At 35.1% G+C, this 72,089-nt stretch overlaps 1 protein-coding gene and 2 long non-coding RNA genes across 3 annotated transcripts; all 3 read right to left on the bottom strand.

Moving 5' to 3' along the window:
- Positions 1-16,725: 16,725 nt before the first annotated feature.
- Positions 16,726-19,970, bottom strand: LOC138340842 (uncharacterized). The gene is made up of 2 exons (XR_011213687.1): positions 19,793-19,970; positions 16,726-16,951 (listed from the first exon to the last, which is right to left on the bottom strand). It is a non-coding gene; the product is annotated as an uncharacterized lncRNA (long non-coding RNA).
- A 2,830-nt stretch (positions 19,971-22,800) lies between these two features.
- LOC138342306 (uncharacterized) lies at positions 22,801-25,107 on the bottom strand. The gene is made up of 4 exons (XM_069294642.1): positions 24,868-25,107; positions 24,397-24,689; positions 23,834-24,337; positions 22,801-23,017 (listed from the first exon to the last, which is right to left on the bottom strand). The coding sequence occupies exons 1-4, from the start codon at positions 25,105-25,107 to the stop codon at positions 22,801-22,803; spliced, it is 1,254 nt and encodes a 417-aa protein (XP_069150743.1).
- A 20,890-nt stretch (positions 25,108-45,997) lies between these two features.
- Positions 45,998-47,773, bottom strand: LOC112940729 (uncharacterized). The gene is made up of 2 exons (XR_003245009.2): positions 47,695-47,773; positions 45,998-46,272 (listed from the first exon to the last, which is right to left on the bottom strand). It is a non-coding gene; the product is annotated as an uncharacterized lncRNA (long non-coding RNA).
- Between the last annotated feature and the right edge of the window lie 24,316 nt (positions 47,774-72,089).

Below are 72,089 nucleotides of genomic sequence, written 5' to 3'. Positions count from 1 at the left end.
AAGGTTCTAAATTAAGTAAGTTACCAGAATGGGGTGTTAAAGGAAGTGTGACAAGTGTCACTTACACCTAAACTACTATGTCAAAAAAATACCCACGTGCGAAGATGTTAGAATGTGTGAGACCAGTCAGATTAACACCTACGGATGATGTGTAAGGACAATTCAGATTCATCAATGTAAAGTAAGGATGACATGTAAGGATAATTCACATTTCATGAATGTATAGTAAGGATGACAAGTCATCAAAAGAGTAAATAAATCTCAATCACATTCTATATGTAAGTATAAGGACAATTCACACTTAATACGTAAAGAAGAGATGAGAAATCATCTAATGATCTATGACTACCTCATGCTAGAAGCAAGCTTCAATGATGTATGAGTTAAATGTGAATAGGAACTTTAAACTGAGCACCGACAGGCTAGTTATGAGTGGTGATGCCTTCTTTTGGGAAGGGCTGTGGTTCACGTAATTCCCATGAGATGAAACTGTACACCGAGGTGGGTACGGGCCTCCGTAAATCTCCTAGTCATTGAACTATGCTATCAACATAGGGAACTAGACAGTGGTTTTCCACCTAAGCGAGCTAGGGATGTTTTGGTTTCACCTTGGCCAGTGGCTCCACATCTTTTCGGGGTGTGGAAGACACCATATTTCATGATATTCACATGATCTATGTCGGTTAAGGTTGGAGTTCCTCAAAGTATGAAAGATAATGATCGAACGATACCGAAGGTGTTTGTGCAAAAGACAATCACTAGGTGAAATCATATTCAAGTAATGACATTAGGACATTCTTGGTCATTGGACTTCAAGATACAGATGAGAGTCTTAAACTTTATCCTAGGTATAGTTGGTGTTTACATCAGCCTACGAATGAATGAAATGAATAATTTGAAGTATGAATGAACGAAAGAAGCAGAATGTCACGTACTTAAAGTATTTTCTAAGACTCCGTGCGTCACTTGACAACTTACTCTCGAATCTTTCACGATCTTGTAAGCTCAAGTAAGCCTTTAAGACATAGATCGCTAAGTCAATGTAAAGAATGACTTAGAAAGAACTTTGGAACAAGGCTTGTATTATATTTGGAAGACTTGCTTACAACTTTGCTTGGTTGGATGATTTACAAATGAGAGCCCCCTATTTATACTACAACCTAGTGGCTAAAGTGTAGATAAAATTTACTTACGAGTCCTTCTAATAATTACACTTTGATCCCTATTCTAGAAAAGTCTACACTTCCTAGAATATACCAAATCATTAAAGAAAATATCTAAATTATTCTAGAGAATTCTAAGCAATTCTCTACTCTTCTTGATTAATCTAGAAGGTTCTAGAGTTCTCCGCAAACCTCTCCACAACTATAGCCCCTTCCGCCTCTTATGGATGCAAAATTTACCTAGGATGTGGCTGGACGTGACACTTTCCCCCCACCTATTGATGCGACGATCGCGTCTCATCGTCATTTCATCCATGATGGAATCTTGTCTTCTCGTATGCGCGACCAATAGTCCATTGACTCGATGAATGCCCTTACACAACTCTCTCAATTGCTTTGTCATCTCTTCTAACTCGGCCTCACGATCTACCTCCTTCCTAGGATGCAAGCGCCTCGGCGGCCTCTTTGGCCTCACAATATTATTACCTCTTGGAACCTTCTTCGGGCACTGTGGCAAGGACTTCTTAGCACCATTCTTTTCTTTCGAACATGTAATGGTGGCTACAAATGTTGACTTCCCCTTCTTGGGATTTTTCTAGAGTTGCATGGTCATTAGTTGTACTTGTACTTCCGTATTTTGTGCCTTACCTAGGGGAACCATGCATGTTCCTCCTTTCTCCAAGACTAGAAGTCATTGGAGGTAAGGATCAATCACCACGTGACACGCCTGGAAGAACTCATGCCCAAGAATTATATCAAAGAGATCTAAATGAGTGACAGTTAAATTGGTTTTACCTTGCCACTCGCCTAGCGTGATGCTTATCCCATGCGCGCCACTCACGGGAGTCAGTGGTACATTTACTGTCCTAAGTTGGGCGTTACTTGGATTATAACGCAGCCCCAACCTTTTTGTTTCCATCTTGTTCATGATATTGACCTCTACACCTGTGTCGACCATAGCATGAGCAGGTAGTCCATTGATCGTTATGTCAACATACTACACGCTGCATAGTCTCGGCTTCTCTAATTACTTGGTGATAGATCCACATAGTCCTATTAATCCTAAGTGCGTCATCTCCACACCTTGTTCTTGCGCCGGTGATTCCTTCTCTTTCCGCTCTCGCAGGATAACACTATGGATCTTCAGTTTGGGGCACCTTGCACACCATGCGGCCCACTGCATATGTAGCAACCACCTAATTTGGCAACCTCTGTCTTTCTCTTCGTGTTTCCATGACATCTAGACTTCTTGGCATCGGACTTATAGGTATCATGCTTCTTAGGATGTGGCTGCTGCTCCTCGCCTTTTACACAATCTCACCCACCATGGTCATGACTACCTCTCATCTCATCTCCTTTGGCTCTGTCAGAATTCTCGTGCCTAAAGTTTGTCAAAATTTTGGCCTGCGTGATGGCTTCATCAATCGTCCTGACCTATCGGCATTCCAACTCCGTCCTGGACCAACTTTGCAGCCCATACATGAAGTGGAACAACATATATTCATCCGTGAGGTTGGAAATCTGAAGCGCAAGGGTGGTGAACTCCTGCATATATGCGCGTATGTTGCGCGTTTGCTTCAGTTCCCTAAACTTGCGATTCGCCTCATAGATGACATTGTTAGGGAAAAAGGCTTTCTTGAATTCTTCGCGGAATTTTTTCCACGTGTTGATGGTGCACGTCCCCTTCCAGATGTCGGCCTCTTTGCGCCTCCACCATAGCATGACCATCTCCGAAAGATACAACGAAGTTGTGTTTATCTTATTTCATCGGTATTTACTTGATTAGACTTGAAATAATTCTCCAAGTGCCACAAGAAATTTTCCACCTCTTGCGCGTCACGGACGCCTTTGAACATAGGTTTCTTGAGAGCCTCGACCTTGGCCTCCCTATCTCGGTCGAACGACAACAGTTTTTCAACTTCCGCACCTTCCTTGAGTTATTTTATCTTACCCTTCATGGTCTCAATCGTGCTCATCACCTCCATGAGCCGACACTCAAAGGAAGTGATGGTCTCCTTTGCGTTAAGCACATCCCAAAGACGACACTCCAAGGAAGTGATGGCCTCCTTCATCTTGAACTCGGCCCGCTGGCGTCCCTCCAACTCCTTCCGGATGTTCTCGTTCTCTTCACGGGTGAAATCCTCCTCAAAAGTCTTGAACTTGCTGTCATTCACGTTCATGCGCCGGCCTAAGATCTCGACGGTTTTTCTTGCCACTTCCACCCTTGCTACCCATTCTTCTCTGGCTGTGACGCCTATGAAACCTTTGCCTATTTCTTGATCACTTGCTGCGGGGCAATCGAGGGTGGGTGAGATGTTAGGGCCTTGCTAGGTGTAATCTAGGGCAGCACTTGATGTTTCTTCCCCTTTTGGTTCTTCTTTCCACGATCCATACGGACGTTGGTGGTGCTAGCGCCGTTTATGTCTCCTTCGGTAGCCCTTCTCTTATAATCAAACCTGCTCTGATACGACTTTTTCACGGACTTAACATACTTTCTAAGACTCTATGCGTCACTTAACAACTTACTCACGAATCTTTCACGATCTTGTAAGTCCAAGTAAGCCTTTAAGACATAGATCGCTATGAGATTGTAAAGAAAGACTTAGAAAGAACATTGGAAGAAGGCTTGTATTATACTTGGAAGACTTGCGTACGACTTTGCTTGGTTGGATGATTTACAAATGAGAGCCCCACAGTTTATACTACTACCTAGGGGCTAAAGTGTAAATATAATTTACTTACAAGTCCTTCTAATAATTACACTTTAGTCCATATTCTAGAAAAGTCTACACTTCCTAGAATATACCAAATCATTAAAGAAAATATCTAAATTATTCTAGAGAATTCTAAGGAATTCTCTAGTCTTCTTGATTAATCTAGAAGGTTCAAGAGTTCTTTGCAAACCTCTCCACAACTCTAGCCCCTTCTGCCTCTTTCGGATGCAAAATTTAAGTAGCCTATGACGTGACGTGGCAAGACTCTGTGTTTGCTAAAGAAGGACCTCGGGTTGAGGTCCTATATGTTGGGCCATCACTTGAGATATCTTAATGCTACATCAAAAATCCCAGGGTCTCATAGATATGAAATGTATAATATATAAAACATGAAAACGTTAAATAAATAACCCATAACTTCCCTAACATGAAAGTAATGAAATCAATGGAATGATCAATATTGAATGTTATGAATATGTAGTGTAATGAATGACTTTCAATAAGAATAATCAAAGCATGTCCAATGAAATTTACAATAAGTAAAGGGTATAGATAATATTGAGTCTTCAAGTCATGAAAATGAACAAAGCCAAATAAAATTGGCTTATAATGGCTTCCTTATTAGAAAAATATCGAAGACATTAATGAATTAAAATATGGTTACCCAAAATGATTAACTAATGTATTTAGCCCATAAAAGTTGGCTTATAAAGAATTCATGCCCAAAGTAGGCAAGATCATAAGCTTTAGTGATATTCCCCAAGAACTATGCACATTATGCAATCAACTAAAGAATGAGTATAGTCTATGAGTATTGACTTATAAATATATTCATGCTGAAATTGTAGTTAAGTCATTTCCTCAATCTCTTGAATTACTTACTTGATTCATTGTGGGTATGGGACTAAAATGTATCATTGAACTTGTAATTAAAACATAGGACCAAAGGAGTTATTGATCTACACAACAAGTAAGAAAAAAAAGACTAAAAAATAATCTAAGTGCACAAAGAGGACCTCTCGATTTAAGAGGATCAAAATCTCAAATCTTCGCCCGAGTTGTTCTAAAATTATGTTGATGATACTAATATATATTAATAATATAGAAAAGGATTTTTGTGCTTTAATGCATTTAAATACATCATATTCATACCACAATTCACAACCAACAAATTAAGAAAGTCTAGTTACTAGACATTCCAGAAATAGCATGTCGTTTAGAAAGAGCATTCCTTGATCATGCATAGCTTTATGTGTATTTCTGCATACAACCATACTTCGTAAAAGTGGTGTACAAACCCCCACTATTTACTATTTATGTAGGTTAAAGGAAAAATTGACGACTCTTGCAATGGTTTGGACATCATCGTTTCTCCAGACCATTTGGTAGGTCCTCTTAATTTCGAGGATGCTACAATTTTAGTCTATCCTTAGTTTTAGACATAGCTAGTGGATGTTGTCCCTAGAATTTCTTTCATACATTTATTTGAAGCTTTGTAATAAGGCCGTTATCACAAAATTCTATGATATGTTATTCTTTGATTTGGATTGATTCCGCAATTGTTAGATGGTTGTTTCTTTATGTTGAGCTAAGTATATGATGATTTCTTGACATAACTATATGAAGTCTCTGTATACTTCACACATTTAAAGAGTTTTATATTTTCCGCTAAAATTAACCTTATGAATGTGATGAATGCAAGAAGAGGATTGTCTGCAACCTCTGAGAGGTCAACGACGCCGCTTGCGATTCGGATTCCAGAATTCGGGTCTTGACAAACTTGGTATCACAACATGAGGTTAAAGTACCTTGGAACTAAAGCTCAATAGAACCACGTTATATAGTTTCTTACTTATGGTTGTGAAGTGCGCCACAATTATGACTTAGAGACTACGCGATGATAGAAAATTCTCCCTTCTTTTAATCTTTATCATGCTATCTATATCTTTGAAACTTTGTGTAATTATGAGTATCTTACTTCCTTCTTGTGAATGCGTAGAAGAATACACATAAGAATTAAGATGAACAAGTGGTATAAGGCGCTAGACTAAAGATCTGGCCTTCCCAGGAAGGGGCCATAATGGAAATGCCCAACGTGGACGAATGATGTCTGGTGAGTGTGTTTGTTGGCATGAATTTGAATGCATGGTAATGTATAAAATCCTTCTATAAGTATTCAGGAGGAGGAGAAGTATAGGTTGGATGCATACCAACTCAAGAATATGGCTTAGACATGGATTAACTTCATAGATGTTATGCTATAATAGAATATAGAAACAGGGTAGTAAGGCTTCAGTTTCCAAATGAGTTGTGTTAAAATGGGAAGGGTGTGGTTTGAATCCAATAGGACAAGGCAGATGGTCAGCCTCAGCCAAATCCTTATGTTGTAGCCAAAACCCCCAAAGAGAATTCGGTTCTTTGCGTTGAAATGAAGAGAGGAACAAGAAAAGTCCGTGGATGTGGATAATGGTAACTTTATTGTCTTCTCCTTCCTATTTATGCATTATTAGATCCAGGATCTACCTTTTCTATGGTTACTCCTTTGGTGGATAATCAATTTGACTTACTTCCTGAGATCTTATATGAACCGTTTCTAGTTAGTACTCTAATACGAGACAGTGTTAAGGCTGAAGGGGTATGTGGAGAAGTAGATGGCATAGTGTCAAGTCCCTTTTAAATTAAGTTGGGTGTCATTGAGTTCAAATCTTAAGTCCAACAAGATGTTATCTAAGAGGTTAGATATACTCTTCTTAAGTCTGGTTTATGTTTAAGAAACTCTAAGTTTAAGTGCTTTAGTCGATTTTGTATGATAGGTCAGTAATCGTATGTCTTATAATAGCACTATGTGAGTTAAAATAAAGTTATGTTTGCATTTCATGTGCTGTTATTGTGTAGCATATACATGTTTCGTGTGTTGCATCATTTGTGATGTGCATTAAGTTATGTGTGATTGAGAAGGAAGTTCCTCAATCTCAAATATAATGTTTAAGATAATCTTGAATAATATGCATCATACATATAAGTGTGAACTGAATATTCACAAAAGAGAAACATTTAAGTATGATAAAGTAACTTTCAAAAGTCACCCAAGGGGGGATACTGAAACATAACGGAAAACTTTATATCTAGTGAAGAGCCCAACAGGTCTTTAAGAATGCATATTGGGGATAAATAGAAATTCCAATGCCCAATATTGGGAAATATTTGGCATAGTATAGAAAATTGGCTAAGGGGTAATACCCAAATTTTATATAATACCTAATAAGCAAAATATTGGGTATATTAGAAAATATTGGCTTAAAGGGTGTTAGCTATATATCTAAGTATTAATGAGCTTGTTTAGAAAATGTACCTGGATTGAACACCCCAAGCTAAAATTCAGAAATTCATCAGTTTCAAACACATTAGGTAATAGACATCCAATTGTCAAGTGTAGTACCCTAAGTGCAAAACCATTTAAAATGATCATGTAGAGTGAGCAGTGCCCAAGGACATAGTGAGGGTCCTTGGTGCAATAAGTAAACATTCCGAAAGGAACCATAAATAATAAATAGTTAGGAAAATGCAACCAACCAATGTGCAAGAACATGTGCAAGGCATATCAAGAAGCTGCCAAAGGAGGTGACTAGCCTAACCGAATTCGGTTAGGGTAGTTAAGGGGAAAAACGTGCACAACGGACCACTCCGTGTGGGGCTAACCTCCATACATATTCTAGACTCTAACCTACTGCCCTAAATAACTAAATAACCTAGGACTAACCGAATTGAACCCAATAGTGCACCCCACAAGCTACGACCAAAACCAGGTTGACACAAAACTAGTACTAGTTAAAGAGACAACCTAGTACCTAACCTAGGATAGTCCATAAGGTTAGTTATGGTCCTAAAAACTTACGGGTACTTTATAATTCCCCTAGGTTACCTAATCAATTAATTTACAAAACTAATTAATTAATTTAAAAGGGCTAAACCGAAAATAAAAAGGAAATTTTCAAATTTCGGTCAAGACAAGAAAGGGACAACGTAGTACCTAACCTAGAATGGTCCAAAGATTTAGTTAAGATCCTATGGGTACTTTATTAATTATCCTAGGCTAATTAATTAACTGATTTAGATTCTTAATTGATTAATTTAAAGGGCAAAACCTATATCACAAAACAATTTCCAGATTTTGGTTAAAACAAGAAAAAGACAACTAGTACCTAACCTAAGATGGTTCAAAGGATTGTATATATTCCTAACGACTTAAGGGTAATTTAGTAAATACCTTAGGTCACATAATTAATGAAATTAAAATTTTAGTCAATTGGTTTAAATCATCAAAATGAAATCCTTATACAAACCTATTATAATTCAAGAACCATCCTAGTATTTAACCTAGGATGGTCCTAGAGGGTTGATTATTGTTACAATGACTTAGGGGTAGTTTAGTACTTACCCTAGTTCCCTAAATTAATTAAATTAAGGATTTAATTAATTAATATAAAGTAAAAGTGTTGACCAAAATCATAGTCAACACCAATTTTCATGTTTGACTAAGTATTATGTTCTCCTATTTTTAGTCAAATTAGGAGGGGCGTTTTGGTAATTGGTTAATTAGTGTATTAAATTAACATATTAAACTTAATTATTATAGTTAAAAATAAGTTCTTAAACGTAAAAATCACGTTCGAACTCAAAGAAAAGGTGACGCAAAAACAGTAAGCAATGAACGCAAGAAAAAGGTAGAAAATTTATCAATTTTTCTAAGGCGATTTCAAGGTTTCATCAAAGTCTCGTTCAAGGTGGTATTCGTATATTATGTTCTACATAATGTATTATTTTTCCCCTATACTTATTTCTCCAAGAGTATTTTCTTTCGAATGATTCAAAGATCTTGAAAACTAGGATTGTTTCTCGTCGTTCTAGTCGAACTCCTTTCCCTAGTTCCCTTGTTACGATTTAAATGTTGAATAGGTTAGAAATAATGTTGTTGGTATGTGGTTCTTGCTGATATTTATTTTAATGGTTTTTGATTAAATAATGATTGAATGAACCTATTAATTGGATCTTTTTGATGCTAAGTGTTATTATGTGAATTAAAAGAATGATACTATGTTAAAGATATGTCCGAAAATGTTATGTATGAAGATGTTATGGTCTGTTGTGCATACATGATGTTAATATGACGTTATGAAGATGATACATTCATCAAATATTAATACTATTCTATTCAAGATGTTAAAAAGCGTTGTGCCTAAAGTTATGTTATAAGGTTGGCTAAACAGATCTACATGAAATCATAAGTTGAATAAATGTTTGGATTGTGCCAATAGAATGGCTAACAATGTCTTGCCCAAAAGTTGAATGGAATTGGCTTACATTATTTCATTTAAATTATGCCGGAAAAATTAGCTAATGAGAATCTCTCGAAACTATATTTCAATGAATGTTTGGCTTGTGCCAATAAATTGGCTATGAAATCATTTACAAATTTTCTAGGCGAATACTAAATTTACACCAATCTTATGTGCTCAATATAATGCAATGTCAAATTAAGCATGACCCAACAGATCAAAAGTAATCCTTACTAAGGGTATGTCTAGAAATGGGACAAGTCCCACCATACCCTATACTATCTTATATGACTAAAATGTAGAAATGCCAAATGAATAAGCAAATCTAAAGTAAGTCAATGAATCGATAACTAAAGGCATGACATTCATTGGGACAAATCCCAACATGCTCTAAATGAATGAGATATGAACTCATTAAACTCATTGAATGAAGTGCTCATCATCCATAAACGATGATGAATCTACTAAACTAAAGTAAGTAAATAACGTGAGTTATAACATAATTAAAGGGTTCTAAATTAAGTAAGTGTCTAGAATTGGGTGTTAGAGGAAGTGAGACAAGTCTCACATACATCAAAGCTACTGTGTAAAGAGAATACTAACGTATGAAGATGTTAGAATGTGTGAGACCTGCCTGATTAACACCTATGGATGATATGTAAGGACAACTCACATTCATCAATGTAAAGTAAGAATGATATGTAACGACGATTCACATTTCATCACTGTAAAGTAAGGATGACAAGTCATCAAATGAGTAAATAAATCTCAATCAGATTATATGGGTAAGTGTAAGGACAATTCATACTTAATATATAAAGAAGAGATAAGAGATAATCTAATGAGGTTTGACTACCTCATGCTAGAAGCAAGCTTGGATGATGTATGACTTGAATGTAAATAGGAATTTTAAACTGACCATCGATAGGCTAGTTATGTGTGGTGATGCCTTCGTTCAGGAAGGGCGGAGATTCATGTAATTATCATGAGACGAGACATTCCACAAAGGTGGGTATGGGTCTCCCTAAATCTCCTAGTTTATGAACTATGCTGCCAACATAATGAACTAGCCAGTGGTTTTCCACCTAAGCGAGCTAGGAATCTTTTAGTTTTACCTTGGCTAGTGGCTCCACCTCTTTTCGGTATGGGAAAGACACTGGATTTCGTAATGCTCACATAATCTATGTCGGCTAAAGTTGGAGTTCCTTAAATTATGTCAGATAATGAAAAAAATGATACCAAAGGTGTTTGTGCAAGACAATCAGGAGGTGAAATTAGATTCAAGTAATGACATTAGGACATTCTTGGTCAATGCACTTCATGATTCCGATGAGAGTCTTTGATTTCATCCTAGGTATAGATGGTGTTTTCATCAGTTTAAGAATGAATGAAATGAACAATTTGAAGTACGAATGAACGAATAAAGCAGACTATATGTTTGCTAAAGAAGGCCCTCGGGTTGAGGTCCCATATGTTGGGCCCTCACTTGAGATTTCTTAATGATACATACAAAATTCAAACATCTCATAGATATGAAATGTATAATATGTAAAATATGAAAATGTTAAATAAATAACCCATAACTTCCCTAACATGAAAGTAATAAAATTAATGGAATGATCAATAGAGAATGACTTAGGAAATGCAATGAATATATAGTGTAATGAATGACTTTCTATAAGAATAATCAAAGCATGTCCAATTAAGTTTACAATAAGTAAAGGGTATAGCTAATAATGAATCTTCTTGTCATGAAAATGACAAAATCCAAATGAAATTGGCTTATAATGGCTACCTTTATTAGGAAAATATCAAAGACAATAATGAATTCAAATATGCTTATAAAAAATGATTAACTAATGTATTTAGTTAATAAATATTGTCTTATAAAGAATTCATTCCCAAAGTAAGCTAGATCATAATATTTAGTGATATGCCCCAAGAACTACGAACATTATGCAATCAACTGAATAATGAGTATAGTAAATAAGTATTGAATCATAAATATATTCATGCCCCAAAATGTAGTTAAGTCATTTCCTTAATCTCTTGAAGTACTTACTTGATTCATTGTGGGTTGGGACTACATTGAATCATTGCACTTGTAAGTAAAACATATTACCAAGGGAGATACAACAACGAGAAGAAAAAGATTAAAAAATAATGTAAGTGTACAAAGAGGAGCTCTCAACCATGAGGATCAAAATCATAAATCTTCTCCCGAGTTGCTCTAAAATTGTGTTGATGTTACTAATATATTGTAATCATATAGGAAATGATTTGTGTGCTTTGAATGCATTAAAATACATCATATTCATACAACAATCACAACCAACAAATTAAGAAAGTCTAGTGACTACACATTCAAGAAATAACATGTCATTTAGGAAGAGCATTCCTTGATCACGCATAGCTTTATGTGTATGTGTGCATACACTCATACTTAGTACAAGTGGTGTACTAATCCATACTATTTACTATTATATAGATGCAGGTTAAAGGATACATTGACGACTCTTGGAGCGGTTTGGACATCAGCGTTTCTCCAGACCATTTGGTAGATCATATTAATTTTGAGGATGCTACAATTTTAATATATACTTAGAGACATAACTAGTAGATGTTGTACTTAGCGTTTCTTTCATACACTAATTTGAAGCTTTTTAATACGGTAGTTTTGGCAAACTATTATGATATGTTATTCTTTGATTTTAATTGATTCCGCAATTGTTAGATGGTTGTTTCTTTATCTTGAGCTTAGTATATGATGAATTCATGAAATAACTGTATGAAGTCTTGTATACTTCATATGTTTAAAAAGTTTTAAATTTTCTGCTAAAATTAACCATATGAATGTGATGAATGCAAGAAGAGGCTTGTCTGTGAGAGGTCAACGACGCTGGTTGCGATTCACATTACAAAATTAGGGTCTTGATACTGTTACATTGGACTTAAAAAATAACTCTCGTGGTTTTATATTGGGTAGTAGTAGCTCCACGGTCAGATTCTAATGCATTGAATCGGTTTTTAGTTATAGTTAACTATTTAGTTTCATCATGTTTGTACTTGGTCGTTGCATTCAACTAGCTCAATATTGAGTATATTTCAGTATTTCCTTCACATTCAAATTATATCATTGTTTTGTTCAAATATATATAACATAGATTAGTTTTATCCAATCGTACATGCTTAATTACTCATGTACGGACACATACTCTGCGCTACAGCTTCTTGTGATGTAGGTTCAGGTTCTCAGCATATAGATTATGCATAGATATTTTTTTGATCTCTAGTTCAGTTATATCAGCGCTGAGTCCTAATTCCTCGAGGACAATTAATATGTTATCATTCTATTTTCAATCTTTAAGTTTTAGTTTTGCTATTGTTAGATGAGGCATGTCCCAGCATCTCTAATAAGTTAGATGCTTATATTCTGACATAGTTTAGATTTAGTTTTTGGTTGAGTTTATTTATTCAATAGTTACTGATTTCTCAATTTTTGTATATCCAGAATCAGAGTGGGTATTCCCCCATCATTTTATTTATGTCATGTTTAAGCTTCCTCATTGTATGATTTAATTTACAGATTATCTTTAAGTATGATTATGATATATTAGTAGGGTTCGATTTCGGTAGCTGGTACTCATACATCCTATATTACATCAACGGGTATATTTGGGGCATCTCACATTTAATGGATTCCTAGTGTGGGTCCCACTTTCTCATTTTCACTCAATTTTTGGGTCTTTCTCTATCTATTTCAACTATTGTGTCTAAATTTCCATATTGTGATTGTAAAAAAAAATGACACTGCTCAGCGGTGATTTGAAAGGATAGCCCGAGTTTAGTAGTTTTTAAGTGTGCGTATTATACTTTAGGGTAGGTTACAATGCACTTGTTCCTACATTAAAATTTCTTAGATAATGTTTTCCATTTATTGAACTTTTTTGGGATATTTTTTACGAGTTGAGATTATATTCCATATTATTATTTTTTATCCTCGTTTGTACCTTATACTAGTTTAGATTTTTGCAAACCTTATTTTAGGTTGGACTTTGCTTTTTAAGGCATTTGTTTTTTGTCTCTTAGGAGTTGTTTCCCCTTACTTGTTGGGTAGTCGGTTCAATTAAATTCTTGGAATGAGTCTAGGGTGACACGTAGCTTTTAGGGGTCGCTTGATGTTGTGAATAAGATAAAATAGTCATGGAATTAATTTTTTAGTGTCTTATTTGGTTACACAAGATGGCGTGACTTATCCCGCTATTAACAAATAGTACTGAAATAAATTATCCATGCCTCTTGGTGGAATCAAAATTTTAAGGTAACTTTTCATGCAGTAATGTAATTCTAATGAAAAAAATACCCATTATATCCTTTTAATTAGTGCAGTTCTTTTTCTATTTTTTTTGTGTTAGTACATTTTTTCCAAATGTTGCTATTTAAATTTATTTTTTACTGTTTCCTTACATAGGCTGTTTTGGTTCATTTTTGTGAGTTCTTTTACTATTGTGTTGACGCAATTTTTTGTAAGTTCTTGTCTAGTTTTGGTCATTTTGATGCAAATTTAATCCTTCTATGCCTGTCTAAATGCAATTTATGATTGTTTGGCAATCAAATCCAATATATCAAAATGAATATACAAAGATTAAAATATTTTAAAAATAGTACATATCCATCAACTGGAAAATATTAAGATTTAATCATATTATATATGCATGCAGCATGTACATTTAAAGTTTTTGCGCATTTTGGCTAAGGGTAAAAATAATTATTTTTTTTTGGAATAAAATATTATTTTACCAATATTTTTTGAGTAAAATATTGCAATGCCTATAGCATGTAACAATAGCTCTATGAAAGAATCGATAGAACTTAAATAAATCGTAGAATGTTTTTCTAAACAAACAACATTTTTTAGAAAGTATGTGATACATATTATATCGAATACAACAAACCAAACAATCAATAAGAAATACTTTTTGGATACCGAATCCCATGAAAAACAGTTTCAATATAATTTATCTCAGAATAACTTATTTTCAAACCAAACAACTCCATATAACTTCTTACTAAGAGTATTTCTTTAGCTAGTTCCCCTTCACTTGTGCGGGAACCGTTTGGAATTTAAATCTTTCAGAGATTTGCTCTTGTTATACTTGTAATTTTAACGAACTCCCTATCCTTTGTCTATACTTTGATCCTTTGATGAATATTATCTCCATAGGATGGTGTAAATCCCCTCAAAATTTTTGAACTTAATAGGAACCATACTTTATTTTGAGTAGGATTGTACCAATGAATTTAAAATTTCATGAGTTTTAAGTTCACTAGAATGAACACCTTGGGATTAAAAAAGAACAAAAGAAAATAATTCATGTCATACTAAGTTCATTTATATTTTGGGTAAACTTCAAATGACCATAACTCTTATCACATAATTATTTAGGTAGGATCCAAGGTATTAAATGAATGTTTTTTGAATTATCTTTCCAAAGCCACAAAGTTTGCTAAGATTTGACTATGGAAGAGTGAGATATGATCTTTTGAAGTGTGATTTTCTAATTAAGGAAAGTTACCTGAAAATAGTGAAAGGGTATTATTGTCTTTTCCTTACCTAATTTTTTTAATTCGTTTTTAGTAAGGTTTTAGGTGTCTAATCTGATTTTGGTTTCAGTTTTATAATCCTAATATGCACCTAGAGTTCCAGTTGAGAGTTAAAGAAGAGAAATAAGATAAATGAGGAGATTAGTATTGAGTTCGTTCACCCACATACCAATCATTTTATTTTCGACACAAAATTCATTGTTGAAGTTGAAAGATTAGAGTTCTTGACTAGTGTTCTTGATGTCATTCTAAATCTTATTTTGTTTGATTTTTGATGAATTTTTTGGAGTAAAGTGAGAGGGGTGTATTGAGTAAATTAGAGTGTACTTATGTTGAGTAATCTAAGCTAAGTGATTGGGGAAAAAATGTTTAATTCTAGGCGAGTTACGATCAGAAAATGAGAAAAGAAAAACATCACGTTTTCTAGGTTGTGGAATGGCATGTCGTGCTATCCTGTGTGCCTCAAATTACGTTCTACAGTTTAGGGGTGAGGGCCCCGCACCACTCGCGTGCCAGGGTCTCTTGCCCCGTCTAGTTTGTAGTCAATAACTCCGTTTGAGTTCTTTTAAAGTGTACCGTCACTCCTTTTTTGTTACAAACATTATTATGTACTTCTAAACTCCTAGAAGTCATTCCTTACCCTTTAATTCATAATTCTTATGTAAGGTATTGTTCGGAGGTAAGTCTTCAGAGTTCATTCCAACATTTGAGAAAGTCCCTTTGAGTGTTTTTTATGAGACTTCTATAACTTGTAATAATTTTTTTTAAGACTCAAGTAAGTCAGAATAATAGTGAGTAGAATGTATTCATCAATTAAAATGATCACTTAGATCCTTCCTATCATGAACCATAACTTGTGAATTGATAATTCATGTAGTTGAGATCAATTGTGAAACCTTTTAAATCAACTACCGATTTGAGGCATGTTTTGCTAAAGTAAGTATGATAATAAGAAGAGTCATATACTCTAGTTCCATTTTATTATATAGACCCTTGAGTGGAGTATTTCATGTCCATAAATTTGGCATGGTCTCCATAAATGGAGTATAATTAAGAGGAGTAGTATCTTGAAGTGATAAGTCTTGAATATCAAGTTTCTAAACTTTTCAAGTGTATATTCCTAATAATTGGACTACAACGTATGAACCTTATAAGTCGAGTAGTTTTAAGTTGAGAAGTATATTTGAGCCCTTGAGTTGATTCGTTCATGACCATAATTATGTATCAGCCCTCTGAGTCAAAATATTTTGAAGCGAGTATAACTATAAAAGTTATTGGGTTCTGAGTTGTTGAGTCTGGAGTATTAAGTTCTAGTTACGGTTTTTAAAAACCATGAATTAAGCCATTCAAGTCCATAATTCGTCATGAACATCAATTCAAGATGACTTGAACAATATTTTTAACCATGATTCAAGACTTGAGCATTGAGTTGAGCAAGAGTAAGAGTGAAATTCTTTTCTTCAAAAGATTATATGGGAACTAAGTATTTCCAAGAGTAAAATTTTTCAAATACAAAACAATGGGTGAAATACTGATTTCCCAGAGAGCTTTTAATCTAGTATTTTAGTAATAATCTCAAACCACCAAATGGCTATGTTTTCAAACACATAAGTTGCATATATATTTTTTGGAGTAGTATTGAGAACCAACATGGGGAAGAGTTTAGATAACTGATGTCTCCTGTCACGACCGGTATGTAGACCCCAGACGAGACCGGTATCGTTGACCTCTCAGAGGTCGCAGACAATCCTACATACATCATTATTACTTCATCTAAGTTAATTTTAGAGAAAAATTTGGACTTTTTTTCTTCTTACATCATGCTAAATATTTTAAACTTAACATCATAGGCGTTCACAAATCAACCATCTAATATAGTGATAATCAAATGAAAGAAAGAGTTCATAATTGCCTTAAACGTATTTTTGGAAAACGGCACCACTACAAAGTATGAAATAAAAGTGGAAAGAAACACTAGTGGAACATGCTCCACTAGCTAAAACCTACATCTAAGCTAGATAATAACGGTAGACATCCTCGAAAGCATGAGGGCCTACAAAGTCTTGATGAAAGCTCCACGTTCGGATAGCTGCAACGTTAACCTGTAAGTTGTAGCGTCCTCCTGCGCCTGCACCTAAAAATATAGATTTTTATGGGGTTACTACACAATTATACTAAGCAAGGGCATATTCAAGCACACACCAAGGACATGCATGAGTAAGAATAGCTCTTTCCTAACAACATGATTATGGAAAGTCAAGTCAGTGGACTTGCCAAATTGGGTTTAACTTTCAAAAAATTGGATTACGAAATTCATGCCATGAGAGTAACATGCATCATCGTACTTATCATGTTGGACACAACACATAAAATCTTAAACATAGGACACATCATATGACATGTAGCACATATCATCTAACACATAGTACAGTTCATATGCCATGAGACCTTGGAATCACGGACTTGACATTAAGACTTTCCAAAATGGGGGCTCAACATATGGGACCTCAACTAGGGAGTCTTCATTAACATACACAGAGTTTTCTTCAGTCATTCATACGTACTTCATTTGATTTAGTTCATAGGCTAGTCTGAACACCAGCTATACCTAGTATATAGTTTAAGACTTCCATCGGATTTGCTATGCAATGAAAAAGAATAACCTAGTGTAATTACTTGACTCTATCTCACCTCTTGATTATCCTATCCTAACACCTTTGGTATCTTTCATTTCATTATGTTCATAATTTGAGGCTGGCCTCATTCAGTCACGGAAAACTTTAACTTTAACCGACATAGATTATGTGAGCATCATGAAATTCAGTGTCTCCCCCACACCAAAAAAGGTGGAATCACCAGCCAAAGTGACCCAAAATATGCTAGCTACATGAGAATTTAACCTCGCAATATCCCTATATTGGTAGTATAGGTTCAAAGACTAGCAGATATAAGAAGAGCCATACACGACATACCGGAAAGTCTCATCTCATGAGAGTTATGTGAACCTCCGCCCTTCCAGAAAGAAGGCATCACCGCTAATAACTAGTGTATCGGTGCTCAATATAAAGTTCCTTTAAATTCAACTCATACGTCATGAAAGGTGGCTTCTAGAATGAGGACATCATAGCTCTATAGATGATTTCTCATCCTATAATTAGTATTAAGTGTATTAATCTCAATACTTTCATTAGAGTGTTCATAAAAACTGGTCTCGTCATTACCTTAACACTCTCATATGTGAGTACATTTTTGTAACATTTACTTAGGATCATTTGAGATTGTTCTCATCTTTTACATAAGCCTCATATCATGTTGTCTTCACCTACATTAACATAAGCATGATTGCTCCTCATAATTAGTCACCCCATTTTACGTGAATGTTCATTTCATCATATGCTAATACACTTGGTCATTTAGTGTGTTTCACACTCGTACTTAACCCTTCTAGGGTTACTTCATTTCTTTACATACATCTTAGGTTCACTTATTCTTAATCGTATGCTAGAACTATAGGTCTATACATACTAGCCATGAAGCTTCATTCACAGTTCGTTAAGTGAAGCATATCTTTCTAATATTATTTAGCACAAGACTTATTCATCTTGTATGTATGCAAAGATTTTGATTTCGATCTAAGTAGATAGCACTATTGTTGAACATTTTATTCACGCATGATTTATGTCACAATACGGAAATTTGAGCAAGGGAACCCAAGTTTGAATCCCTTAGACAAGACTTACATTTTTCCTTGATTTTTTTTAATCCACATGACATTGGGACCCTAGATCGAGCCCCAACATCAACATTCTATCTTTAATTTTTCTCCTTGGGTACACCTCTTATTATGATGAAGGGTTATGGGATCGAACCCCCACAACCGCTTTTATTTTTCATTTAAAATTGTGCTGTCCAATTCACCTAGACCAAGACGTTGCGGGATCAAACCCCCACAACTTCTTTTTACTTTACTCTTTATTTTGCTAGGAATCGGAGATTGTGGGTTTGAACCCCCACAGCCTCCACAATTTATTTTTATTTAAAATTTGCCTTAGGTATGCGTAGGCAGTAAGGTTGTGGTATCGATCCCCTTCAGCCTCACTTTATTTTCCTATTTAATTCTCCCATTCTCCCTTCCAGCATTCACATAGTGGATTCGATTCCCAAGCCTCACACTTCCTTTATTTTAATTTAATTTCCCTTCATTAGCTGCCTGGAGGTCGTGGGTTCAATTCCAATGCCTCCCATTTTATTTTTTAAATTGTTTATCTTTCCTTTCTCAACCTGTAGACCCTATTTCGAATCCCCTCAACCTCTTTCCTTTTATAGCGAATTCAAGATGTCACACAGGTGAGGTCACATGTTTGAATATTGGTGGCGTCACCCCATTAGAATTAATTAAATTTTCCAAATTTCTTAACTAAACTTTAGCCTAAGCTAAACTTATAATTTTTTTACTGGACTTAATCATTTTCTTACTTATTTTCATCAATATTTTCCACTTGAAAACATAGGAAGATTCATAGACCGTTTAACACTTTTTTGGGGTGTATTTCATAGATTCGTTTAACCAACATATTGACACTCCAATCAGTCGTACTTCCATTTTAATGAACATCACGATTTACATAGGTTTATACACGTAAAATGACAATCAAAATAATATCAAACATGAAGCTTTAACTTGAGACCTCATTTACAGTACATTCACTGTAACCTTTTTGTACATACACACACTTGCTCAAACTTTCGAATACATGGTTGTCTTTCCTACAATTTTAAGTATACAAACAAAATCATGTTCATCAGGAAATCATAACATACACCTAAATCTACCAACAATCATACCCAACCTACAATTCATTGGGAGCTAGTGACAGGGGCATGCAAAAGGGAAACAATCCTAGTTTTCGAATGAATAAACTAAACCTTAAGTGGTATCTTGGGAAAGGGAACAAGTGCAAAAAAAAAACCTTACCTTATTTTGACATTCAAACCTAGAAGATTCTGCCCAAACCCTCTCTAAAATCATGTCCAAGCCAAGTTTTCAACACAAAACTTTTGACGAAAAAACCCTCTCTTTTCCTAACGTGTTCACTTATCTTGTTTTCTTATATTTTCGTGTAAGTTCTTCAAGTGTGAAGAACTCTAGTAATTTTTTTCTGTTCTTGTAGTTGTTTAGGAAGAGAGTAATCTTGAAAAACAAATAGAGAAACATGAGAGAAATGAGCGTGAGAGAGTTAAAAGAGGTGAAGTTGTTTAGACTTAGTCAACTAAAAGACTTAGTCATAAAAATGTATTAATTAATAAATAAACAATAATTAATAATAAAAATATAATTTTCCTTTCAAAATCAGACATTAATTATAATTTATTAAATTAATTCAGAAATAAAAAATTCACATTAAATCATTGCTCCCACCTAGGTTCGAACCCGGGTAGAGCAAGACTTAAATTCAAGAGATTAATTTCTTCTCTCTCTCCCCAATTTGCCCCTCGACCATATTAAATAAATAATTTATTAAATATTTAGGATAATTACGATATTACCCTTAGCATGAAAAAAGACCATTTTACCCTAGACCCTTCAAACCTAAGATTTCTTCTTTTTAATTCAAGTAAAGACTCATTTGAGTAAATCTTCATATTCCAGAGCCCTATATTGTTGGACCCAACCTTTACAAATTCAATTAACTCCCCAAGTTAGTTGTCTTGGTTGTAGTAAGGGTTCCAAGGTATGTTTTTATGCGCATCAATCCGTGTGAACCCTGGTCTAATCATAGGAATTCTTGACACATTATGCCTTTCTTATCTTATTCATTTCTAGGGTTGTTACATTACCTCTCCCTTAGGAACATTCATCCCCGAATGACACTACCACTATCTAGCATAATGCTAGTCAGATCATAACATAATCACTATGCACAACCAAGCAATATCAACAAAATATGGAGAGATAAGGAAGCTTAGACTTAAGAGTAGGAAGTCTAACCTCAAGAACATAAAACATGAGGGCAACGAGATCTCATTTTTGCCTCAGCCTCCCACATAGCACCCTCTAAAAGATGATTTCTCCAGAATACCTACATGGTGGCAATCTCCTTCTACCTCTGCCACTTGAAATGTCTGTCTAAGATATCAACAGGTATATCCTCATAGGACAAGTCTTCATCGACCAAAAACCTTCCAAAGGTAGAATCGATGCTAGATCACCTAGGAACTTCTTTAACATGGATACATGAAAGACTGGATGGACAAAAACTAGCTCCGCAGGAAATGCCAACTCATAGGCCACCTCACTAACACGTTGTAGGATCTCGTAAGGCCCAACATACCTCGGACTCAACTTCCCCTTCCTGCGAAACCTCATCACCCCCTTCCTAGGTAATATATTCATATATCCCTCGTCACAAACATCAAACTTTAAGGTCTGTTTTCTGTTATCTACATATGACTTCGGTCGACTGTGAGCAGTAGTAAACCTGTCCGTAATTACTATGACCTTCTCTAAGGCCTCATGAATGATTTTTGGACCCAAAATGAATGACTCTCCAACGTCGAACCACCTATTTGGAGATCTACACCTCCTACCATAGATTTCCTCAAACGGTGCTATCCCAATGGTGGAGTGATAGTTATTATTATACGAGAACTCTATCAAAGGCAAATGATCATCACAACTACCCCTGAAGTCAATCACACACGCTCTTAACATGTAATCCAATGTCTGAATGGTGCGCTCTGCCTGCCCATCAGTCTGAGGATGAAAAGCAGTACTAAGCTTTACCTGCGTGCCCAAGCTTTTCTAGAAAGATCTACAAAAATGTGAAGTAAATTGAGCTCCTCTATCTGAAATTATAGACAGAGAAATCCCATGCCATCTCACAATCTAATCTATGTAGAGTCTCGCATAGTCCTTGGCACTATAAGTAGACTTCAAAGGGATAAAGTGGGCATACTTAGTTAATCTGTCCACAATAACCCATATGGAGTCATGTTGTCTCCTAGTCCTCGGAAGACTAACCACGAAGTCCATATTAATGGCATCCCACTTCCAAGTCGGAACTTCAATAATCTAAGTAAGACCGCCAGGCTTAAGATGTTGTACCTTAACTTTATTACAATTAGGACACTTGGACACATATTCAGCAATATCCTTCTTCATGCCATCCCACCAATAAATCTGGTTAATATCATGATACATCTTGGTGGAACCTGGATCTATGGAATATCTGGAATCATGGGCCTCTACAACCATCATGGTCCGCAAATCATTCACATCTGGTACACACAGCCCGTCTTGATATATAAGTATGCCATCACCTCCCAAAGCGAAAGATTCATTCAGCGTTATCAACACTGAGTCGTTCAGCTCCATCAACACAGGATCGAGATGCTGACCCTGCTTGACTTAAACTACCAAGGATGATTAAGAACTAGGATGAACTAAAACACACTTACTAGTAGAGTCAACCAATCGCACACCTAGTATGTCCAGTTTGTTTACATGTTTCGGTAACTCCTTATTTTAATCCTCAATGTGTATTGTACTTCCATTTCTCAAAGCATCGGCTACAATATTACCCTTACGTCGATGGTAGTGAACATTCATGTCATAATCCTTCAATAGCTCCAACAATCTCGCTGACGTAGATTCAACTCACTTTGTGTGAAAACATACTAGAGACTCTTGTGGTCTGAGAACACATCCACATGCACTCCATAAAAGTAGTGCCTCCACAGCTTCAGTGCAAACACCCCAGCGGCTAATTCAAGGTCATGAGTTGTATAATTCTTCTCATGAACCTTGAGATGTATGGATGCATATGATATCACCTTACCACCTTGCATAAGAAAACAACCCAAACCAACCCTAGATGCATCACAATAAACAGTGTAATTCTCACCACACTTAGTCAAAGTAAGCAGCGGAGCTGAAGTGAGTTTGTCCTTTAGCTCCCGGAAACTCTTCTCACAAGCCTCCGTCTATTCAAACTTGGCCTTTTTCTTAGTCAAAGCTCTCAGTGGGGCAGAAACGGAAGAAAAGCCCTCCATGAGCCTGCGGTAGTAACCATCCATTCCAAAGTAGCTACAGATATTGGTGGGAGTAAGAGGTTTTGGACAGTTCTTAACAACCTCAGTTTTTCTAGGGTCCACCTCTACACCTTGATCGGACACAACATGACCCGGGAAGGTGAATGATCTAAGCCAAAATTCACACTTGCTTAATTTGGCGTACAACTAATGTTGTCTAAGTACCTGCAATGTTAGTCTCAAATGTTGTTCATGCTCTTCCTTGGTCCTAGAGTAGATAAGAATGTCATCAACAAATACTATGACAAAAGAGTCAAGGTATTCACAGAAAACTCTGTTTGTGAGTTCCATAACAGCAGCAGGTGCATTCGTGAGACCAAATCACATAACAAAGAACTCATGATGACCATAACAGGTAAAAAAGGCTGTCTTTGGGATATCTACATTCCTTACCATAAGCTGATGATACCCTGAACGAAGATCAATCTTAGAGAAGAAACTAGACCCTTGGAGCTGATCGAACAAATCATCTATTCTGGGAAGTTGATACTTATTCTTTATAGTGACTTTGTTGAGCTACCGATAATAGATACACATTCTAAGGGTTCCATCCTTCTTTTTCACAAACAACACTTGAGAGCCCCAAGGAGATATGCTCGACTAAATGAAACCTTTATTAGTGAGATTTTTTAAATATAGCTTCAACTCTTTGAGTTCAGCTGGAGATATTCTGTAGGGAGGAATCGAAATTTGCTTAGTATCGGGTTCTAAGTTAATACCAAAGTCAATCTCTCAAGGAGGAGGGACTCGAGATAAATCATTAGGAAATACATCTAGGAACTCATTCATAACAGGAACTGAGTCTATGGAAGGAATGTCATGATCTAAATAATTAACACTCACAATATGACATAATAACCCCTTGAACATCATTTTATTGGCCTTAAGGTTTGAAATCAAGGGACTAGGACGACTCGAGGTGTACCCCTCCCAGACTAGTTCCTCTTCATTAAGGAAATAAAATCTCACCACTCTACTACAACAATCCAAACAAGCATAACAACTGTGAATCCAGTCCATGCCAAGGATAACATCAAAATCATGCATGGGTAACTCAACCAAGTCTGCACATATAGTCTTACCACTTACAACTGTTGGGTAATCCTTGAATACTCTATCAGTTCTTTCATTTTTTCCAAAAGGTGTAGTAACATCTATAGGATCATGCAGAACTTCGGTCAATATTTCAAAAATGAGAGCAAGCAAAGGAGTTAAAAAGGAAAGGGTAGACCCTGGATCAAGTAAAGCATAAACAGAAGTTGAGAATGCTTGCAGCATACTTGTGACCACATCAATGAACTTCTCCTTCTCCTCCCTTTGCTTTAAGGCATAGAACTTGTTCCTCGTAAGAGGATCAACTGCGGATGCACCCTGTGGATTAGACCTTTGATGAGCTTTACCTCTAACCTGATCTCTATTTTTCGGTAATCTATAACCATATGCCCACTCTTACCGCAACCGAAACAGGTATTAGTGCCCGATCTGTACTCTCCAATGTGAGCACGGCCACACTTAGCACAGTTCTTTTTGGGACACTGCATCTCACCTCCATTTCCCTTATTGGGCTCTGGTCTGCCTCCTCTAAGTGTTGTACTCCTCTTGGAATTCGAATTCCCAGAACTCTGCTGCCCCTTCTTGAACCTGGGCTGCTCACGGACGCCAAAATTATCTCTATGGCCTCTATAGATGGGACCTGCCTGATCTTGAGGCTTCGACCTCCTAGCATCACGAGCACCCTTTTTTTGCGGCTTTCCTCTACATGCTGGACATGCACCATCAACCTGGATAGGTCCATGTTATGATGGAGCATCGCAGACCGATAGTTCTCCATCAGATCTCTGTTGATTCATGTGACGAACCTGCTCATCTCATTCCTACTGTTAGATACATGGGAAGTAGCAAACCTTGATAATTTAACAAACTTCAGTACTCATATCATCCCTCTTGTTATATTCTAACGAAAATAGTATAACTGGATAGTTTGACAAACTTCAGGAAATACTGCTTGATTGTCATTGATCCCTGCTTAATGTTGATAAACTCCTCAAACTTCGCTTCCCTCATCTCCTTGGAAAAGAATCTCTCCAGAAAGGTTGTCTTAAACAGCTCCCAAGTGATCGGAACTCCGCTCAAAGCTCGGCTATCCTTCAACATCTTGCACCAAGTCTGTGCAACATCCTTTATCTGATAGGAATCCATCTCTGCTTTCTCAGTATCGGTGGTGCCACTAAAATCTTATGAACCTCATCCACAAACTCCTAGGGGTCATCTGAAGTCTTAGACTCTATTGAAATAGGAGCGTTCATCCTTGTGAGGTCTCTCAGCCTGTCAGCCATGCTACGCACTAGTGGGTTCTCCCTCTCAAAATTCTGTCGATTGACCTCGGCAGTCATGGCCTGAGCCTGCATAGTGATGGCATGCATGTACCATCTGTGCCAGAGATGCCCGCACCTCCGCATCAGTCAACCTAACTGGGTTAACTGGCATAGACACTCCTTCTATTGGATCCTAAGGTGGAACCTGATTGTTCCAAGAAGTTGTTCCTCTTCTCCTCTGACCAACGTTCCTCCTAGTATTCATTCTATGAAAACAATAAGGATTGATTTTAGACACGCTCATAACACCAAGAAATTGAACATTCTGAAAGGCACGATAAGATAAGAAGAAAGGAAATTTTCCTACGCATCATGCAGTCTCTAATCCAGGATAGTGGTTTACCTTACTACCATGACATAGAAACTACTCAATATGGTTGAAGTGAACTTATTATCCTCGGAATTTAACCTAGCTCTGATACCAACTTTCTCACAGATGAAATATAGACCCCAGATAGGACCAGCATCATTGACCTCTTAGAGTTCGCAAACAAGCCTACATAGGTCATTCTTACTTTATCTAGGTTAATTTTAGCAATTGGAACATTTCTTCTTCTTACTTCATGCTAAGCATTTTAAACTTAACATCATAGGCGTTCACAAATCAACCATTTAATATAGTGAATAATCAAATGAAAAAAACAGTTCATAATAGCCTTAAACGTATTTTTGCCAAAATGGCACCAATCGAAAGTATGAAATGAAAGTGGAAAGAAACACTAGTGGAACATGCTCCACTAGCTAAATCCTACATCTAATCTAGAAAATCACGATAGACATCCTCGAGAGCATGAGGGTCTACCAAGTCCGGATGAAATCTCCACATCAGATAGTCGCAACATCAACCTATATGCTCTAGCGTCCACCAGTGCCTGCACCTAAAAATATAGAGTTGTATGGGATTAGTACACAGTTGTACTATGTATGGGTATGTGCAAGAACACAACAAGGACATGCATGAGTAAGAATAGCTATTTCATTACAACATGATTATCGACAGTTAAGTGAGTGGACATGCCAAATTGGGTTTAGGAAAGTCAGTGAGCTTTCATTGGGTTTGTTGTGCGATGATCAAGAATAACCTAATGTCATTACTTGAGTCTAGCTCACCTATTGATTATCCTATCCTAACACCTTTAAAATCGTTCATTTCATTATGCATCATCTGATGTTGGCCTCATTCATTCATTGAGAACTTCAACTTTAACAAATATAGTTCATGTGAGCATCATGAAATCTATTGTCTCCCCACACCGAAAAGAGGTGGAATCACCGGACAAAATTACCCAATACATGCTAGCATACATGGGAATATAACCCCGCCAAATCCCTATGTTGGCAATATAAGTTTAAAGACTAGGATATATAAGGAGACTCATACCCAGAATGCCGGACAGTCTCATCTCATGAGAGTTATGTGAACCTCCGCCCTTCTCGAAAGAAGGTATCATCGCTCATAGCTAATCTTTCATTGCTCAGTGTAAAGTTCTATTACATTCGACTCACACTTCTTGTAAGATGACTTCTAGTATAAGGACATCATAGCTCAATACATGATTTCTCATCTCATCATTACAATTAAGTGTGTTAATCTCAATACTTTCATTAGAGTGTTCATTGACAGGTCTTTTCATTAACTTTACACTCTCATATGTGACTACGTTTTGATATCATTTACTTTGGCTCATTTGAGATTGTTCCCATCTTTTACATTAGTCTCATATTATTTTGTTAATACATTCACTAACATTAGCATGATTTTCTCCTCATAATTACTCACCCCACTTTACGTGAATGTTCTTTTCATCATATGCCAATGCACATGGTCATTTAGTGTATTTCACGCTCGTACGTAACCCTTCTAGGGTTACGTCATCTCTTTATATATATCTTAGGTTCACTTATTCTTTAACGTATGCTAAACTTATTGGTCTATACATACTATCCATGAGGCTTCATTCATAGTTCGTTAAGTTACTCATATATTTTTAAGATTATGTAGATGGCACTATTCTTGAATATTTAATTTACGTATGATATATGTATCAATGCAGAAATTTGGGCAACGGAACATAAGTTAGAATCCCTTGGACAATACTTACATTTTTCCTTAATTTTATTTTTAATTCACATGACATTGGGACCCTAGATCGAGCCCCAACATCAACATTCTCTCGTTAATTTTTCTCCTTGGATTCTCCTCTTATTTTGCTGAAGGGTTGTGGTATCGAACCCCCACAACCCTTTTTATTTTTCATTTAAAATTGTGTTGTCCAATTCGCCTAGACCAAGAGGTTGTGGGATCAAACTCCCTGGACATATTTTTATTTTAATCTTTATTTCGCTGGGAATTGGGAGGTTGTGGGTTCAAACCCCCACAGCCTCCTTAATTTACTTTTATTTAAAGTTTGCCTTAGCTATGCGTAGGCAATGAGGTTGTGGGATCGAGCCCACACAGCCTCACTTTATTTTCCTGTTTAATTTGCCCATTCTCCCTTCCAGCCTTGAAGTCGTGGGTTCAATTCCCACACCTCATACTTTCTTTCTTTTAATTTTGTTTCCCTTCTTTCACTGTATGAAGGTCGTGGGTACGATTCCCACGCCTCGAATTTTATTTGTTTAAATTTTTTCTCTCTCCTTTCTCAACCAATAAACCCCATTTCGAATCTCCCTAACCCCTTTCCTTTTATTAGGAATTTAAGTTGTCACACGGGTGAGGTCACAGGTTCGAATACTTGTTGCCTCACCCCTTAAAAATTAATTGATTTTTCTAGATTTCTTCACTAAACTTTAGCATAAACTAAACTTATAATTTTTTATTGGAAACTTAATATTTTGTTTCGTATTTTCATAAAAATTTTCCACTTGAAAACTTAGGAAGATTCATAGATCGTTTAACACTTTTTGGGGTATATTTCATAGATTCGTTTAACCAACATATAATGCGAGCGAATTCTTGTTGGTATGGTAGAAAAAGGGATAGGGATGGGGAAAATTATTTTATTGCAATCGTGTACACAGTCAGTTATAAGTAATGAGTTCCTTTATTAGTAGAAAAAGGAATAATAATGTTCTTGAGAGTTCTTGATAGAAGATAGAGAAATACTTACTAGTCAAGATAAGTTAGAGTTTACTGTTAACAAGAATATAGTTTATGTCGAAGTGTCATTGTGTTAGAGAAGGATAAGTATATATGTTAAGACGAAGCATGAACTATTCATAAACTGATAGATCTAATCTAGTCTTATGTTTTTTTAGAGGTTCATGATGTTCAGAAGGTTATGGAACTGATCAAGTAATGAGGTATTATATAGTAGGTGAGAAATCATGTTAGAATTTGACTTCCACAATATACATTATGCTTGAATTGTAGATGTGTGTCATCGATCACAACTAAAATAATTGGCACATGAAGGTGATGATGTTAGTCTTGAGATTTGATCTCTATGATTTAACATAGAGTAGGTGAGAAATTGAATTATCTGACTCAATGAATGTGAGTAGTACAAGTGAGGGGCCCAAACCTTTATACAAGGGACATGAATTGTGGCTAAGTCACAAGAGTAACAAGAGCGTTAAGAGTTGTACAAAGAGAGTATGTAATCAAAAATTATTAAGAGAAACTCCTTACAAAAAGGTCTGAGTACCTACTTATGGATAGTTTGGTAGTTATAAGAAAATATTCTCCTGAGTATTAGAGTAAAATAGGATGTAGACCTGTTAAAGATGATGGAATAGGTACATAACTTTCAAGTGTTAGCTTTAGACCTAAGTGGAAGATAATAAGATGAGAAATCAACTCAAGTGTTTGAGATTAAGATAGTTATGAGTTCCAAAGAGATTGGGGATATATTTTTAGAGGTCATTTTATGAATAGCGCGGTGTTGAAAATGGAAGGTTAGTGATCTTATCTTGATAATGATGGTGTGTTTTAGTCCGTCTAAATTTATTAATGAGAAGGAAGAAGACGATGAGGTTTTTCTATTATAAATAGCTAAATGAGATCCATTACTTGGTTCCAAATAGTAATGCAAGCGAATTCTTGTTGGTATGGTAGATATGATAAGAGTAACCGTGTTCCATACCCAATCCAGCCTTCATTCGAGAACAAATGAATCTATGGGAGAGATATTGTACACCCGAATTTTTTTTTAAACTAAGACTCGAACCATCCTTCGTTGTGAGTAGAATTATACCAAGAAATTTGAAATTTCTTGTATGTTAAGGTCACTAGATTTAGAACCTTGAGATCCAAGAAGAACTAAAGAGAGAATTATTCAAGTCATTACTAAGTTCTTTAGGTTGTTGAGCAATTTTAAACGACCATAACTCTCAATACAAGATGAGTTAGGGTGGATACAAGGCATTAAATGAAAGCTCTTCAAATATTATTTCCAAATCCGTTGAGCTTCCTATGTTTCCATTCAAGATAAGTGAGATATGCCCTTTTGAAGTAATGTTTTCCAATTAAGGAAAGTTACGTGATAATAGTGAGGGGTATTTTAGTCTATTCCTTACCCAATAAGATTTATTTCCTTTTAGTAATGTTGTAGGGACTTATATGATTAGGATTAGTTTTTAAATCCTAATATATTACTAGGGTTTTTAGTTAAGAGTTCAAGAAGACAAAAGTAGAGAATATAGAAGCAAACAAGAGAGGATCAAAGAGTTCATCTAGATTTTTGAGTTTTGTCGAGGATTTTGTCGTGATTTAGTCCCTAAGATGTATATAATTAAGGTTCCATAGTGTTGGGTTCATTTACCCACATGTCAATCATGTTATTATTAACATAAATTTAATTCTTAAAGCTGAAAGATTAGGGTTCTTGATAAATGCTCTTGAAGTTCATTCTAAATCTTGTTTTGTTGGGGTTTTTATTATATCTTGAGATAAAAGTGAGCTTTTTGAGGGATGTATTGATTATATTAGAATATACTTATGTTGAGTAATCAAATCCAACAGTTAGGTAAAGATACCGTTCGATTCTAGGCGAGTTAGGATGAGAAAACGAGCAAAGATATTCATCAGATTATCGGGTTGGGGCCTGGAGCGCCGTGCCAGTTCCCCCCAAATTATGTTATGTAGTTTAGGGGCTCGTGCCTTAAGCCACTCAGTGCGACTAGGTCGCCTGCCCCATCCATTTTGTAGTCGATTGATCTGTTCGAGTTCATATAATGTGTACCTTCACTACCTTTTGATTCTAGTTTACTTATAAACACCTAGAATTCATTCATAACATGAATCTTAATACTTGAATCAATAGTTCAAATTCGACTTAGACTGAAGAGATAAGTCTTTAGAGTGTACTGTCGAATACTTTGAGAAAGTCCCTTTGACTATACTTGACGAGGCTCATTCAAATTGTAATAATTTGTTTCAAAACTCATGTAAGTAAATATTAGAGTTAGGACAATGTACTCACGAGTTTACACAATCATCTATGTACTTCATATCATGAACAATAACTTTGTAATTCATAATTTACATTCAAGAGAGAGTTAAAAGGAGTGTCCAAGAAAGTATTTGTGCTCAATTTTGAATCCTTTGAGATCAACTATCGTTCTAAGGTAAGTTATGAGTAAGTAACTACGAGAATGAGAAGATTTGTATACTCGATTCTCATATTTTTATGTAGACAGTTCTGTTGAGTCGTTCATGCCCATAAATTCTGCATGGACTCCAAAAATTAAGTATTATTGAGAGAAGTAGTATCTTCAAGTTTTAACCCTTGAGCATCGAGTTCCTAAACTTTTTGAGATTATATTCTTAATCATGGGACTATTACATGTTACTCATGAAGTCCTTGAGTTGAGTAGTTCAGGACCACAATTCTTCATGATCCATATAAGTTGAGTAGTCTTGAGTTGAGAAGTATCTTAGAATCCTTGAGTTGAGTAGTCCATGCCCACAATTCCGTATGAACCCTTGAAGTTATGAATTCTTGAAGCGAATATAATTATTGAAGTTATTGAGTTCTTAGTTGAGTCTCTAGTATTGAGTTCTTAGTTGTTGAGCCTTGAGTATTGAGCTCTTAGTTGTTGAAAACCACAAATTTAGTTGTTCATGTCCATAATTCGGCATGAACTTTATTTCGGGTAGTGTTTTACAATATTTTAAAACTTGTTTTAAGACTTGAGCATTGAGTTGAATAAGAGTAAGAGTGAAATTCACTTCTTAAAAGATTATATGGAACTAAGTACTTACAAGAGTAAAATGTTTTAACTCTTTTAAAAAAAGAGGAAACACCAATTTCCATGAGAGCTTTTAAGCTAGTTTTTGAGTAGTAATGTCAAACTAGAGAAAGAGTGATGTTTTTAAACATATGAGCTGAGTATATTTTTGGATGTAGTATTGATCACCGATATGGGAGTGAATTCAGATAACTCAACTATTCATAAATAATGTAGTCAACCTGGATCGAAAGGGTAAAACTTTTTAGATGATTCCTTAATGCTTTTAGCATAGAGTAGTGGATCCACTTATATGAGGCGTTTTATATCCCGACAAGTAACATGAAAATTCGAGTAGTATGGGTGACACGTTGTGTCATGATATAGTTGATAGTGATTATTGTCGATTAGAAGCACTCCACTTATGTTATATTATATTTTATAATGTACAAATTGAGTTGTTATTGTATCCTTCGACACATGGAGTTTCTACTATTTTTAAAAGTTTTGCATATATTGCATCTTTTGTGTTGCTTTATCTTGAATTGAGTATCTGATACCCTCAAATTACACCTCCTTAATGAATTAAAAATAATCTTCGTCAAATAAAAAACGAACTTGTATGTTTGGGTCTATCCAACGAGGAATATGAATCAAACTTAAATTTAAGTCACGATTATATCCATTCAGTCAAAACATTTCCTAGACAAGAAGCAGAAAGAGGGGGCGGGGTTGTAAGTAAATAACAACTTTTTTATTAATTAACAAGTAAGAAAGATTCAACTTTGAGTTATCAATATGAGAAAGAAACTAGGGTACATGTGTCCCCCATAAGTTGTTAATGCAGTAATCCTAATAATAGTAATTGTTTCCTATTTTTTAACATGCAAAGTTGGTAAATTAGGTATCCTTAAGTGATTGGTCATCCATGTAAGGAATTTCACTTCGTACCTTGGTCCGGCTATAGACTTAAGTGTTACTAACCCTTAACTTTACCCAGATTAGAGATCACATCAATGTATGATTTAGTTTTTAACTTCACTCAAATTGACATTAGACTATTAGATAGAATTCAAAAAATCTGTGTTGTTAATTCTTTTCTCATTAACTACCTCCTTAGACCTGCAAGTAGCAACAAGGCGAGTTCTAACACGTGCACTCCTTCAATAGACTTATGTCTTAGTTTTTACCCTCACTCAAATTTACATTAGACTATTATATAGCATTCACAAAACCTCTGTTATTAATAATTTTCACATTAACTACCTCCTTGGTCCGACAAATAGCAACAAGACGATTTCTAATACGTGCACTTCTTAAAAAGACATCTAAACGAAAGAGTTAACAATACATGCATAAAAACTATTCAAGAATTAATTAATTATTATTCATACTTTGTTAATTGTTTAATGGTTCCCACAAATCTAGTTGTGGATTTAGCTACTCATGCTTGAGAGTTCACTTTCTAAAATTAAGAACAAAGAATTCATGAACTTACAAATAGAATCGATGAAACCCGAAATCTTCAATGGAATTTCAAACTGAAAATCTTATAAAAATGAAATTCGTAAATCAAATGGCTAAATTGCAAGTTAATTCCCAGAAACACAAAAACTAAGTTGACAATAATGTGTCTAACCTAATAAAAATAAGAAAAGTACCATAAAAATATTTGTTATGAATGATCTCCCCCTAAGAATAACTTTTAGTGCTTTATTTATAGATGTATAAACCATAAATAAAATAATTGACTTCAAGACAAATTAGGAAATAAAAACCCAATTAAATTGGTTTTTTCTTGTTGTACGCGTAAAAAAAATCTAGGCCGCCTTAAGTGGAATTTTGACAGTTGCGCGCCGACTTTCAAAAATAAGAGCCCTACGGATGCTGATACGTGGCAATAGTAGGCAACACAATTGAAATTGAAATTGCAAATTTGCTTATTGCACATACACATAAATATATTTTTTAATTATATTTATTCCATTAAGTTTTCCTCTTGAATTCTTTCTTCAACCATCCATATTTAATTCATTTTAACTCAAAACTTCATTATTTCTCCGCATATAATCCTACAAAAAGATATACTATTTATCACAATTCATAAAATCCATGCTCAATTATAAATAGTAAATATGAGGCAAATTACATCAACACCCCACACTTAAGCTTTTGTTCGTCGTTGAACAACAATTAAAGCTTATTTCAAAAACTAAATACAAGGAATGTCATCGCTTTGGTTAATACAAACAATTAGGAAGTAGACCATTTTCAAAACATCAAGTCCACTTCTCAATCATTTTGCAAGACATGCAAATAAACAACAAAGCTCTAACTTCCTAACTCAAGGAAGGACTTTGAACTCATCAAATTTAAGCTTGCTTACCTACTCTCATCAAAGAAAGCTAGTAAAATCGCATATCTATCATGAAAAAGTGCCCTCACAAAAATAAGTAGTTCACATACTCAATTCAAAATATTGAATATAAATTAAGGACTTCATATCAAGAATATTTCTCACACTCACAAATAAAATTCACATGTATGCATAAAGAATCATAGGATTTCCTATTATGTTCATGTCCACTAATTAAGCATGATTGAATACAATCAAATAGGATTTTAATGGGTTATAATGTAGGCTAGGAGACGGGTAGGAAAACTATATATATAGTGACTTACACTTCCTTAACCACTTTGTGATTTTAGACTTCATCACACATTATTTTCTTCTCTTTATTTTCAACTCTCTCTTCGACAGTTATTAAACATGTAATGCTCATTTTCTCAAGAATGCTTCAATCATTTTTTTCTAGTTTTGCTTCATAAAAGTCACCCTCAACATACAATTTTACATGTGTAAAGGTGCAGGATGTCCTTGTTAGGACCAAGTGTAATGAGTTTAATGATTGTGAAAACATAAACAATCAATTCATTCATAAATTCATTCAATTATTCATGATCGTAGAGCTATATGATTTTCACATAAATCCGTTAGTATGAAAATTCATTCAATAATTTATACATGAATCAACAATAGTGATATTCAAGAATCTTTACTTCAACCGAGTAGAAGTTTTGTTTCTTTTCTTTCTTGAAAAATTGGTTCTCTCTCTTGATTATAGTTTATGAATGATTTTGATGGACAAGACTATATTTATAGCAGAGAAAGGACTCTTCAAATAAGAGTATTTTTAACATCATTCACACGATTCCATCAAGGTCAGTAGTGGAGATTATGGGTCGTTTAAAAACTAACAAGTAACTCCCAAATTAATGGATAATTAGAAGAGGTAATGGTTAGTGGAAGACTTAATGGATAGTTACAAGTTACCAAGTAACTTTCCAGTTTCCCACTTCTCCACACATATAACTAACTACCCTACTTCGCAACTTCTATACAAATGAAGGAAAATGTTTTCATTCCTACACTCGACGCCCCCTCCCCCCCCTCCCCCCAGCCCCCAAATAAATAAAATTTATTTTTTAAAAAATATTTTGAGCTTAATACTTTGTTTTTTTCACCCCTACCAACGACCCCACCTCCACCCACCCACCCCTACAAGCCCCCGCTCCCTTCTCCCCTAAAAAGATATTTTTGAATAATATTTTTAACTTAAAAATTTATTTTTTCATCCCTACCATCGACCCACCCCACCACCCCGTGCCAGCCTCTCACCACCTCAACTACCAAAAAAATTTAAGTTTGTTTTGTACAAAATATTTTCAACTTCAACTTTTTATATTTCTTACCCCTACCATCGATCCCCACCCCGTCAACCTCCTATCACCCCTCCTCAATTCCCAAAAAGAAAAAATTATGTTTGTTTTAATTTTTATGATACAATAAAATAAATGAACTGTAAAGGTACAACGTATTATGACTGAAAATGAAATAACATTTTCCTTTATCCAAGATCAGGAGCTTGAATTTTACGAAAGAATGTTGCCTATGATGAGACACAAGTTTTCGGAACTGATCAAAATTGAAGAAGCCATAAAGGTTGGCCTCAAGTTTTGAAATTGACATGTTTCATTGCATTGCAGGGCGCCTACGAATTCTCACCATCCATGGCCATAAGAATAGCTTGGAAAAAGAAAGGGGACATTTTTGTTGTATCTTTTAGCCTGAGCAAAGATCACAAAGGTATTTTGGATCCAATTCTATTATTAGAAACTCTAATTGATTCCCTGTTGCAAAAACTACCAGCCACCTCCATAATTTTCATTCTCGATATACAATGCACAACAGAACCAAGAACAACTACCTATCTACAGAAATTAATCACCGGTCTACAAAAATACACTACCAAGTCACAAGGCCAAAGCACCAGCTTAGAAATATCCCGGACAAAATAACATAAAGGCCGACAAACTACCCCACCCTTGCATTTAAAGAAAGCCTCCTAGAGTTTTCACTCTTTTGGCAAAAACACGTACAAAATCTTTGAGCGTCTAAGAGTGATATGATTGATCCAACCAGTAGACACAAGGACAATCAATCCAGCAAAAAAGTTCTTTCAGGCGTATCAACAATGTGCATACCATTGTGGAGGTGTAGGACATCATACATAGAGATGTATCAATCTGAAACATAAGATTCAAGACTTGATAGATAACAGAGTACACACTCTCCAAGCCTCTGCCCCAATGTGAATCTAAACCCATTGCCTCATTATGGAAGAGAAACCATAAACATGTTTAAAAGAGATAAAAATTGGTGTACTAATGAAACTACTAGTGAAGCAAATGTAATCTGACTAATACCAACAGTTTCCTCATTTACCATAAAGAACAGTGTAGAATTTGTGCTGATAATTGTACCTCATCATGCATTCGCTTTGCCAAAAGAAAGAAACATTAACCATCCCAAAGAAAATTATGTTTTCCAGGAGGCTACAACTCAATGGATGATACATTCTGGAAGATCGCTTCAGAAGAGTTAACTCATAAGATACAAAAAAAGAATAAAAAAAGGCCAATCACAGAAGGTGAGGCCAAAGGTTTTTGGAGAAAGAAGTTTAAGGAGTACTGAATTGCCAAGTATTTAGAGAAGACTCCAGCTCAAATTTCTGTTTGGGATCTATTAATGAGTTTTGAGTACCATCGAAACACACCGTTGAAGCTACTTGATGAAGAGTATGTACCTAAGGAAACAAGTGATGAGAAGCCTGCCACTATGGTTAGTTATGTTATTGGGAGTCACCAAATCTCTTTTCAAGAAAATGAGTTACCAACAGAATGAGTGATGGATAATCGTGTCTTATATAACACCAGCAGATGCAGGGACAAGTTTGTAGATTGAGTATTGATTGATAATGGCTCATGACACAATATATACCCGTTATAAACTCTTACTAAGCTAAAATATAATGTAGGGAAAATACGTCAAAGTCGCATTAATGTGAGGGCATTTTTATAGTTCGCAAAAAAGACACTGTGGGGGAAGTAAAGTTATGCATCCAAATGGGTCTCACAGATTTTTTCACTGGGTTCCAAGTGATGGGTATATCTAAAAACTACACCGTATTGATTGGAAGACCATGGATCCATGCTGTTGGAGCAATCCCATTCACATTGCATCAACTTTTCACGAATATATGGGAGAATAATGAAATTTTCATCCATAATGAAGGGACTGATTGTAGTTACCCTGGTTTATGCATTCCAATTATTGAAGAGTTTTCTCAGGGTACTGACTTTTGATGAGTCCTCAAATTGAACTCATTTTGGGCCTTATTTTAATGAATAGAGTGTTCTGAAATGCTCATTACATCTCAATATCACATGAAAACTCATAAGTGCTTAGAAATCTGAAGTTTTAGTAAAGAATGGACACTTAGGAATAAAACGGTAACAAAGAGGAAAAAAACAACTGAAGAGGAGCATCGCCAAGTATACTTGGTGATCAGCCGAAAGGTTGTATTTCTGCCTTTGTTATGACAAGCGAAGCCTTGAAGGAAGTGCATCAAAAAAGCGACGAAAATTCCCTTTTGTTATATTTTTTATATTTTAATAGTTGTGACAAACCTCCCTTTTTTTATATTTGACACTTTGGTGTCACAAATTAAATTTACTTTGCTGTTATTCAATAATTTCTCAAACTATTTCTCACTAGAACGAAAATTCTAATTTAGCTACTATTTTCACTACCACTCCCTTGGGACACGACCCCAACACGTGGTTGGGTTACTATTCTCACTTCAATTGATAGACACTCAAACTCTTGGCTAGTGTCATTGATAACGATATCACAAGAAGCATCAAAATGACACTGCTGTCAGGGAGTGGTGTCACGTGAAAATGTAGTTTCTTTTAGAGTTTTTGTTTTTTTAGTGTACTTTATTAATCTCATATTTAGTTTTATTTTTCCTTAAAATGTAATTAACTGAAATTTTTGCATAAACACTGAGATGGCCATTGCATATTCAAATGTCGAGAGGGCCCTTACACATTCATACCAACAAGAGAACCATCAACATATCGCAACTGTCTATTTTGTGGCTTCGATATCAAATGAGTACATTAAAAAATTATATTGAAAAATGAGATACGAGCTTTATTTGTTTTACGTCAAACTTAAATAAGTCTTCGTTAGGTTCAAGGAGAGCAATTAGAGGTCAAAATGGTAAAAGACACTCTCTCTTTATTTGAATTGTATTTTACACTAGTAAATTTTATTTCAGTCTTTATCGAGAGTATCCAAGAGGATGAATTTTCAAACCAAACGATAGGTGTAGACGTCATCAAAAGGGATGCAGCACAATGCAGAACTTTCTCTTAGAAGTGAACTCAAACATACTCCAAAAAGGAGTATGAAACTCTAAGGATGCGATCTGAAGAGGGACTTCCACCACAATTAAACCACCACTAATAAAGGCATATTTGTATTATTATTGGTTTATCCATTACAATTTCGCATCTAGAAAACTTTTCACTCTTACTTGAGGCAACTCTCCAATCTGAGTTACACTACACCAGGGGATTTGGACATTATGTCCATGTAAGTTCTTGCTCTTGGATATGAAGAGCTACACATTCATGACAAAGAGGTTCCAATCCACTTTTCCCTAATTCGACCAATTTGTTATTGTTCTAGAACCCAAGGTTATCTTGAGGTATAAGGATATGTAGGCGGTCTCAATGTTAAAAAAATCTATCACGACCCAAAAAGAGTCGTGAATGGCACCCACACTTTACCTCCTAAGTGGGCGAACATGGAAATCCAAACCCCAATATATGCTAATAAAGTAATGACTCGGAAGGTCATTTTTGGAAATTTGAAATATTCATTTAACTAGAATGAAATAATTGATGATTAATTATTAAATAACTAACTTTAGTTAATGCTTAGTGGGTTAAAGTGAGTTAAATTATTTGGGATTTAATGTATAAATCACAACTGAAGAAAAATTTAAGAAAAGAGGATGTGCGGCTATTGAGAAGAAAAGAAAAGGGAGAACTCACCGAAATCAAGCTAAATCGGTAAGTAATCAAACGTTTCTTTCCATGTAAGAATCGTTTTTGTTGGATTGTTGTTTATTGTTAATATTATATAGTACATGTATTGTGGAGAAGGAGAAAGAGACAAAATATTTCCCATAAATGGCAAAAAAAAGAGTTTGGCCTTAGAATTTTTCTACGTGAGTTCGTGGGAAATTTTTGACCAATTTTGACAAAAAATTAGTTATAAAATAATCAAAGTGTAATGATTTCTATACATGTGGATACAATTAGAAATTTAGAGGGGTATATTCTGCATAGGAATTGTAGGGTTCGGAATTTGTGTTTTTATGCGAAAGATTGGAAATTTGATTTAATTTCTGATTATTATTAATACATTATGAGCTATGTTATGGCATATTGAAATAGGTAATTAAATATTACATCTATCATATCATATTAATATAATTCAAATTATGATATTGGGAAAAATATGAGATTTAACCTTAGCCTTGAAACTTGGAAAATATGATAGTTTAAATTTTAATTGACATCACGAATTACAAACTTGATTACAAATTTGGGGTGAATTTTTAGGTCAAGGTTAAACGCATAAAAGAGTGAGTGTTGTTAGTTTTGAAACCTTACTGTGAATATATACTTGAATAGATTCCATTGGTTTGGAAGCTCGGAAAGGGAAAACTCAAGTCCAAGAGTAATTATTCGATTGGCTAAGGCAAGTGAATTTCTAAACTCTTCTTAAGCGTATGAAATTCGTATATTTCCTTGTGTAATGTTGAGAATGATTTGGAGAGTTGTCTTGGTGGGATAAGACGAGTACCATCACACACATTTTTGGGTCGTGACAAAATGGTATCAGAGCCCCAGGTTCATAGGTCTCACATGTATCCAAGCCGAGTCTACTTAGATACTCAAGGATCAGTACGGAGACGTCTGTACTCATCTCTGAGAGGCTATAAAGATAACTAGGAAACTTCCCGAGGCAGTTGTTGAGGCCCCAGCTAGGGGTAGGTGTAGAACTCGAGCTAAAAGTCGTATTCGTGGTACGACAGTAGCCAGAGGTCGTGGTCGTGGAGTAGCACCAGAGAGAGGTCATGCTAGAGAGGTCTCTCCAGAACCTTAGATTGATGACAGAGAGGGCCAGGTTCCTCCAGAGCCTGTAGTCACACCTTTGCTTCAGGATACACTATAGAGGGTGTTAAGTGTGCTAGAGGGATTTTCTCAGGGTGGTGGTGCGACTATCACACCACATGACTCTCGTACTATAGAGGGGGCTCAGACCCAAGAGAAGCAACAAGCTCCAGTTGTTAAGGATGCGGTGAGGCAACTACCAGTAGATCCCGCGGTTCAGAATGATGTTGCACCAGCAGTTGGGGATCAAGTTGCACCGGTGGTTATTCTAATAGAGGATGAGCAGCGTAGGTATGAGAGATTTCAAAAAATGGACCCACGTCAATTTCAGGCTTGGAAGAGCGAGGATGATCATGAGTTTCTAACCACTTGTCGAGAGTTACTAGAGGTGGTTGGATAATCTGCGTCAGATGGGGTTTGATATGCTACACTCCAGCTTTGTAGACCAACGAGAGACTAGTGGAGGACTTATTTGGGGGTTTTGTCAGTTGGATCTCCTCCAGTGACTTGGGATCATTTTTTTAGTCCATTTCAAGATCGTTTTTCCCATGGAGCGTGAGAGAAGAGAGTCGCTTGAGGTTTTAGAATATGACACAGGATGGTTTATCAGTTACAGAGTATGAGGCGCATTTTTTTCATTTGTCTAGGCATGTGTTGGCCATTATTCCTAATCAGACAGAAAGGATCCATAGACTTGTGAGGTGATTGACTTTCTCAATCAGGTCAGTTATGTTTCGGACATCTAGGGAGGGGGTTTCTTTCCAGTCCATTGTGAGCGTCGCCAGAAAGGCTGAATTGATGGAGAGAGAGGAGTCTAGGGACCCTAAAAGGGCCCGTATACTAGGTCAGTTTCATGGTACCTCATCTGGAGGTAGGGGATCACAAAGAGTGAGTGGTTCTTTTCAGCATCGGGGACCTATTCATGCATCTATGCCTACATTTGAGGGTGGAAAAACATCTAGGGCTTCTTATGGCCCGGGTCAGGGCTCGTACGGTTCACAAAAATGACCTATAGGGAAAGGCAATTATAGTGGGTTTTCAGGGTCTACACAACAGTTCCCACATCAGTTTTGTTTTACTTGTGGAGATCCCGATCATCTAATGTGTCAGTGTTCTTCTCAAAGTGGTCATTGTGGGCCTCGACCTAATTCTTCATTCCAGACTAGACCACCAGCTCCATAGAGTAGAGGTCGGGCAAAGTTCAGTAAGGGAGAGGTGATAGAGTTTCTAGTAATTGTGTTGCAGCTCAGCAAAGTGGGAGTAGAGGTACCACCCAGGCTGGAGGTGGAAGAGGAGCCCACTGCTATGCTTTCCCCGGGAAACCTGAGGCGGAGACCTCTGAGGCTTTTATTACACGTATCATCCCAGTATGCCATCGACCTGCATCTGTGTTGTTTGATCCAACTTCTACATTCTCTTATGTGTATGTATTTTGCTACTGAATTTGATATAATATGTGATAGAATAACGGTACCTATTAGTGTTTCTACACCCGTGGGGAAGCCCTTAGTGGTGGATCGAGTGTATCGATCTTGTCTTGCTTCTTTGGCTGGGTATGACACTTGGGTAGACTTAATCATTCTGGGATGGTACACTTCGATATTATCTTGGGTATAGATTGTAAGACTATGAATTGAGCAATGCCTGGTGTTCCGAGAGTTAAGTGGAAGAGTGTTAGTGGTTCTTATGCTAGCAAGGTCATCTCTTTTATCCGTGCTCAGAGATTGGTGGAGAGAGGGTGTTTGTCTTACTTAGATTTTATTCGGGATACTTGTGTTGAACCACCTCTCATGGACTGTGTTCCCATGGTTCAAGAGTTTCTTGATGTATTTCCTTCTGATCTTCCTGGTTTTCCTCCCGATAGGGATATTGATTTTGCTATTGATTTGAAGTCGGGCACTAAGCCTATATTTATTCCTCCATACCGTATGGGTCCAGCAGAGTTGAAAGAGTTGAAGAATCAGTTGCAGGATTTATCGAGTAAGGGTTTTATTCGCCTTAGTGTATCACCTTGGGGTGCCCTTGTATTTTTTGTGAAGAAGAAAGATGGGACTATGAGGATGTGTATTGATTACAGATAGTTGAACAAGGTAAGAGTCAAGAATAAGTATCTTCTTCCGCATGTTGATGACTTATTTGATCAGTTACAGGGAGCATCATTGCTCTAAAATTTATTTGAGGTCTGGGTATCATCAGTTGAAGATTAAGGCATCAAATATCCATAAGAAAACTTTTTGAACTCGGTATGGGCATTATGAGGTTTTAGTGATGTCATTCGAATTGACTAATGCCCCAGCAGCATTCATAGAGTTGATGAAAGGGGTGTTTTGACCATACCTTGATTCTTTTGTAATTGTTTTTATCGATGACATCTTTTTTTACTCCAAGACTGGGGAGGACCATGTCTGACACCTGAGGATTGTACTTTAGAGGTTGAGAGAAGAGAAATTGTATGCCAAGTTCTCAAAGTGTGAGTTCTAGCTTACTTCTGTGACATTCTTGGGACACCTGGGGTCCAAGGAGGGTATTAGAGTGGATCAGGCCTAAATTGAGGCAGTTAGAGGCTGGAAGTGACCTACTTCACCTACTCAGATTCAGAGTTTTATGGGATTGGCAGGCTATTATCGATGATTTGTTCAGAGTTTTATTGCAGCTCCATTAACTAGATTGACTCGACAGGATGTGCGTTTTCAGTGGTCTGCTGAGTGTGAGCAGAGCTTTCAAAAACTCAAGACTTTGTTGACTTCAGCTCCTCTGTTTGCTCTACCTGAGGAGGGTTTAGACTTTACTGTGTATTGTGATGCTTCAAGAGTTGGTTTTAGTGGTGTGTTGATGCAGAAGGGCAAAGTTATTGCTTATGCTTCTAGGCAGTTGACATCCCATGAGAAGAACTACCCTACTCTTGATTTTTAGTTGGCAGCTGTGGTATTTGTACTAAAGTTATTGTGTCATTATTTGTATGGGGTGCATTGTGAGATCTTGACTGATCATTGGAGTCTTCAATATACCTTTAGCCAGAGGGATTTGAACTTGAGGCAAGAGACATGGCTTGAGTTGATGAAGGCTTATGATGTGACCATTCTATATAATAAAGGAAAGGCCAATGTTGTGGACGATGCCCTGAATAGAAAGACTCCTAGAATGGGGAGTCTTGCAGCGCTTAGTATTGAGGAGAGACCATTGGCTAGAGATGCAAAGAGATTAGCTAACATTAATGTCCGATTGCAGATCTCAGAGGAGAGTGATGGGATGATTGATTTTATTGAGGCTCAATCTTCTTTAGTCGAGCAGATCCGTGCACACCAGTTTAATGATGAAAAGTGATGTCTCATTCGAGACAAAGTATTGAGAGGGGAAGCTAAGGAGGTTCTAATTGATTCTAATGGTTTCTTGAGGATCGGAGGCAGGATTTGTGTGCCCAAGAAAGGCGATTTGTTTAGATTGATCCTTTAGGAGGCCACTGTTCTCGGTATTCCATCCATCCGGGAGCGGCGAAGATGTATCATGATCTGAGTCAGCATTACTGGTGGTGTGGGATGGATAGATATAACGAACTTTGTTTCAATGTGCTTGACTTGCCAGCAGGTCAAGTGTGAGCACCAGCGGCTAGGAAGTGTATCTCAGAGGATACATATTCCTACTAGGAAGTGGTAACGGGTTACTATGGACTTTTGTTGTGGGTTTGCCTACCACAGTGGGTTGTTATGAATCTATTTGGGTTATTGTTCATAGGCTAACCATGTCTGCCCACTTCATTCCGATTCGGGTGAAGTATACGGAAGAGAAGTTAGCCGAGCTATATACTAGTCTGATTGTGCGACTACATAGAGTTCCTGTTTCAATCATATCAGATCGAGGTTCACTATTTACTTCTCCACTTCTTGAAGGCATTACAACATGGTCTGGGTAGTGAGTTAGATATGAGTACAAACTTTCACCCTCAGACAGATGGTCAGTCTGAGCGGACGATTCAGGTGTTGGAAGATATGCCTCGAACATGTGTAATTGAGTTCGGTGCTAGATGGGATTGACATTTACCCTTAGCAGAGTTCGCATACAATAACAATTATCACTCTAGTATCCAGATGGCCCCATTTGAGGCTTTGTATGGTAGACGGTGTAGACCTCTGATTGGTTGGTTTGATTCGGTAGAGATGGACTCTTTGGACACAAACTTGCTTAAAGATGCTATGGAGAAAGTCTGTACGATTCAGTATAGACTGTTGACAGCCCAGAGTCAACAGAAGAGTTATGCAGAGGTCAAAAATAATAATAAAAAACGAAATAGAAGCTTCACATGGTTCGCCAATGTATCGCTGCCACCAGGGAAGAAGCTTATAATTGCAATAGAAGGGTCCAGGTCAAAATTTGAAGGTAGTAGTGTTTATGGAGGGTGATCATGTTGGGCTCCAAGTATCACCCATGAAGGGTGTGATGAGGTTCGGAAAGAAGGGCAATCTAAGCCCTAGATTCATTGGACCTTTTGAGATTTAGATCCAAGTGGGAGAGGTGGCCTATAAGTTTGCCTTGCCACCTAGTTTGTCGGCAGTTCATCCTGTTTTCCATGTCTCTATTCTTCGGAAGTATATTCTTGATGAATCTCATGTGCTTTCACTTGACTCAGCAGAGTTTGGTCAAGACTTGGCATTTGAGGACGACCCTATAGATATTTCGGATAGGCAAATTTGAAAGCTTAGGACCAACGAGATTGCTTCAGCGAAGGTGCAATGGAAGCACCAATCAGCGGGAGAGGCAACTTGGGAGACTGAATCTGACATGCGTGCCAGATATCCTCAACTTTTTGAAGCTTCATGTACTTTCTATTACTTTATGTTCGAGGACGAACATTATTCTTAGTGGTGGATAATATAATGACCCGGAAGGTCATTTTTGAAAATTTGAAATATTCATTTAACTAGAATGAATAAAATTGATAGTTAATTATTAAATAACTAACTTTAGTTAATGCTTAGTGGGTTAAAGTGAGTTAAATTATTTGGGGTTTAATGTATAAATCACAACTAGAAAAAAAATTAAGAAAAGAGGATGTGCGGCTATTGAAAAAAAAGCGAGAACTAACCGAAATCATGCAAAATCGGTAAGTGATCAAACGTTTCTTTCACTGTAAGCATCGTTTTGGTTGTATTGTTTTTTATTGTTAATATTATATAGTATATGTATTGTGGGGAAGGAGAAAGAGACAAAATACTTGCCATAAATGGCAAAAATAAAAAAATAGTTTGGCCTTATAATTTTTCTACGTGGGTTCCTGGGAAATTTTTGACCAATTTTGAAAAAAATAATAATTATAAAATAATCAAAGTGTAATGATTGTTATACATGTGTATAAATAATTTGGAGGGGTATATTCTGCGTATGAATTGTAAGGTTCGGAAGCTGTGTTTTTCTGTGAACGATTGGCAATTTAATTAATTTCTTATTATTATTATTACATTATAATTTAAGTTTTGGCATATTGAAATAGGTAATTAAATATTACATCTATCATATCATATGAATATCATTCAAATTATGATATTGGGAAAAATATGAGATTTAACCTTAGCCTTGAAACTTGAAAAATATGATAGTTGAAATGTTAATTGACATCAAGAATTGCAAACTTGATTATAAATTTGGGGTGAATTTTTAGGTCAAGGTTAAACACATAAAAGTGTGAGTGTTGTTAGTTTTGAAACCTTATTATGAATATATACTTGAATAGATTCCATTGGTTTGGAAGCTCAATGAAAAGGGAAGGCTCAAGTCCAATAGTAATTATTCGATTGGCTAAGTCAAGTGAATTTCTAAACTATAGTTAAGCGTATGAAATTCGTGTATTTCCTTGTGTAATGTTGAGAATGATTTGGAGACTTGTCTTGGTGGGATAAGACGAGTGCCATCACACTCTTTTTTGGGTCATGACAAATAATTTAACTACGAATAACTAAATAATGCGGAAGCTCCAAAACTTATTAAAGTATCATTTCCCAAAACCTGAAAGTCAGCACATTAAGGACATCTAATCTCCATATACTAAGTCTAAGAATATCAAATATACAAAAATAAAAGAGAAAAATGGCATGTGTTTGAAAACATAGGACAACATGTCATGACCGAGAGAATCCAACAAGAGCTTGAATGAATATCTCACCCTCGAACATGATATGTTGAGACTTGCTAGAGCTGAGGGCGAGTCAAATTAGCAGGTACACTTGCTGCACTTTATAAAAGGAAAACAAAAGAAAATACAATTAAGGCTCAATACGACGCAAAATGTACTGAATAGGTATCATCGGCCAACTAAAAATAGAAACTAATATACGATGAATAAATAGTATAAACTCAACTGTAACATTAAGCAGGTACTAAGAAACAAACAACATGAACAAGTGACTATGTAATCAGTCACAATATAAAACAGACCCATGAGGAGTCATGCCTCTACGCCATGCTCATTTGGGAAATGTGTTCTTTGAGATTAAGTACCATAAGTTAATTCAATATCCTTTTCTTTTAATATTGCCGTGTTGGAATATGACACTCTTATCAAAGAATATTGCGTCGTAACGTGACACTCCGATCAACTTATCCCATGTCGAAACGTGACACTTCGATCCAATTATACTGTGTCAGAACGTGACACTCTGATCCACGATGTCATATCAAAACGTGACACTCCAATCCAAAAATATTGTGTCAGAACATAACACTTCTTTTGGATTCATTGACAATATTTCACTAGATCTTCTTTATTTAAGATATTACTCCAATAGAGAGGATTCAAGAATATAAATTCTATGGTCTCATGATTTCAGACCAATCACAAGTCACGCAACCAAGCGACAGAATCACATAACCAAGTACATAAAAAAACTTCACAATATCACTCAATACTTATCAATCACTATTGAGAGTTTATCTATCAATTACAAATAAACCATAACCTATCTCCACTGAAGAACCAAAATCAAGCGAGCTAAACAATAATGATTTTCCTTTCCTCAATGTGTCGAAACGTTTTCAATATATATCAAGTATACAATATTTGTAAGTTAAAGGGTTATAAACACTCATATTATTCTATGTCTAGCCTAGACAGAAAATTCACCTAATATTATAATCAATTTCCTAAAATTCAAACCTAAGAGCAAGTCTTAATTCCTCCAGTTAACATTATTTTAATAGAATTTTAACAATATGATGAACCTAATATTTAACGACCCATCTCAACATACCAAAAATATAATTTTAATGTAAAAACATAATTTTAATTTTAAAAAAAATGGAAGCCACTTGTTACGAACCAGTGGCAGACGAGGTAGTAGTAATCCCACTCAATTACTATACAGCAGTTGCTGTCCACTAATAGTCACGCCTATACAATCCCAATTTAACACTTACTAATTTCTCCTTCAACCAATAAGAATTGACGCCACAATTATGTTCACCTGAGCACTAATAGCTGAGCGCTTAAGGATGTGTCCTATTTTAACAATTTTCAATTATATGGTAGCAAAGACAATTCAATGATTACAAAACTTCATCACTTTCCAATAAAATTAAATAGTATTAACAAGAATTAATACACACAAAAGTATTCATTGTTTATAAACTAAAATTGAGAATGGCATGAGGTTTTTACCTCTTTTCTGTTGGTCTTTATCCATGGCGCCGAGAACTAAAAACAAGAGTCTTGAACGATTTATGTATTCACAAAAAAAAATAACCCTACTTATTATATGACTAATCATAAATATGGTAAAAAGTGACCCCCTACTAATTTTAATATTATTTTCTTGAACCACCAAGTCAATAAATTATAAAAACTACCCACTAGTTTCATAATTGTAATAAAAAATAATCCAAAATACTATTTAGAATCTATCGGAAAGTATTTTAGGAAATAAAAAGCTTTAGTAGTCAAAAAGACCAAATGGATCATTACATTAGACACCAATTTACACATTGTTCGTCCTCGAACGATCAAGAGAAGGCAAGGATATGAAAGGGTAGTTGTCCCACCGATTATTCCAAAATATAAGTACCCATTGTGTCATCTTCAAAAGTATCAAAGCAACCAACTGGAGATCTACACCTTCTCTCATATAATATCTCACATGAGGCTATCTCTATACTCTAATGTTAAGTTTTGTTGTTTGTAAACTCATCTAACAACAAAACTATTCCCAAGTGGACTGTTCAACTTCCACTAGACCTTGACACAACCAGCAGGACAAACATTTTCTAACATAACTATGGTAAAATCTTTAATCAATATTGGCTAAAATCAGGAGACAACGTGAACGAGTCACCACACACTCACAATGTACAAATCATCATATATCTTATCAAGATAACATCCTCACAACATAAAATTTTCTCGATCATAAGCTATAAAATATGATATTTAGACAACAAGTAATAATCAAGGAGAATCAAAATCATCTGATCCAAAGATGGTAATGATCAAGTACCCATCATCGAGTGATACACCCAAGCATACAAAACCTCTAATAATGCTGTCAAAATACTATTTAGTAGCTATTATATACAAACCTTAAGAATGACAAAACTAGACACAATGGTTATTAGATTCAATCATAGATAGCCAAAACATGATACTGATGATGAGATAAATCTTAATTGTATTAAATAACTACAAGTTTTCATAATAGCTCTCTTATAAATTTTCATAAGCAAAGTTGTGCGTGTTGAATCACTAGTATACTTCAACTATCCCAAACAACACCAACTTTTCCATAACTGGAATGAACAAGTTTAATCAAGGATTCACCCTACCAAGAGGACAATTACAGAATCGGTACACCTAATCAACTACTAGGGAGTCACCCATAGAATAAAAACTACACATGAACATTAAAATGGAATCATACTCCAAAACCACGCCCGAAATGAATTAGTTGGTCACATAAGAATGTACATAACCAAGGTCGAATAATTCTAGATAATCTTTTTACTTGATTTTCTTTGCTACTCACTATCACCAATTTAGTCAGTATAATGGTTGCACACATACTTAGTTTATCAAACCCCACATCCACCAAAGTCATTCTTATCAAATACATATTCAAACTATTGCTATGTCTATTTCTATTTATGCATTTAATGGAAAATTCTAGTCCCAAACAGGCTAATAGAACTAAATTCAAATTTGATAGTACCTTTCCATCGTGATAAAACTATTAAATAACACCCAAAGTCAATTACACACCAATTCTACATACCATGATTTAGCTACCAGTCTAAACCATCATGTACCTCATGCCAACACTTAGGGAAATTCTTTATCAGTCAAATTATTGTTTATACTATAAACTCATAACCTCTATTCACCATCAAATATTTATGTCACTCATCATAACCTTCTACGTAGTCCCATCAATAGAGTAGTATTAATTCAACCCTAAATTCGTAGTAACCATGTAGAAGTATATCTCACGTTTGTACATCATTCTTAAGTCATCTATTCTTATTTGAGCAGACTACAAAAAAAATCCAAATTGCCAGCAGATTTTAGTAACAACATAAGTTGATTAGTATTCTACTAAAAAATTATCAACATATTTCTTATTGAATTATATTTTAAAAGTTAACAACGAAATTCTGACTGATTATCAACATAAATCTTACTAACTAAGTATTTTGGTATGTAAATACGGCGGAAAAAATACCGTCAAATTTAGCAACATTCTATCAAAGTATTACTAACAGAAATATTACTAGCACACACATTTTGTTGGCAATATTACCAACAAAGTATATATTGGTTAGTAAATATGAAAAAAAAATTATTTATATAATTTATTAACATATTACCAATTAATTACTAACCAAACATTTACCAACAACAAGATTGTGTTGCTAAATTTAACAACCAAATATAAATGTGTTGGTAAACTAATAACGAAATTTAATTTGTTGGTAAACTTGCCAACCTATATCAAATTAGTTGGAAATTTTATCGACAAATAAAGATTGTTGTTAGTAAATTACTAACATCATTAAGTTAGTTTGTAATATACCCACCTATCATTAATCCACTAGTAATATTTACCAATATATTAATTATTAGTTGGTAATATTATATATGAATATTTAGTTTAATAGTAACTATTACCAACTCAGATAAAATTTATTGGAAAATTATTAATTACTAACTTATAGTTTAATGGTTGGTAAATTTACCAATTGAACTTATTTTTTTTTATAAATCAGCATCTAGTGTTGAGACTTTCATATTTAGTTTATGTCATTAGCTGTTCACACTTTTAAATTTTAACCAAAACTTGTCTTTGTTCAATATTTTTGGTAAACGTGCTCAGATTAGAACTTCGTCAATTTCATCAGCTTCAAAAGGTCATTTTTAATCTAACGGCAAGATCGGTTCATGTTTTGAGGCTTTCTTTTTTTGTTTGTGTCATTAGGTATTCTAAATTGTATGTTTAGGCCAAAATTTGACTTTGGTCAATATTTTGGTCAACATGCTCAGATGATAATTTTGTCTGCGTAATTAACTCCAAAGGTCATTTTTAATTTAGTAGAATGATTGGTTTGGGTTTTGAGACTTTCATTTATACTGTGTGCCGTTAGGTGTTTTAACATATAAATTTTGGCAAAAATTTAACTTTGGTAAATATATTTGATAACGTGCCCAGACAAGAATTTCATCAGTGTAGTTAGATGGGAAAATTCATTTTTGATGTAATAAGATAAAAGGTTTGGATTTTGAGGCTTCCGTTTTTAGTTTATCTCGTTGGGAATTTTAGCTTTTATGTTTTTGCCAAAATTTTACTTAATTCAATATTTTTGGTAATCATGCTTGAATTGAAATTTTTTTCACCTCAATTCGGCATATAATTTCAGTTTTTATCTCATAGGATGGTTAGTTTGGATTTTGAGACTTTTTATTTTAGTTTGTGTCGTTAGGCGTTTTATTTTTAACTTTTGGCTAAATATTGAATTAGGTCAATATTTTTGGGAAACATGCTGAAATTTGAATTTTGGCAACGCGATTAGCTCTGAAAGGTCATTTTTCATTTTATAGGATGGGTTGTTTGGATATTGAGGTTTTCATATTCAGTTTGTACTTTTAGGTGATTTAACTTTTTACTTTTGGCCAAAATTTGATTTTGCTAGGTATTTTTTGTAAACGTGCTCGAATGAAAATTTTGTCAGCGCAATTAGCTTCTGAATATCATTTTTATATGTACTAAATGGTTGTTGAGGTTCAGAGACTTCCATTGTCATTTTGTGTTGTTAAGCATTTTAACTTTTATTTTTTGGCAAATATTTAGATTTGGTCAATATTTTTGGTAAACATGCTCAAATTAATTTTTTTGATATAATGATATATGTCATATTGAGATTAATTTAACTTGTTATCATAGATTTTACATTATTTCATTCAAATATGATTTATGAAATGATTAATATTTTTTGATGGGATAACGCACAAGTACCCCCTCAACCTATGCCCGAAATCACAGAGACACACTTATACTATATTAAGGTCCTATTACCCCCCTGAACTTATTTTATAAGTAATTTTCTACCCCTTTTTAGCCTACATGGCACTAGTTTGAAAAAAAAAGTCAACATTCATTGGGCCCACAAGATAGTGCCACGTAGGTCGAAAAAGGGTAAAAAATTATTAATAAAATAAGTTCAGGGGGTTAATAGGACCTTAGTATAGTATAACTGTGTCTCTGAGATTTGTGGCATAGGTTGAGGGGGTACTTGTGCATTATCCCTTTTTTGATTTATATTTGTGCTCTTAGATTTTTAAAAGTAATAAAGTAATAAATATTCTACTACTGAATAATAATTTAGTCAATAATATTTTGAATATACTTTCAATCAATTACTAACCTAACATTGAACTTGAATTATATATTAGAAATAAACTAACAATCAATTAGTAAATTTATTAGAAAAATAAATAATTATACTAATGTATTTAAAATATATTACCAACAAAGGTTGTGGTAAAGTTATAAGTACTCCTGCATCCTTAACAAGAGGTCTCAGGTTCGATTCCCGTTGGGTAAATAATCATCTTTTTTAGGGAGCTCTTTAATATCCAATGTGGGAAGCAAACACTTGATGGGAAACCAAAAAAAATAATAAAAATTAAAAAGTATTCAAAATTTACTTGTGAACTACCAATACAATTTTTTTGATACTAAAATTACCAACCAATTTCCCAATATATGAATCGAATAATGAAGAAAAAATTTACTAACTCATTTTAAATTTGTTAGTAAAGACATTAATGATATACTAACAAAAAATTAATTGGTAAATTTACCAACGGAAATTTCAAAGTCATGTTTCAAAATTTTGTTACAACATCTTTAGGTGTTTACCAACTGAATTTTTGTTGGTAAGTTTACCAAAAAATTAAAATCGGTTTGTAATATTTACCGACGAGCTTTTTAGCAACGAATTAATATATGTTTGCATTTGGTTGATAACTCAATTTTCCAATAGATTTGATCAATTTACCAACAAAATTTTTTGTTGGTAATTGAGGTTCCTTTTGTAGTAACCCCACACATAATTTTATGTATCCATACCTTATTGTTTGTCACATTAATCAAAAATCGATCTTTATAGAAGTCAATGATAAACTCCAGTAAGTCCCAACTGATCTAGCTCACATCTCACATTCATATCTAAACTCATATGAAGTAAATCAATACAACCTTCACCTACACCCCACAAATTTATACGACAAGACTTATTTCTTCACTTTTATAAAATTCATCTCATGGTGCAAAATTTTAAATATCTCGACCATTCAATATATTAGACTATGGTCGATTCCTCTAGTTCAATTATCGATCTCATTCTTTTACTAACAATCCATTACATTTTCCCTTATACTATAAATTAACACTTTTAACTGAAACCTTTCCTTGTGTCATTTTAAAAAATCAAAAGTAACAAACTTTACTACTCCAATCATTTGCAAGTCCTTTCAGATACTGGATACCTGATCTAATCGATCATTTATTATCTTACTAATTCATACCTTGACAAAACATATCACTAACAATGCAGACTTATAATGATAGTTTTTAATTGTAAATTTAAATGTGTAACTTGATCCTTTTATCTATCAATATTAGCTCATACCATGAATTTTTTTGGGAATTAATGTACCTTAGCTTATCATTTATTGTCACTTAATAGATTTCACTATATCCTTAGCTACAAATTCAATAATACTTATTATCAAATTCAAATAAAAAACAACTTATCATCAGGACATATGTAGACTTCTTTGTCAAGTCTTATCCAGTATTTTTTTAAAATAAATTTGATGAACATGTTACAATATTACCATAACCAAAGTAAAATGGGTGAAATCACGTGTTTTTGAACCCAATTTTTAACCCCTCAAAAATATACCTCTTTAGTCCTTGTAATTAGAAAAAAATATTCTTTCTCTCACCTCTTTTTGAAGGCTACACTACATTCCACTAATTTTATTTTATTTTTTGTTATGATTCTAGCTCTTTGAAATTCAATATGAGTGGTGTCCCAACATCTCCTAAATTTTTAATATGACCCCATTACCTATTAAATAGTATAAAATCACAACCTTAGACACTCGCAAGTTGGTATTACATGATATACCAAGGTTTCACGGTATTATTAATACTTTTTCCTTAAGTTTAGTGTGTGCAAAAGCCTTTTTGTGCCAATTTTTATATAAGTTTTTCTTTGCTTTTCAGGAAATCTGTCCAAAGATGAATGCAGAGATTTTGAGCGAAGAACTGCAGAAGAGACCACCTACGGAGCTTATGACGGTCTGTCATGCTTGTGACGGTCCGTAGGTGGCAGCGTAGTGCGGCTTCTGAAAGAAGATAGGGAAGTCTGATCATGTGTGGGATTACGAAGCTTGTGACGGTCCGTCGTGGCTATGACGGTTCGTCCTGCAGGTTTGTTGTGAAGTTCAGAGAAGTGACCCCAGTACCCAGATTCCAAGAGTTGATGTGTTTCGGAACGAAGACCCTCGACGGACCATTGTGCCTATGACGGTCCGTCATACTTGCCGTCGAGGGGAATGAAGATAGCAGCAGAAGAAATTGCACAAGTATGGGATGACAGAGTCCATGACGGTCCGTCTTGACCACGACGGCTGTCGACCCAGCCGCGTTTTGTCATATTTCCAGCAATTATAATCCTTGTTTAATTAGGTTTTTTGTTTTTTATAAATAGTTCAAAAAACTTCGTGTTTGAGGTTAGACTCTATGAGATTAGACATCAGATTTTTAGACTTTGTGTGTTAGTGTTGGATTTTGAGATTCTTGCATGTGAATTTTGGATATTAATCAAGCAAACATTGGATTTTATTCTTTCTCATTGAAGTAAGTACATGAATTCTTATTTAATATATTTGAATATTGTGTTTATGACTATGAGTAACTAAACTCCTTAACAAGGGTTGTGGGAACCATAAGCAAATAATGAGATAAACCCTAACTAAAATAATAATTGTAGATTAGTGTCTTGCATGAATTAATAATTCTTTCACTTAAAAGTCTTTTTAACGGATGGCCAACGTTAGAACTCGCCCTTATGCTACTTCCGGACCAAGGAGGTAGAAAAGGGAAAAGAATTATTAACATAGATTTAGTGTATACTATCTAATAGGCTAGTATTGATTGGTACGAGGTAACAACATAGTCAAATATCGAATATGATGCTTAATATGAGGTAAGGATAAGGGTTAGGATAGCAACACATTTAGTCGGACCAAGGTGCGTAGTGAGATTATCTAGATGCTGGACCTCTTTACTTCTTATTTGAGAAGTAAGCTTTAGTGTATCAGGTACCCAAGTGTTTTTGGGTCCTTGATGATTAGAAGTTTTGGGTCTCCAAATCTACTTCCGAGAAGTGTATTTTATATAGTTAAAAGGTTTATTTCCTATATCACTACAAGTAAAACAAATAACTTTAGAGGAAGTATTAGAAGAAGAATAATTTGTAAAGGATTTATTTGATCCATAAAATTGTGATTGTGAGAGTCTCTTTTACAGAGTGGAGTTTTATTGGACCGAACAGAACTGTGATTTGGAGATTTTCGTATGTTGTTTAATTGCATCTTTACTTTTTTCAGTTCTTCTGTTAAAAGATCAACTTGAATATGAGTTTCCATAATAAGAATTTGCCAATCTTTCTTTTCTTGAGCAAGTTTATTGTACTCGTCAATAACTTTATGTAATTCATCAATGACCATATCCAATGAATTTTGTAAGTCATAACAGTTTTTACAGTTAAAACGTCTTATCTCACTTGTTCACCTAGAGCCATGAAGCATAGATTTGACACATTATCATAATCATCATCAGTTTTTTCTCTGTGTTCCCATGCTTCAAGACTTTTTGGATCTTCATTTTTTTATTTTTCTTTCTTCTCCGTTTTAGATAGTTTTGTTTAATATGTCCTGGTTCTCCACAATAGTAACAACAATCGTCATTTCTTCTGAATTCATTTTCTTAAAGTCATGTTGAGGCCTTTGTCTTCTTTGTTTGAGCATTTTCCTTACTCCACGAGTTATAAGTGTCATACGTTCATCTTGATTTTCATCCGCTTCATCTCCAACATCACTTGTATAAACAATAAATGCCACCCTTTTCTTTTTGTCATATTTTTTGTACCTATTAATGTGAATTTGTTCATAGGCCATTATGTTACCTCGGAGATCATCATATGTCATGTTCTGCAAATCTCCATTTTCAAGGATGACATCTTTTATTTCCCAAGCCTTGGGAAGACTTCTAACATGCTTGCTGACTTGCAATGAGTTTTAGTAAACCATTCCAAGGGATTTTAGTTCACACGCAATTAAGCAAAACCTTGAGAATGTGGACTCAACGTTTTCATCATTAGCCATTTTGAACAGTTCGTATTCATTTACAACGGAGCTTATTATGGCTTCCTTGACATTAGTCGTTCCCTCATAGGTTACATAAAGTTTTTCTCACATCTCTTTTGCAATTTCGCATGTTGATATTTTATCATATTCCGCTCCGCTTACTGCAAAATACAACAAACTTATAGCTCTAGCATTAGTTTGAATTACCTCTTGTTGTTCCCTGGTAATATCAAACGATTCGGGATCAAAAGGTTTTTCAGTTTCATCCTTTTCAATTAATCCTTGAATTGGATTTGTCCGTTCTTGATGACTATTCAATCTTGGTGATCATTTAAGAAACAAAGATTCTCAATCGATCTTTTCAGTGAGAATAATGTTTCCCACTGAAATAACAAGGTTTGTGTGAAGAATGTCTGTCTTGAAGTAATGCACCAGGAATTTGGTGTACCATTTTATCTTTACTAACGTGCAATTAAACACTGAATTTGTGAGACCAGATGTGATACCAATTAATATTCAAGAGGGGGTGAATTCAAATTCTCTCAGTCAACTACCTGTAAGAGTCAGTCGACTATCTTGCAAGTTAGTTTAACAGTATAAGATAAAGTAATTAACTGTAAGTAAATAGACACTAAAAATTTATACATGTTCGGATCACCAATGCGGTGCCTAGTTTAGTTCCCTTGAGTTTCAAGGGTTTTCTTCAGAGCTTTATGAACTTGGGTTGCAGAATAAGTACTCTTTTGAACCTGTCTGATATGAAAATAAGATGTTCAAAACTTGACAGTACCCTACTTGTATAACCTACTCTTAGAATCTTTCCTTCGTTTTTTTCTTTTACAATTGTTCACTCATGTGTACAAAGCTTTATCAAAGATGAATGATGATTTCAAATAAGCTCAAGTGAAGTTGTGTTCTTCACATCTAGGGATGAGAATGCTTTATATAGAGTTTTGAGGATATTGCTCTATTTTGGAAACCTAAGGGATTTATCAATAACGATCGCTTGATTGCTTCCTTGATTTTGGAATTGATTTGTCGAATCATGTCCATATTTGATATGTGCATGATTAAATCAATTCTTTCATTTATTGGGCAACTTGCTGGGAATGCCTTCCTTTTATCTTGGCTTGATCTTTCAGTTTTGATATTCAATACTTCCTAGATCTTAAGGAATATCTTCTTTCCTTTGTTGGCCGATTTGCTAGAGATTGTTTCCTTGAATCATGGCTTGATCTCTCAATGTTGATCTTCAATCCACCCGAGATATATAAGAATATCTTCGTTCCTTCTTTAATTCTTCTCTAATAGAATTTCGAGAGGCTAGTCATCCATCGTTATGTTATTTGTTGTAGGTTGTCATTGAGTCAAATATAATGAGTTAACAAATCCCACTTAAGCCTAGTAGAAACCAACCAAAAGATATAAATTTTCCATTTGATCCAAATGTTTGAGCCTAAAAAATACCATTTCTTTTAATACACCCAACTCACCTTTCCTAAATATCTTATTGGCCCTGGTCTCTCCTTAGATATTATACACCTCAACTAAGGTAAACTCATAACTTTAGGGTCGATACTTCAGAAAGTTACCTAAGTCTTAGTCATGGTCCACCCTAGGACATTATGCACCTCAACTTATGCAAAACACATAAGTTGAATATGGTTATGGCGAACGAAATCTATGAAAAGGGTAAGAAAAGAGTTGTTAATAGAAAAAGGAATAAAAATGAGAAAAATCGTAGTGATTATTGTGACTTGTACAATCTTGCAACTAGAAAGAGCTACGTATAGAAAGTCATTTTTGGAAAGAATAAAAAATCTGGAAATTTCAAAAAATTAAGTTAAGTATGATTTATTGGTCAACTTCAAACGAACATAAACTCTAGCTTTGGATGATATGAGTTAGGTTTGCTACAAGATACTGTAGGAAAGACCTTTGAATTATATTTCCAATCCCTCTGAGTTTTCTCAGTTTTGAGTTTGTATGAGTGAGATATGTCTATTTGAAGTTGGGTTGTCTAGAGAAGGAAAGTAAAAAACAGATTTTAGAAAGGCATTATGGTCTTTTCACCACCCAACTAATTATTTTAATTTTTCAAAACAAGTTGGTGTCTAAACTGATTAGATTCAGTTTACGCTTTATCAAAACAAGTTAGAGTTTTGAGAGAATAGAGAAGAAGAGGAGAAAAAAAGGGGAGAAAGCAAGAAATCACCAAGTTCTTGAAGAATTTCTTGCTGATTTCGTCAAGGAGTAATCCGTAAAAGGTATGTGAGATCATATAGTTTTTGGTTAGTTCACCCACTCTTGAATCGTGAATTATTTAAGTGTATTGTCGTTCTTGAAATTAGAGAAATTGAGTTTTGATGGATTTTTGTTGAAGTTTTTATTGAATTGTTGATTTTTGAGTAGTTATTGATGTAGTGTCATGATATTAGAGGTTGTTGTTATTATATTCTTACATATTTTTGTTAAGTATTCGATTCTAAGAGTTTTTGAAAGAACCAATTGAAATTGTAGGTTTTAGAGTTGATAACCAACCAAGGAAATTTGTCAAAACTAGGGAATGGGCGTGGGGCATTGCGCCATCAGAGCACCCCATATTAAAGCCTGAAGTTAGGGCTCGGGCTGCGCTCTAGCGATCTCGCCCCAACACAAACTCTGTAGTTTAAGCTTTGGCTCCCCACAGCACTCAGAGCGTCAGGGACACCAGCTTTTCTAACCTTTCCCACTTCTTTCGTAGTAAATCCCTTAAAATGTACCTATATTTTATATATGATTTCTACACTCTTATATACATCTAAATAACATTAAATCATCAGTAACATGAGAACAAGAGTCGTTAATTGATAATTCAATTCAAGAAAAGTTAAGAGCCAAATCAAAAGAAGTTAAGAGTCAAGTCAACAAAAGGTCATACAATTTTCCAAAGGTCTTTTACAAATATTTTACCTTTATTTTTAAGACTTGAGTTTTGAGTTTAGTAAATACTAACAATTGAAGTTCATTTTATCAATAGGAGTATAATAAGGACTATGTATTGCCAAAGAGTAAATGTTTTCATATTTAAACAAGAAAGGAATTTGAGATTTCCAAAGAGCCTTTGAGCTTGTTTCAATAAAGAGTAAATGCTTTCACAATTAAGAACGAGAGTAAACTTTGATTTTGATGATAGACTTTGAGCTAAGTGTGAGAAATTTTCTCAAATCTTAGAAAGAAGTTATATTTTTAAACATAAGAGCTAGTATATTTCAGGAGTAGCATTAGAATTGATATGGGGGAGAGTTCATATAGATCCCATAAACCATGTAGCCACAAAAAGTAGCAAAGGATCATACTTCTAAGATAGTTCCTCGATTCTTTTTAGAAGAGACTTGTCAATCCACTTAGTAGTTAGTTTCTATACCCTCAACAAGGTATAGGACGTCCCTGGAAGCGTAAGGCAAAATGTTGTCACATCATAATATATATTAAATAATGGTTGTGATTTAGAGAAACTCTCTCAAAAGTATTTGTGTATTCTTATATACACAAATTATCTTTGCAAATTATATCTTTCCATAAAAAAAAGTTTAGCCTCGGTAAGTTCTTTTAGTTTCTTTCAAGCTTATGTCTTGTTTTAGTATTCCCCGCGCATCCTCGACATTCAATGTAGTGATACCATTTCTCCTCCATATTTTAATGATCCAGATACAAGTAACCAAGATCATCACCCAGTGCATCATGAATTCTACTTGAGCTTCAGAGTTTGTTGGTGATACTCCTTGATACTGGTGGATTATTTTAATTGGTTTCTACACATATTTCATTAGTATTTTTGTGGGTCTTGTCCCAAAATTCATGTCATATGTAGAGGCTTCATAGATAGATAGTTATTTATTTCATTTGTCACTATCTTGTTATTGTCTTATATTCATATTTGAGTTGCCACATTGGCTATGTTACTGTCGATTACTAAAACATTTTGAGTTTATTTTGAGGAATTTGAATTATCTTGCATGTAAATTCTCTTCTTAATGGTTTACATCTTGCTTTGAAAGTCCAGACAGGCCTAGGGTTTGTTTTGGGCAAACAATGGTTCCGGAGTGCCAGACCCTCTTAGGGTCTAGGCTGGGGGCGTGATATTACTAAATCAGAAAAAATAATGAAATACTTGAATAAAAATATGAATAATATATGAAAAAAACTAGAGTTTTAAGTCAAAGTCACACCCGCGTTGAAATGAGTCGCCATGAGAAGAACAGAAAATGAGACGATGTAAGAAGTGTTGTGCAAGAGCTAAAATAGCCAATAATATCAAAGAGCGCATAAAAGTCTCTAAATATACAAATGTACCAAACATGACCCTAGGCCTATGTTACAAGATAAGAAATTCCTATGATGATCCTAAGTAACTAGTGTGGAAAGTCAAACCTACGAAAATAAGGACAAACATGTGGTATTGACCACTAACTATTTTTTTCATTCACTTCTGAGCGTGAGTGTATACTTGATGATCATTTAATTGGACTCATCTAGGGACTTATTTTAATGCAAATATTGTCCTCAATTGTGTATTTAATCTAGACATTTGATAAAAACTTCTACATTTCAGGCATTTGGGAATTTGGTAGGAGCATGGACATTTAGCCGCAAAATGGAAGAAAAAGCTGAAATTTCAAAGTGCGCACACCAAGCACACTTTGCGATACAGCGTATATAAAAGTTTTGCCTTTTGTTACAGCAAGTGATCCATGAAGGAACTGGATCAAAAGGCGACTAAAAGTAGCAGTTGAACCTTCGATGAATAGTTTAGCGAAGTAGAGTTATTTTGCCCAATGTTACAGCATGCATGGATATTAAGGCAAGGAACAAATGAAAAAGCGGAGAAAGGGTGAGTCACTTAATCACTAGGTGATTCACGATGAAAGACGTATAATGGATCCACCAGTACAAAATCTGAATCCTATAAATATTATACTCTTTTATTAATCACAAAGAATTTTAGAGAGTAAAATGATATATACTTAATATTTTATTTTGGAAACTTCGTTCTTAAATTTTTCTCTCAATTTTGGAGAGGGTTTTGAGGAAGCTTGAAGAAATAATTTATTTTTCAAATCTTGGAGGTACGTCTTCTCCATATACCTTCCATTGCTATTTTCAAGGTTTAATCTCTTATGCTCTTGATTTATTTATGATTTTAAGTGTATTTGATTATGACTTGATGAATTGCAAAAGCTCCCATTCTTGGGGTGTGATTTAGCAAATATGTGCTGGTATTATTGTTGGGTCTTGCTTGCGTATAGAATTATATGCATTTTAATGGTGATTTAACCTAGTGTTTGTGGTTTAATTTAATGGGTTTGTAGTTGAAAATACAAAACCTCCCATGTATTTTCGGCTTACCCGGGAGGGAGGTTGCAAAACTAAGACCACTAGACTGATGGCCTCGAAAGTGGGTCGACATGAGATTCATCCCGAGAGGGTGAACCCTAGTCCCATATCCAAGCACCCTCTATCGAATGTTGAGGGTGTGGTTATGGCATAGGATGGTTAATTTAGACGAGTGGGTGTCCAAGAGCAACCCATTTTATATGGGGTAAGTTTACCGAGAGGAAGCTTACTTTAACCTAAAGCTTAACCTTGTCACCATTGTCTTCCAAAGTATCCTATAAAAATAATGTGCCCAACAGTTTGTGTTTGCATACATTACAGTCACACCCCAAGAACTCTCTCCCATACTTTTTTTCTCCTTTATTTTTTCTATTCTATTACTTGAGACAAAACCTCTTTCTTGATATTCGACATTTGGTGTCTCAAATTGAATTTAATTTGTGTCAAACTCGAAAATGTATTGAGATATCACTCTCTAGAATGATATTTTATGTAGGTACAACTTTCACTACTACTCCGTTGAGACACGACCCTAACCCTTGGTTATGTTACTTTTCTATCTTTGAGTCATAGATAATCAAACTGTAGGTTAGTGTCGTTGATCACGAAATATAAAATATACACATGTTGAAGCATCAAAACGGTGCAGCTTCCGATGAGTGATGTCACGTGAAAATGTACTTACTAATGATTTTTAGTTCTGTGTAGTGTTGTTTCTACTAATTTTACATTTAGTCTTTTTCATACCTTGTATGAATATCTCAGAAAGCATGAGTGTTGGTGTTAGTAACAAGATGGAGCAGCCTACAGTAAGGTAATGATCGGGAAAAATACAATCCTGGCCTTCAAACAAACGGAAGGTGAAAGGATTAACAAGTCTTGAATCAGATTTCAAGGGTTGATCACTGAATTTAAGAATCATGGCCTTCCCAATTTAATACTAACTGATTGCTTCTACTAATGTCTCAGTTCCGGATCCAAAAGGTTGGTCGATAGCTTACTCTTGGTGGCCTCTCCAAGAAATCATATACCACAAAAGTACAAATGTTCGATGACTTGGATAAGATGAACCTATAAGTAGATAAAGAGTTCATTCTACACTCTGATAGCGCATATGGATGAGAAAGAAAAAAGGATGAAAAAGGTTGAAGCTTAATACAAACAAAGAGATAGGTACATCCCTCTTTACGAAAGAAGAAATCTCAAAGACCATGAGGCACAATGCATTGAGAAATTACTTTCAACCATTATCCTCGAGGTCACTAAAAAGGATAAAGCACTGGAGGAATTGAAAGGAGATATTGAAGGGATGAAACTGGTGATTTGGTCTCATTCTAGAGCTACTCAAGTGCTTGCAAATATGATGGGTCAAGAGTCTATGCTTCTTAACTCTCAAATAATTAGAGAACAACATAGTGGTGGTGTGGTAAACAACCAAAAATAGACCTAACAAAGTAGCTTGTGTCGTGCCACAACGTTAACTGAGGCGCTAATTGAGAGGAAACCTAAAACACTTTAAGTATTTTTAGTATCTTGTTTAAAATAATGCTTTTTCTATTTTTACAGATTCATTAGTGGAGCAATTCTGAAAGGAATGGATTGAGGTACAAAAATTTCATTGGCGAAGGTCTAACTTAAAATCAATAGAAATAATGTCCACGAGTTGGTTTTTCAAATCAATTGAAGGTTCTATATGATTTGGTGAATCAAAGAGTAAATTTATGTAGCGTCCAGTAAAAGGGAAGAAAGTTGACTAACTTTGCCAACTAGATGAGATCTGAACAAGTTGCATAAAATTGTTGCCTCTAACACTTCCCATTATTATTTGTCCCATTCTGGTTTTCAACAAAATCACACCTTCTTAGTCTCTACAAAGCTCTAACATTTCATAAGTATTTTTAGCTTGGTAATTAGTGCTTGAGTGTGGATCTATCTGCTGATTATTTTCATAATCCTCACCAAGTCAACAGAAAAAATTAGTTCTTCATAACCCTTGTTCAATTATGGTACTTTCCGTGTGCAAATATGTTTTGCCTCAATAAGGTATGCTTGATTTTACTGATATGAGAATGAAATGAAATTTGAGTAGACATTTAGAAAATAGAATAAAAAACAGAGCAACATGTTATCCGAAGGACCAGATCCGGTTAGATGGGACACTCAGAGGTCATACCAGTTATTGAGCGATCATCCTATTAACTCATTAATGGGTGTTATATTGCAACGTTCGGCATCAAGAATTTGGTCCACCTAATCATATCCGTGGTTCGCTGAATTGAGTGAGGTGAAATATTAACAAAAACCAAATTGAACTTTACTAACCGCAGTTGTATATCATTGTGATTGCAGGTTTGACCAAATCTAAAGTTGCAAGACATCAATGCCCCCTCAAGGGAAAGCAACCGGATGTACGCAAAGTGAACAGATACGTGAAGAAAAAGTCAACAAAAAATAAACTTGACACAAGAAATAATGTCAAAGAGATAAAAAGTCCCCTAAAAAATCATCAAACTGGGCAAAAACTGAAGGTTTAAGGACTATTCTTGAAGACAAACTCTCATCCATAGATGGGGTGATTAATAGATATCCAGAAATTACAAGCACACTGAGGTATCATCACTTCAAGCATTTCACTAAGCCTCGTTACTCATATGTTCAATGTTTGGTTTGAGAATTCTACGTGTCTAATAAATACTTGATATCATCAGAAAACACACAATAATAGTCAGGTTTGTTGACTCTGTGATAGTGCAGGGAGGGTGGTCTATTGCGATCCCGATAATATTAATGTTATTTTAGGTCATCCTAAAAACATGGAGGATGCATGCAAACACCTAACCTGAACTGGCACACTGATTAACATGAGAGATTGGTTATCTCCCATTGTTACTGCAAATTGGTTAAGACCAGCCACAACAATTGAAAAGAAAAGTCTATATGTAGCAGCTCAATACTCGTTTGGTTCTATCAGTAGCTTAATCATGCCTTCACAAATGTAAACTTAATCTGGGTCTCAAATCCACATGCACTCAAAACAACGCAAAACTTCACTTCCCTTACAAATCTTGATAAATAAACTATGCAAACAAGCTCAAGTACTTCAGGTAGATTAGAAGGACGGAAATCACTCCTACATCAGTCACAAACTTTAGAAGAATCGAAGAAGAATACCTTAAGGATCAGGCTGAGAACGGGGTAAAAGGAACAGTTCCAAAAGACCATCCAACTAATACAACATGGTCGGTTCCCCCAACAATAAAAAATTAGCCTACCGCTATCAGCGCATGTCAGGTTTAGATAAAACAATCTATGCTTTACTGAACAACACAACTTTCTTAGTCTGCATATCGTCAAATAGCTTCCCTAGACACCAATATTGCAGGAATGATCTAGACTGCTCTGACTAATGTCTTTACATCGCATAAAACCACTGTTGATGAAATTCATGTGAGAATGGAAGCATCTGAAAACCAACAAACAACCAACGATAATATTACAACATTCAAGGATGCTAGCATGGTAATGAAAACTGAGGTAAAGAAGGTGAAGTCCATATTTATGTATGGATAATAGACTACTTTTGAACCATAGGCTCTGACAAAAAGGGACATCCCTGAGGACACACCCGATACTGCTTACGAGAAACCAGTGGAGATGAAAAAAATCTTGATAGCGGCAGTAATACTTTAACACTTCAAAAATCTAAGACGTGTTCTAGAGCCTAACATGAGTGTAAAAAGGTTTAGACACTTTTTATGGTCTATAATAATATATATGAGTCCTTTAGAAGGTATAGCAATCAAAAGGTCCAAGAATGTCCATAACGTCCCGAAACTAGTTCAATGAGGTATTAGCGTGTCTTAGCCTATTTGACTAACTTTAAGAAGTTAGAAAATGATGAAAATTGGTGGAAGGGTGTCTTACACGTATTAGAGTTAGTTTATAGTCAAAAAGTTTTGGCACAAGTACCCAAGGACCAACTAAGGGCCCTTGAGGAGTACCCTTGCTAAAGTGACAAAAAGCTATCAATGGACAGTGTCACCAACGGATGCCACAGACAGCTCGTGGTCCAATCAACGGGGTGTTGATTGCCTCCGTATATGGAAACTTATAATTTTTTCAAATTTAGGTTTTTGACAAGTCTCTGAACTTATTGACGGATGTGCAGCAGAGAGGTGCACGATGCTCGTCAATGGACACACGATCCGTCGATCGTGGTGTCGTCTTTGAGGCTGTCTTTTTCTGCATGTTTTGAATTAATTCATTTAATTAGTTGTCTTACTTATAAGGTTAATTAGGGTATAGGTAAATTCTAATTAAGTTAATTAAAAACCTATATAAAGCCTCTAACCTAATTAGACTAACTTAAGCTCTCATAATTCCCAAACCCAAGCTCTCTTCCTTCTCTCTTCTTTCTCACTCTAGTTGAATAACTCCATTGAACACCAAGATAGGTGTAGGTTCAAGGGATTCAAATGGTCGAATTTATCCATCAATCTTCATCAATTATTAAGGTACATGAATCCTTTAACGTTCGATACCTCTATCCTCAATGGGTTCCATCAAATCGATTTCCAAAGATCAGATTTCATGTGGATCTTTTCCAATCACGAAATTGATCTTGTGAATTACATTGTTTATAATTTCTTATGGATATTATGCATATATTAACATGTAATATAACTTCATTATCGTATTTCATGATTGATTTGTCTAGTTTTTAGAAGATAACCTTTAACCCTTAACTAGGTTGTGATCTTGATACGAATTGTGTTGTATTGGTTCAATTGAATTGGTTATCAATCGAATTATTACTAGATGATGTTATTGTATAAATTATGAATAGATTAGGATGAATTATAGTCCTATTGTTATACTTCTTGAGTAATTGATATAGATTATGACATTGATCTAAGTTTCTTATCTTAAGATATGAACTAGTGATAAATTGTGATATAGTGGTTCAATTGGTTTTGTTATCATGTTGGTTACTGATTTATGGTGATGTTATACCCTTATTGGGTTTAGTTTAGTATTGATGGTAAGACCTTGATAATGGATTATGAAGGAGACTTGGTAATCCTTGAAATCCCTTTTCATTACTTCAATTGTGGTAAATTGTGATTAAGTGACGATATTGCATTGAGCTATATCTTGTATTAAGATTGATAGGGTTGGTATGATGTCAAATTGAAATGCCTTGTTTTGTGAGGTGTTCTCTAAAACGTAAATATTATAAGGATGGTGATTATTCACCAATGTGCCTTATTATGAAATGATATGTAAACATGCTAAGCTCACTTGTATGAATTGTAATGAAAGGAACTGAGTGATGCAATTATTATTGAGTTATGATGATGATGACTATACAAGGGATAGACCCTATGACCTACCTTAAGCTATGATTATTAACAAAGACATTAAAGACATTTTAAAAAGGACTTAGCTTACCACCGAGTGAACTTGACAACGGGAAGTGCTAACTTTCCATAGAGGAAAATTCACCTTATAGTTCCACATCATGTGTTGACTCCCTAATGAGGGACACTCACCCAGTGGGTTCCAGTGAGATGAGGCTCCAATTTCTAAGTGGCATGTAAAGGGATTATACTTATCTCTTAGTTCTTGAACTATGTAGCACCCATAGGAAGACTAGCTAGTGGATCCGCCTAAAAAGCTACGTTTATGTTTGATTTTACTTTTGTCTGTATACCACCTTCCATCAGAGAAAGTTTTCACAACAACAGATTACACACTTAGCTCTTGTGGTCTATGTCGTATAAGACAAGTGTTCCCTAAACTAAAATGAAGTAATGAAGTACAAACAAACTAAAGGTAGTTAAAAGGTGCTACTTAGCCTGAGTAGGTGTGTGAGACTCTACCTATGCTTTGCACTAGTTTGCCTTGAAAGAAACTTTTGAAGGTTGTTATTATATTTGTATATGCTTCTAATGGTACATGATATGTATATGATGATATTGGATATTGTTTATACTATATCATGATTATTTTAACATATGAATATGTATAGGTCTCAATTGTTAAAAGATTATGATATGTGCTCAATGACATTCTATGAGAAGTTAGATGTTGGTCATGATTGTTGTTGGGTTACTTGATTGAGTAAGGTTACGGGGCTTTTATTGTCATTGCACTTGTTGACTTAATAAGGTTTCATGGGTAATTAATTATATTGCTTTGGTTATTATGACTTTATGATTGAGTTTCTTGGTTATGTGTCCAATTATGTGATATACATTTTGACTTGACTTGACTTGGCAGTGTTATTCTTGTGATGTACATGCTATAGACTTAATGAATATGACATTTTAATTGGTATGGTCTTCTTGAATGTGCATAAGACTTTCTAAATGAAAAATAACATGTTTTAATAAAATGTCCCTTTTTAGCATGATTTGATAATATATTTCCATGTGGTCTCATACATAGCACAATTGGTGTACTAAACCCATTTTCTCCCTTTTCCCCCAACATTTTGTATTCCGGTCTTTGAAGGTCTTTAAGACGACATTGAAGCAAGGCTTGGAATTCTTATTCATCCAAGATCGGTAGGCTCTTACTTTCTGAGGGCAATACCAATGTCTAGCTATGAAGTTGTTTTAGTTTTAAGACTCTTATGTTCTTTCCTATTCATTTGAGTACTAAACATTCTATAGCCTATATGTAAATTTATTACATTGATTTATGAGATAGACCCAATTTCATCTACTCTTTTTAGATGGTTATAAGATGAGGCATCCATTTGAGACTATCTTATATTTTATATACATATGTGCAATTAAAGTAGAAGACTAAGTAATCTTTATATACGAAGGGTGTATGTATACTCGATATAAATATTACGTGTATGTAGAGGTTTATGTAAACCTCTATGTAGAAGTAATGAAAAGTTTTAAATTTTCCTTGTTTTTAGCCTATGAATGTAATGATGTAAGCTAAGAGGCTAGTCTCAGTCCTCAAAGAGGACGACGACACCGATAACATCTAGGGGGTGCTCTTCGAATATGAAAAACTTTGTATCAGAGCATGAGGTTACATATCCTTGAGTCGATGCCTCTCTCAACCAGGTCTATGTAGATTCGTATTCATAATAGTGCATGTGCCACATTGATGTGTAGGAATAAATATGATGCTTAGGAAACTCTCACTTTCTTGGATGTCCAATATCGTGCCTCTAGAGTTGTGACTCTGTGTGCTTTTAGGATCTAATCCTTTTTTTGTGATTATAGGAAATGAATACTCGAAGGAACGCGACACGAAGACTTGAAGAAGATATTAGCAATGAGGGAGTTCCTCCCCAAGGCAATCAAGTTCCTCCTCTTGAAAAGAAGTTAATGATAACCAAGCTCCAATCAATCCTGCTCTTCCTTTGACAGATGGTGACATAAAGGCTGCTCTTCTCCACATGGCGTAAGCTTTTACTACCCAGGCACATGTCTTCATTACTCAAGCTCAATCCATGACGGCCAAAGCTAATCGAGAGGTTGTACCGAGCAAACAAGCATGTTGGCATCATGGCCTCCCATTTAAGGAATTTCACTACGATGAATCCCCCTTACTTTCTATGGGTCCAAGGTTCAAGAAGACCCCCAAGAGTTCATTGATGAAGTCTACAAGATTTTTAATGTTATGTGGTTGGCTACTAGTGAAAAGACTGAGTTATCCACTAACCAACTCAAAGATATGGCTCAAGCTTGGTATGTCCAATGGAGGGACAATAGGCCTTTTAGAGGTGGACCTGTGACTTGGAGGTGTTCAAAAAGGATTTTCTTGATAGATTCTTTCCTCGGGAGAAGCGCAACGCTAAAGTGGTGGAGTTCATAAAACTTCGTCAAGGAGGTATGAGTGTGCTTGAATACTCCTTCAAATTAAATAAATTGTCAAAGTATTCTCCTTCTATGGTTTTTGATCCATGGAATGAAATTGATCGCTTTGGGACGGGAGTGTAAGATGAATTGCAAGAGGAGTATCATTCGGGTATGCTACATGACAATATGAACATTTCTCGTCTCATGGTCCATGTTCAACAAGTGGAAGAGGCAAGGGAAAATATAAAGAGTAGAGATGCCAAGAAGGCAAGATTTTTTGATGGTGGTTCGTCAAAGGGTAGGCTTGATATCCAAGACAAGCCTAGGTTCAAAAAGAGGATGTCCAATTGTAAGACCTCGAAAATGACAGTGAAGTAGATCCTAACAAGCAACATGTTGGTAATGATGGTCTAAGGTGATAATTAAGTGCATAAAGTGGTATTGAGGTAGTTTCTAAGAGTTTAGGTGCATTGGAAGTTAAATGTAAAGGGACGACTAAGACGTTCGACGACTATGTCACCTATGTGCCTCATATGTAGTTTTATTTGTTTATATGTGATTCATGAGCTTATAAGGTCTTTAAATGAGTTATTATAGTATAAATAGGAAGTGTGTCAAGTTTTTTGAATTTTAGAGGTCAAAATTCCAAGAATGTGTATGACATTCGAAAGGTTTGCCTATAAACAACCTTCTCTGTCTAAGCATATTTCTTCGAGTCTTACATGTTTTTTGGGGTGAAATTAATTTACAAGGTTCTAAACTCTTATAAAATCATATTTGGGTTGGAAAAGTCCACGAAAATATCCCCAAGGACCATCCAAGGGTCCTTGAGAAAGGACCCTTCATGGTGCCCAAAACTGTCAAAGATAGCCCAACCAACGGTTGGTAATCGAGGCACAGTGGGTCAATCAACGGCCCGTTGGTGGGGTCTCGTTGATTGAGACTTAGGTGTGGGGGATATGAAACCCAAGACATCCCTCATTCCAAGACCACGGACCAACAGGACGGTCCGTTGGTCAAGGGATGGACCATCGATGGGCAACCGTCGATAGGCACTGTCCATGCATACAGGTCTCTCCCAAGTGAGGGGTGAACTTGTAATTTAACCCTACTTCCAAATAAGAGGTTTGGAGGTTCCTAAGGGGTATTTTCGGTAATTTAAATGTGTATGTAAGTCATTAACACTTAGAAGATTTCATTATTCTAAATCAAAACCTCAAATTCCTTAGAAATTCCCTCGAGCTCCGTTGGAGCCAAAACTCAAGGAAGGGATTGGATTGAAGAATTGATTGTAGATTCTTCATCAAATATAATTATCTTAATAAAGTTATGATTTTTTATCCTTGAAAATCTCTTCATCAAGGATCCCAACTTTCAAAGATGTTTTCTAAAGTTTTCAAGTTGAATTGTCCAATTTTATGATCTATTCCATGGGTTCTTGGATAAATAGTTTCTAAACATTTAATAATTATTTAATTTTTATTGTATAGATGATTTCAAACTAAAATTACCTATGAACCCATGAATTTTATGAACCCTAGTTTTTTACTAAGTTATGGGTTACTTTATATTGATCTAATGTTGATGAATTCTTATATAATTTCATATAGGCTATTGATTGATGTAATTATTATAGTAAATTGATATATGGGTTTCATTAGATTGATGAATATGTAGTAGTTTGACTTAGTTTCATGAATATTGTTATAATTACGTTGAATTGTTGGTTATGGTCATGTGTAAGGGTCGTGTGATATCGAATTGGGTAATTTGGCATTGATTTGAGGTACTGAGGATGATTTGATGGTTATATGCCTTATTTACTTTATTTTATGATTATTAGACTTCAATTATGTTGTAATTGGTATGGTCCACTTATGGTGGCAGTGTTATATGCTTTACTTGTAATTAATATGGCCTTGTCGGTGTTATTTTAAGTTATTTGATGATCATGGCCTTTTCAGAAAACTATTTGATGTAATGTAGTTATTTGTGTAGTTTATTATGTGAAGTATGATAATATATATCTACATATTAAGTAATGTGAAAGTATATGTATGATATTGATGTTATGTAGGTTGTCATGTTAGGCTAAGACTATGACTTTGTATGTATAGTCTTAGAGTTGATGTATGTTATTCCTAATTGAAATGAGTCTATGATGGTCATAAGTATGATTATATGTTAGTATAAAGGATGACTTGAAGATGACAAGGGTTATTTCTATGTGCTTCTAGAATGACATGTATTATGAGTTAACGTGAATAATGTGGTGTCTTGTCTTGGTTGACTTGTGTCCCTTGCTTGATGTATGTAGCAAAGTGAATCTGTGATGTCTTGACTCATTATGATAAAGTCTCTTAGTCTTGAATGTATGAATGACATGTGACCTTAAATGATGTAAAGAGGGCCTTTTATGTGAAACCTTTAACCTAATGGTAAGGTTATGAATGTTGAAGTCCAAAACCGTAATGGTATCCATCAAAGTAAAGGAATGATAGACTTAAGGTTAATTGAATGGAACGGCAGAATACAAATACTTAGAAAAGTCATGATGAGCTTCTTGTCGACATTATGAGGTACCCCTAGTGGACCTTTCTTTGGTAAGGTAAATGTGATTGGGTTAAGAACTTGATATGGAACCCCTTTATATGAACCTTCTGTGTAAATTACTCTATTAGAACGAAGGCTAGCACCGAGTGAGTATGGTAAGGTAAGTAGTTCTAGTTAAAGAATGAGACTAGATTACAAAGCATGTCCTTCATATTCATTAACCATATGCCTACATGGGATGTGTCTAAGTTCTACCATTCGCAAGTAGAACACCCTCATCGGAGTAGGTTAGAACTTTGGATTCCATGTTTTTCTACCATAGTCTATGTTATTTATTGCCTATTCTCATCATATTGAATACCTATTAGTATT

This window comes from Solanum lycopersicum, chromosome 1 (genome assembly GCF_036512215.1).
Source record: "Solanum lycopersicum chromosome 1, SLM_r2.1".
Taxonomy (NCBI): Eukaryota; Viridiplantae; Streptophyta; class Magnoliopsida; order Solanales; family Solanaceae; genus Solanum; species Solanum lycopersicum.
Note: the sequence above shows the minus strand (reverse complement) of the source record. Positions and strands in the feature narration are given on the sequence as shown.

Excerpts from the sequence above, each read along its gene's own strand:
- LOC138342306 (XM_069294642.1), bottom strand. The coding sequence starts at position 25,107 with ATGGATTCCTATCAGATAAAGGATGTTGCACAGACTTGGTGCAAGATG. Across the intron at positions 24,338-24,396 it reads GGCCGTGCTCACATTGGAGA|ATTACCGAAAAATAGAGATC; the intron begins GTACAGATCGGG and ends ATATGGTTATAG. Across the intron at positions 23,018-23,833 it reads GAGGAACTAGTCTGGGAGGG|ATCATTCACCTTCCCGGGTC; the intron begins GTACACCTCGAG and ends ATTTTGGCTTAG.